Below are 72,089 nucleotides of genomic sequence, written 5' to 3'. Positions count from 1 at the left end.
AAATCAAACCCTAAAACTAAAAAGATTTAAAATCAAAATCCAAGAGAACAAAAAAAATCGAGTAATCAATTGATGAAAACCGTCGGCGTCCCACAGATCGAATAACAAGACAAACCTGGAAAGAAAAAACAGAGCTTTACCAATGGCGAACCGTAGCTGTTTCGAAGGTCGGAGAAGCGAGAGAGAGAAAGAGGCAGAAGAGCAGCAGAGCAGAAGCGGAACCCAAAATAAAATTATATTTAATTTATTTTTTTCCGATTTTTTTAATATTAATTTATTAAACGGATGAACAGTGAGGAGGAGATATAGAAACAACAAAGGGCTTGCCTTCTTCTCCCCCTCTCTCTCTCTTCTAAGGAAAAGAAAAAAGGAAAAAGAAAATAGCAATTGAAATGAGAAAAATGAAAAAAAGGGAAAAAAGAGAAAAAGGAAAATATATTAATGGGGGATTTGTGTGTATAGAGAGGCAGTGACAAATGTGGGGGAGCAGAACAGCGTTGGTTCCATACTTGACTAGTTTTGGGTGCCAAGAATTTTGTGTGATTGGATCAACGCTTTGTGGGGCCCACCTTTTGCAATTAGGGTTTCTGTTCTTCTTGGGTTTTCTTCCCGGTCGGGTCGGATTCTGCCGCATAGCTTTTATGCATATTGATATTGATTATTTGTATAGTTTGTATATAGGGTTGGTTTAGATGATTCTTAGGTTGGATTGCATCCATCCCGTAGTTGTCTGGTGTTGATTTTCTAGGGTTTTCTTGCATGATTTTTGGGCTGGGTTGGTTACATTGGATCATATAGGGCTGGGTTGTATCTAGGGTTTTGAGTTTCTAGGGTTTTTTTGGGATGATTTTTGGGTTTGGATCGTGGTTTTTTTAGGGTTTTTTGGATGATTTTGTAGATTTAGTATTCCATAAAATTTGTCTCTTTACCACATTTTTTTTTTATGAAAAATAGAAAAGGGTAATATTTATGAAGTCTGTGCCCTTTTATCCCTATTAATAATTAATATATTTCTAAATTTTTATTATTACCTAAAATGGCTAAAAAAAATTTATTAACCCACAAATATAATATGATTGTGGTATGTGAGTTTGTGAGTTTGTGCCTTTTCCATTCATATTAAATAATAATAAATATATTTATAATTTTTCCTATCTAACGCTATCGTAAATTTTAGTTGTTATAAAATATTATCTACAAATATTATAGCAATCTTACTTAATTAAGTTGGTATTTATTTTTTTTTTAGTTTTTAATTGAAAGCAATTTGTTTTTAAATTTTAATTTTTTTTTTTACTTTTTATGTTCATGATTTATTATAAATTTTTTGTTGAATATAAAAGGTTAAATTTTTTTATTTTTTTCTAAATGAAAAAATAAATATGTTAATTTTTTTTATTTTTAATATTTAATATAAATAAAATACTACAAAAACAAACAATTTAATACTTAATATTATAAATATTAAAGTTTTATTTAAAGTTAAGTGAAAAAAATAAATACCATCAAAATATTTGATTTTTTTTATTCAATTAAAAGTAGCATATTAATATTGATCAATATAATTAAAGTGAACTTGTTATTGATAGGTTTAATTTATTTATATTGATTAATAACAATAATAAGTTACTTTTAACTGAATAAAAAAAGTCAAGATATGGACAAAAAATTCGATTCAAAATTAATCATACCTTTTTTTTTTTCCTCAATTCAAATTGAATTCGGTTAGATAATATTTAATTTAGTCGGGTAAGAGTGAATTGAGTTGACTTATTCCATATTAATCATATTTATATAAATATTTAAATAATAGATAAGATGATATACATTAGAGAGAACTTTATAAGTTAAAATTCTTAAAATTATTTAAAAATCATATAAATATATAATAATAAAAATAGTAACTTTGGTGGAACTTGGGCTTGGCCCAAGCCCATCCAAATTGACTTCAGAATTCAGACCACTGGAATCCATGATGATTATTTACATTCATCCAAAGATGCAGTTGACATCAAATTGGGTAAAATCAATTTGTCCAAATTACACTTTTATTATTTATTACTCTATAATGATTTGTCCAAATATTTAGTCAACATCAAATTGGGTAAAGTCAATTTGACCAAGTTACACTTGTATTTATTTATTTATTTTACTATTATATGAAAATGAACTATAGATTGTAACATCAATTCAAACAATTTGGTGAGTACCTTGATTTATAGGTTTAATAAAGTTTGAATTAGAAAAATTTATCAGCAATGCTCAATTTAAAGTAGCCTAAACCAAATTATGTTGCTATTATTATTGTTAGAATTAATATTATTATTGAAATTAATTAACCATTTAAATTGTTTATTTTTAAAGTTATTGTGCCTTTTTAGAGTTTAATTAATTTCATGTAATATTTTTTAAAAATGTTTCTAAAAGTATTTTAAGATTAAATTTTTATTAAGTATTTGTTTGAGAAGCATTGTAAGTGATTTTTCAAAATTTTTAAAGTATTTTCTAAATTTTAACATAGGAGCTAAATTTGTCTTTAAGACATTTTTTAAATTAGAAATAATTTTTAAAAATATTATAAAATAGACTCTTACTTGGGTAACAATTTATATTTCTTATTCAAGTGGAACCAATGTTCCCATATGATGGATATGATAATTTTCTTTTTCTTTTTTGGATTGGAAAATTTGATCTTTTAGTATCTATTTGGTTTCATTTTTTATGTTTTATTAATAGCAAGTCTGTTAAAATTTTAGATCATGTTTGATTCCTGATAAGTATTAAGGAAAGAAAAATAATAACGAAGAAAATGATTTATCATGTTTGGTTGTCCCATATAAAATTAAAATATATATATATATATAATTAAAATTAGTTAAAACCTTATACATTTTTGAATTATTTAATATTTATATTAATGAGTTAAAATAAGTAAAAACAGTTTGAAATAGTAAATAAAAATAATTTATTGATATTTCATTTTTCTCGTACTAAAACTTTTTGTTTTATTTCCCTTGCATTTTCCCTCAAATCTTCTAAGAACCAAACAGAGTTTAAAGGAAAAAAAATGGTAAAAATATATATCAGAGAAGAGAAAGAAAAATGAACAAAAAGAAATAAAGTCAAAATCAAAATTGAAAGGAAGAAAAAATAATAGAAGGGAAGAGAATTAAAATCAAAATTGAATCGGTTGATTGCACTTAGTAGTTGTGGAGGAAATGGAATAAAATATGTATTTTTAGCATTTTTGCCTTTAAATACATATTTTTCTTTAAAGATTAAAAAAAAACTATATTTATGCCAAATTGAAAATAAATAGAATAAGAAGAGGGCATAAGAAGTGAACTGAGACCAAAACATGTGTGTCTACATGACCCATTTTGCATTTCAAAAACGCTAACAAGTACAAGCATATTCTTTGGTAGCTTTACTATCATGGTTCAACACATTCGGATTCTCCCATGCTCCAAAAAGGTTTTGAAACAATTCCATAATTCAACCTCCACATTAATTAGAACTAGTGTTGTTTGCAACTACCAATATCCTAGATAGGATGACATTAAGGTAGGTTTGGGACAGTTCATCTCATTCCAATTCTATTCCCGTTTATTTATATTTATTTTCATTTCCACAAAAAATTAATAAATAAATAAATGTAGTGGAGTGGGGTAGGGTGAGTATAGGAATTCCCATGCCTACCGTGTTTTGACTTATTTAAAATTTTCCAATATTTTTTAAAACAATTTCAATTTTTTTATTTTCAAAATTTTAAATTTGATTAAAAATAAATATTATATATAAATAAAAAAATATTATAAATATTTATAATTTATTTTTATGAAATGAAATATTTTATTTATAATTAAAATGTTGGAAAATAAAAACAAATAACTAAAACAATTTTTTTTATTTATTTAAAATTATATATTGGGGGATCGGACGGGACAAAGTCATACCCGAACCCATCTTGAAACTATCCCTAGTTTTTAAAAACTTCCCAAACCCTTCTTATTAGGGACAAGAAGGAGTGGGTATACTCGGAAAAGCCCACCCCCGTACCATTCCTAATCCTCAATGGTATTCATAATTCATTAGTATTGGTAATAGAACTAAAGTTTATAAAAATAAGAAGATGCATTGATTCTTTTAAATCTATAATTTGCTTGTGCTTTTTTATATGACAAAATTTTAGAATTACACTCAATGTTAATGGTTAAACAATGACATCAATTTTGTGCTATTAATAAGTTGATTTAAGTCAATACTTTGAAAAAGATATAATATTTATTATTTTCATAAAAATAGAATGTGATGTCCCACATCGGATAGGGGAGGAAGTTTCTGGCGCTATATATGTAGAGGCTCCTCTTAACCAAGTAGACGCATTTTAAAGTCGTGAGGACCCATTTGGGCCCAAAGCGGACAATATCTACATGGTTGGGTGCGAGTCGTTACAAATGGTATCAGAGCCGATCCCCGACCCCGGTGTGGGGGTTTGTTTGGCTTTGTCTGTTTGGCCCCGCAATCCCATGGGACACAACGAGGACGTTGTGTCTGCATGGGGGGGTATTTGTAATGTCCCACATCGGATAGGGGAGGAAGTTCCTGGCGCTATATATATAGAGGCTCCTCTTAACCAAGTAGACGCGTTTTAAAGCCGTGAGGGCTCATTTGGGCTCAAAGCGGATAATATCTATATGATTGGGTGCGGGTCGTTACATAAAATATATGAATTGGACTAATAAGAAGTCGATTTAAGGATATATTTTTTAGAAGATTGAAGTAGATAAATGTTGATATAAAAATCATAGCTCAAAATGACATTTGCACACAAATACTTATTTTCAACTAATCCAATGAATGTATCCAAAGCATGAGAGGTTGGGTTTATTCTACCTCTCTTACCTCTTTCTTTTTGTCTTGTGTTAAAATTTTGATGGAAGCCACATTCGTTGTCATTGATTCCTTGATAGGTTTCTTTGAGGACTTCTCAAACCTCTTCCCGTCATTTCTTTCTCTTCCTTTGTTGATCATGATAAAGTCTTTTTTTTTGCACCATTATTGGCTATATTAAGTTTCATATCATATGCTCAAGTAGCTAACTCTTTGAAGGTGTAGGATCATATCCCTTAGAAGATGTATAAAAGGCCTCAATGCATACCTTATATGCACATTTTCATTGTTTGAACCTCAAAGAGTCTATTCTTGTAGTCAAATCTTAAAAAACGCCAATAGTTAATGTAATCCATGTTGTGTTCATTTTCCACTACTTGGTATTTGTGAGCAAGGGTTAAAATGTTGCAATTTTATCATTGAAATGTCAACAATAATTTGGTATATCGATGCTCCCATATATGGAAAATGGAGGAAGAATTAGGTGAAGCAATCAATTGAGAATTAATTGTCGATTTATTAGTAAAAATTTGGGAAATTTGATAAATCATTTATTTTTCCTTTGACAACCCTGTTACAATATTAACACGTTGTTAAAAACCTTTTAAAACCTAAAAGCAAGTGTGTAGGCTAAATATAAGAGAACCATAAACTTGTAAACAGAATTATAAACAATTTTAAATAAAAAAACTAATATTACTTATATATCATTTTTTATATATCTTTGGATATATCTAAATTAATTAAATCATCCATTAGTATTAAATATGTTTTTTAAGTTTTATATATCATTATCAAACTTGTTTTATCATTTCTTGAAGTTTTTCTTAATAGTTTTATGACTTTTGATCAATTTTTGTTTCTGAAGTATTTTTTTGGATTTTTGTTCAATACTTCCTAATATTTTCATAAAATCCAACCACCATTATTTCCAATTATATATATATATATATATATATATATATATATATATATATATATATATATATATATATATTGTTTATGAGCTCCATCATGCTTACCATCTATTGGGTACCATAGAGGCAATTGAGGAATTTGCGCTCCATTTGATCCTAATTGTAAATGCATTTAGGCTTAATATCTATCCAATTAAAAGCATTCCCTTGGAGGGAATGATGAATTGCTCGATTGTTATAAGTTTTGATAAATGTATTTGTTTTAGGTTGTTAAGATTTTGGTTTTGGAGGTCAATAACTCAAAAACATAAATAGGTTATTGATTCTCTTACTATAAAGTTTAGGGTATATGAGTATACTTTATGAAGGTCCATTGTATTGTGTTCCAATGGTGTTAATTATCATGTTTTAGAGTTGTTGGACAAATAGTAAGACCAATAAGGCAAATTCAATTGTTTGCTTTCCAACTTGTACCAACATAGATGTATATGTTGTATCACCCAACTACTTTATGTACTTGGAGGTGAGTGAGTCTTTCACTTGACTCAGCTACATTTTATGTTGCAACCTTATTATTAAGGAAGACAATTAGCAAATTTTTGTGATGACATGAGTCATCTTAGTTAGTTATGTTAGGTTTTAAGCCTTATATAGTGAGACATGATGCAACATGTGTAATGTAATGTATGATTCTTATTCAATCATTAGTATCATGTGCATTGATAGTTTCTTTCTCTTCATCATTTTTATGGATATTTAGCTCAATCGGTTTGTACACAGTCTGGATGTAAGTAGACATATAGAAGACAGAATTATGGGTTCCTTATTGATTGATACTATTGTTCACAATACTTCATGAACTTAGGTAGTTTTGTATTGTTGCAGTGTGCTACCTCCTATGTAGGCAAGGTAACTTGTATTGGTTATTACTGTGGTTCTTTAAGGTAATATGCCAATGTATATGATTATATATTTAACAAGACCTACGAATAATATATCTACTGCTATTTGAATGACTTGTGCTCTCCTAGCTACTATCTTGTAGGAGTTTTTAAACTTGAAGGATACTTAGGCTAATGTATGGGTTAGCGATCACTTTGAGTCACATATGAGCAAGACCCCACATAAAGGTTATATATTTTTATGATCTTGAGCGATTATTGATTCAACATGTAGTTTGTGTATACCTAAGATGCATTGTGATATATATCTTGCTAGAGATAGTATATTCCATTTTAGAAATTCTAAGATGCATGATAAGGTAAATCCCTAATCAAAGTAATTCCATTTCATTAGTGGAATTGATGTTTTATCCTTTTAAAATATGGTAACATCAGTTGATCATGGAAATAGTGAATTTGTAACTCAAAGATAAAGATGTAATTTATTGGTGGATAGCGAATATCAACACATGGGAAACAAATACAAGGATTAGTAGTTTGTGGGACAATTATTAGCTTCATGTAAGTAGATTTGATAAGTATAGTACAATCAATTGACTTTAGTGGAGTGATCGATTGACTATGATATTATGTTTGATTAATTTCATAGGAGCCACAATTAGATGTTCCATTGGTCCTCAATCAAGCTACCTTCATAGGTGTATTTATTTGTGTGCAAAATTTATGACTTTGTGGAACTTAATATGGAGATTGAATTTGTTTTCTAATATGGTGGGGCATTTTGGTCTTTTCCTCCTTAGTATATAAAGGGGCATGGAAATATTGAAGTAGGTGATTCCTCTCATTTTTCACCTCCTGTAAATTGGAAACCAAAACAAGAGAATTTTTTCCCCGTTCCAAATGTGAGTCTAGCTCAAATCTTACAAAGCATCATCACCCACTTGATGATACACTATGGTAAGATTGAGCGAAAGATCATGGGTATTAGAGTTATAGTTTATTCTATATTGAATACAAGGAACAAGATATTTAGGTTTGTGAAACCTAGGTAATGATCTTATTCCTCTCGATTATTTTGTCGTAAAAAAATGTTAGAGTATAAATTTTCTATTACCTATCCTATATGTCTACCATTGCAAAAGTTGGGCAAAAGGTTGAAATCCAACAATGGTATCAAAGCAATTTGTCTAATGTTTGGTTCAAATACAAGCTAACCTTTGTTTTGCAGCTTTTGGTATCCCAGAGTTCAACCAAAATGTATGGTTTTAAGTTATGGGTTGATTTTGTTTTTCGATGTGTCAAGTTCATAACAATTATTTTTGTTTTTGATTTTTCGAATAGGCTGTATAAGGCTCTATTGAGCTAATTTTAATTTTCCTAATTTTTTTGTAATTTGAAATTTTGTTCTTAAATTGTAAGGAAAATCTGTCCGAGAAAACAAGGATGGAAAATTCATAATGAGTGCCGATTTTTTTTTTGACAGAAAATTGGTTGCAAAATAATTTCTTAGAATGTTGTTTCATAGTTGCTTTTGAGCATTGATATATTTCCATGTTGGAAATGAAGTTTTTGGCGTTTGAAAATCTTGAAAATTTGGCTCGCCAAAAATTTTCTTATTGGATTGTTTATGATGTTTCACGTTGAATTATTGGTAGGTCATATGGTGGTTTCCATGGGCATTGTTATGAAATTGATGGTTTAATGCAAAACTTGAATGAGGATTTAAATGGTCTAGTTTTGGGTTAAAAGTATAATTGAAATGGGAAGAAATTTATCAGTATACAAGCATGGCTATTGGTGGAGCTAAATGGGGAGTTTCAAGCATGAGATTTATGACTTTAATTAGTAAGCTCATACTAGAAATGAAGTTTTTGGCGTTTGAAAATCTTGAAAATTTGGCTTGCCAAAAATTTTCTTGTTGGATTGTTTATGATGTTTCATGTTGAATTATTGGTGGGTCATATGGTGGTTTCCATGGGCATTATTATGAAATTGATGGTTTAATGCAAAACTTGAATGAAGATTTAAATGGTCTGGTTTTGGGTTAAAAGTATAATTGAAATGGGAAGAAATTTGTCGGTATACAAGCATGGCTATTTGTGGAGCTAAATGGGGAGTTTCAAGCGTGAGATTTATGACTTTAATTAGTAAGCTCATTTTGGAAATTGGTGGAGTACAACATCAACTCTTCCAAGCATGTGAATAATTCACTTGCTTGCTTGCTTTTAAGCAATTCTAAAATCAAACGACTTATTATTATTATTTGTTTGTATGCTATTAATTTTATAATACAAGTTTAATGTAATTAATTTTTTTGCATAAAATTATAGAATTAGAAAAATCCTTGATATTTTGGAAATGCAAAATAAATGTTAATTAGGAAATTTAAACTTGGTAAAATTAAGATTATAATTGTCCAAAAAATTGTGCATAAAATTTTCAAATGCAAAATTAGGATAATTAAGGAATTTTAATTTGTAGATCTTAGTTAATTAATTATCCAAGATTTAAATTGCATATTTTTTTTAAAAAAATGCAAGAATGCAATTTAATGGTTATTTAAATTTCAATGCATAAAAAGAATTGAAATCAATTTTGGATATGCATAAAATTTTGGAAAATGATTAATTATTTAACTCTAATTATATTATGGAAATAATTTTGCGAGTTCGCTTTTTATTTGAAAAAAAGATTTATTGATTAGGAAATGACTTGGAGTTGTACCTTATTTTTCTTTTATTTTTAAAGGGTAAACAAAATAAGAAATAAAACTTTAAGTGTGACTCTTTATTTCAGAAAAGGTGGTCTATGAAAACCAAATCGGGTTTGGGAGTCAGGTTACTTATCGGGAAGGTACAGCAAAGACCATAGCACTCCTCTAAGTCCCAAAAGATGGGTCTCAACTAATAAAATAAAACAAGTATGACAATTGATTGATTAAACATGGATACTGAATAGTGATCAAATGTGTGAAAGTAAGACATGCATGATAACAAATAAATTGATGTACACAATCAAGTACGAAGCGTACCTTAGTCACAAGTTAAGCGTTATCATAAGAGATAAGGTTAGCGCATAAATACAGAATAATCTTATGCATGTCATAGAATGAGGTAAGTCAATCAAGCATAGTAATCAATCAATCAATGAGAAAACCACATATGTTGGGTTCCACCAAAACCCAATTGATCTTGCATGAATTAATCTCACAAATACCATTATCTTGGGATTATGAAAATTATCTTCGTGCTTATTAAAATAGTGAAAAACGAGGAAAATAATTAAAAATCGAAGAAAATCACAAGATGCATGCCTGAGTTTATTAAAAAAAAATTAGATTTTGGTGAATCAAGATTCTGATGAAAAAAAGGAAAATAAAGAAAGAAGAAAATAATGGTAATAATAACAATAATAATAATAATGGCAAACAAATAAATAAACAAAAAAAATAAGTAAAATAATAAAATAAATAAATGAATAATTATGTGAAAGATGAATAAATAAAATAATTAAATTAGGCAAATACACAAATCAAATAAAGAATTTAAAAGATTTAAAACCACTTGAAAGACAAATTTTTGAAAATCAAGTTTTGTAACTAAATTGAAAATCGAAGTTTTAAGAACAAAATTGGAAAATTGGAATTTTAGAAAAATAATTTGAAACTGGGAGTCATGTAAATTGGAACTTGGAAAAATTATTTGGGAATGAGATTTCTTAAAAATTAAATGCGAAAATTGGGATTTCGGAAAATTATTTGAGAATGGAAATTTCTAAAAGAATAAGTTTGAAAATTGGAATTTTGGAATTTAAAAAAAAAAAACAAAGTTAAGAAAATTAAATTTGAAAATTTTTTGAAAGAAATTGAAATTCTGAAAATTAAATTTAAGAATGGGGATTTTAAAAATTAAATTCAGAATTTTGGAATTTTTTTTTTGGAAAATTAAATTCAAAATTAGAGTCTTATAAAATTATTTCGAGAATTGAATTTTGAAGAATTAAATTATGAATTGGAGTTTTGGAAATTAGATTTCAAAATAAATAGATGAATAAATAAATAAAATAATAGTAATAATAAACAAATGCAAAAATTGAAATTTTGGAAATTGAAAATTAAATTGGGGAATTGAAATTTTGAAGAGTTATTTAAAGATAGAAATTTTAAAAATAATAATAATAACAACAAAAATAATTATGATTAAATAAATGTGAAAATTGAAATTTTTTTGAAATTGGAAATTTAAATTCAAAAGTCGGAATTTTTAAAAATTATTTAAAGATGGAATTTTAAAATAAATAAACAAGAAGAATAATAATAAAAACGAAAATAATAATTAAATAAATGAACGTGAATATTGGGATTTTTAAAATTGGAAATTTAAATTCGGAAGTCGAAAATTTGAAAAATTGTTTAAAGACGGAATTTTAAAATAAATAAATAAATAGAATAATAAAAATAACGAAAAATAATAATTAAATAAATGAACGTGAATATTAGGATTTTTGAAATTGGAAATTTATATTTGAAAGTCGGAAATTTGAAAAATTGAACTTTAATATCAAAATATAAGTAATGAGTGGTGGTAATAGGTTGCATACCGAGATGGCCATGCAACGTGTGGCCCAGGTGCAAAATGGTAGGTTTGGTTGGAAAATAAGTCAAAATGCTAGCCGCTAAACTATTTGCATCATGAGATAATTGAACTCGTGGGGCCCATTTTTATTGGAGAATAATAATAATTATTCTTTTGAAAAATTGTTTAAAGATGAAATTTTTAAAAATAAATAAATGAATAAATAAAAATAAAAATAATAAAAACGAAAATAATAATTAAATAAATAAATGTGAATATTGAGATTTTTGAAATTAGAAATTTAATTTGTAAATGGGAATTTTGAAGAACTATTTTAAAATGGGAGTTTTAAAGATTAAATTTGAGGATCGGAATTTTGAAAAAAAAATATTTGAAAATAGAAATTTGAAAATTAAGTTTAAGAAAAGGGAATTTTGAAGAATCATTGAGAATGAAATTTTTTGAAAATTAGATTTGAAAGAAATTGGAGTTTCAAAAATTTATTTGAAGGTTTGGAATTTTAAAAAAAATTAAATTTAAGAATTGGAGTTGTGGGAATTAAATTTGAAAGAAATTGGAATTTTAAAAAATTATTTGAGAGGTGAAATTTTTGAAAATTAAATTTAAGAATTGGAATTTTTAAAATTAAGTGAATATTGAATTTTCAAAAATAAATAAATAAATAAAATAATAAAAATAATAATAATGATTAAATGAATAAACGTGAAAATTGGAATTTCGGAAAATTATTCAAAAATGGAAAATTAGAAATTATTTGAGAATTGGAACTAAGAAAGACTATTATAAAGTAAAAGTTTTGATATTATTTGATAAGTGGAATTATGAAAGGTATTTGAAAAACTGAGTTAAGAAAGTTATTAAAATATCCATAAACAAAAGAAAGTCAAGTGTCCATTGGGACTGTGTGCCAAAATGACCACACTTAGTGGTGGGTCCAAGGTATAGAAAGGCCTTCAAATAAAATTCACGGGCCTGGAGCATCATGGCAGCCCAAAACAAACAAAAGAATTGAATTGCAACTCATGCAATGTGCCTGCAAGCATGCAAATTTCATCTGTGGCTCCACCAAATGCCCATGTATGCCATACAAGAAGATTACCCCAACCAAAATCATTCCATGTATTGCTAACACTCACAACCCACTCCATGTATTACCAGAGAGCACCACAAACCCATTTTTTTACATCACATACTGCCACCTTCCCACTTAACCGCCATTCTCACTACTATGCACATGGAGCTCGTTTCTTAGGTAAGTTTTTTGAGGCACCATAACTTTCTGTAGGTGAGGAAATACCCCCTGTGTGTTGCATTTGGCACCCAAAATTCATGTTTCTAGTTGCGGTTTCAAGAAATACAAGCTTCTCTTATCACCATACAACCTCGTTTTAGCATTATCTAGTGCATCAGACTCAATGCATGTGGGTAATGGAGTTAAACGGGTATGGAATGAATGATGGATGGGTGATGGAAATTAGTGAGGGAAGTGGGTGATGGGGGCATGGAAAGATGAAAGGATGTAGTGAGATGAGGAGAAATAGGTGGTTTGATGGGTATAGAAAATGGGTACATGGTGTAGAGAGATAAATGGTGGGTGATTACTACTCAAAAAGAGCATATTTTATATAATAATTCTCATGAGTTTCACGTCTTTAAAGTAGTAATTTTGCCTAAAACACTCGATTAAAATGTTGTTGCCCTTGTAAGAGTTACTAATAAGTTTTAGGAAGTTTTAGAGTTATTTCAAGGTATGATTTTGATAAATTGATGACAAAAGAGATGAATCAAATTGAAGAAAACAAATAAAGTTGATGATGATCCAAATGCATGATGAAAGAAGCAATGCAATCGGTTTGGATTGGGATTTGGACCTGAATTGAAGGTGGTAGAGGTGGATTAAAAATGAAGAAATGAGAGAGATTGCAAAGAGGAGTCGAAAAAACATGTTTTTCAATTTCGCATGACCATGCGAAATGAAACAGAATGGGTGTTGGCTGTAGCATACTAAGGGAAAAGTGAAAAGCAATTTCGCATGACCATGCAAAATATTCGCACAGTCATGCGAAACGCTCCAGGAAGACGAAAATAATGCTGATGAATTCTCCACTTCGCACCATCGTGCGAAATTGTTGGAGCTTGTGCTAAAATGTATTTTCTCTAGATTCCTTGATGAAGAAGCCTCCGGAAGACCTCTTATATGATATCAAGTGTCCACTTGACCTTGGCTTATAAATAGAAACGAGATTGACTCATTGAAAGACTTTTTTTTTACATTTTTCTAATTGTAGAACTTTTCATATTTTCTCTCTATAGAATTTTCTACTTTCCTTAATTTTATCTCATTTTCTCACTAGCCAAACATGCCTTGTGAGACCAAATCGCCAAGCATGAGTGACTAAATCTTGTTTTTCTCGGATGAGGGAGAATCTAGAGGCAAGATCTATAGTGAATTAGAGAATTGAGCTTGAATTGAAAAGATAATTTGATCCAATTGATTAATTAATTGAAATTTGAAGATTTTTTTCTTCAAATTGTTTTGGATTATTACTACAATGCAAGCTAGGAAGATTCATCAAATTCTTAATGCTAGATTTGATGAGATTGAATAGTTGTATTGTGTGAATCATTGGAATATAATTTAAGATGAATTGAATATATGATTTGAATTGATCTTTTGGATTAGATTACCTAATTTGAAGAGAAATTAAATCTAGACTTAAAGCTAAATCAAAAATCGGTCTAGATGAAAATTTAGGTTTTCAATCTAACTTGATGAAAATTAGATCTTAACATCTATTCATCATAGAAATTGTTTTCTATAAAATATTAAATTCGAGAATTTCACCTCCTATTAATTTTCTTCTCTTTGACACTTCATTTTTCTCTCAATTTGAATACATTGTTATTTTGGAATTTTATCATGCAATTTCAAGTCAATTTCATTCGATCACAATCATTTATTATCATCTCATTCAAGCCTTAATTACCAAGAATAATCCATCATTGTGGACGATACCTAAAAAACCACTATACTACAGTAGTTTATACTAAAACCACTTTTTGATCGGGTACAAATTGCTATATAATAGTGAATTAGGTTATAAATTTTGTTTTGATCTAATAAAAGAAAAATCATGAGCGATCAGTGGGTATGGAGGATGGGAGGAATGAAGGATGGGTTTAATGTGGTGGGTATGGTGTGGAAATGAATGAAATATGGTGGGTATAGTGATAAGTTCAATGAGTACAAAAGATGGAGGAATGAAAATGGAGGCGACCATATGCATGGGAGTGAGAACGGGTTTGCATGGATGAGGTAGTGAAACAAATGGCTGCAATGGGTGTGATTGATGGAGAAAATGGATATGGAAAATAAGGGATGTGGATGATAATGGATATGGTGGGTGATGGATTTTGCAAGAGTCTTGAGAAGGTCATGCATGACCATGCTCTTCGTGTTCAACTCCACAAGCCTCAAGAACCATCCTTCCGATTGATTAATTAATCAATCCACGTCTCATAATCGAGTGCATTAAAAAAACTAACAGGGAAGAACAAATACCAGAACAAAGGAGAACCAAAAAAAACAAACAAACAATATATGAACTAAGAAAAAAAATAGACAACCAATATCTTCAAATAAAGCAAGATGAAACAAAGTTTTGCTGAGTTCAAACAATACTAAAGGAATGGTGAAAGAAACAATAAAAATAAGCATATGAACGAGCCAAAAATCATCAGAACTCCTGTGTAGCTTCTATTATCCATAACAAAACAAACAAACGAAACTCCAAATAGCAAGAAGAGAACAGTGGTAGTGAAGATGAACAATAAATACATGATAAACTTACCTGAGAGCTCCTCTGAAACAAAGATTGCTTGACTTCCTAATGCTTAGCTCAACTTCTCACTTCTTCTCACCGGTTCTCTCTCCAACTCCACCAAATTTTCTTCCTAACTCCCCTTAAACCTCTCTCACTCCCATTTTAGCTTTTTGCCCCATCTTTTTTTTCTGTCTTCTCCCGTAAGCCACTACCAACTTCTCTGCTCCCGGTTCAGCCAAGACGTCACCACCAGCTTCTTCCCTACTTCAACCGTCATCCTATGAAGCTCTATGTTCCAGCCATCATTCTCCTCGTTCGGAGATGTCTATCTCTCAACCACCACCATGGCAAGGTGGTGGTCCCTGCCACATGTCCATGCATTGAGCTTCGTGGAAGCTGCCCCCCACTCCAAATGGAAAGCTTTCCAACTCCTCCTAGGTGGCCATGAAACACCCTTTGATTTAAATTATGAAAATAGTAATAATAAATAAAAAAACTAGTACCACTTAGTTTGAAAAAGGGGGTCTACACATATGTTAAACATAATTTTTTATTTTATAAATATTATTATTTATAGATAATATATTCACAATAATTATAATATTTTTAAATATTGAATTTAGTGGATAAAACTAATTAATTTTATAATACATATATTCATAATAATTATAGCATCGGATGCAACACATTTTCTAATTTTTAACTAATAATACAATCTCAAGTAAATGTTATTTAATATCAAAATTACAAAACAATTGCTTTTGCTTCTAATACTTTTATTAAACGAGATTTTTTTCTCACCTTAGGGAGATGCCAAAAGAACTTAATTCAAAACTTTTCTTAAAAATTTTTTACGTAAATAATATAAAAACCAACTTAGAAACTTTTCACATAAACTATAACTAATTAAAATGATAGTTATTTTTTTTATTGGTTTTTCAAATTTAGAAAACTTGTATTACAATAGTAATAACTAAACTAGAGCACAACCACCACACCTCGTGAAATAATTTGCCTCTTAATCAATAGGAAACAAAATTTTTTCAAATTTTATTTTCGTCTACCCGAGAAGAAGTAGGAGAGGCAAAAAAGCAAACATAGATACCAAAAAAAAAACACAAAAAAAGAAATGGTAAAAAACAAAACTTAGAAACAAAAATTGAGATAACCAAATAATTTACTCAAGACAATTCTAAAACTCGAAATAAAAACAGAATAAATATGATTTCTTCAAAAATAAATAAGTGAATATTTTTTATATTATAAATAAAATAAAAGATCCAAAAATAAAAAGACAATATTTACATGGGCTTGAATACTTTTGAAATTCACACTATAGATGAATAGTGACTTTTCTATATTTTTAGTACTTAGTGGTTAAAATTTAAATTAAATAATAATAATTTTTAATTTTCAAGTTTATCTACTAAAATTATTTTAAAAATTAAATAGAAATAAAATTATTTATTTTTTAAAAATAATTTAATACACTAAAAAGGAAATCAATAATTTTTATTATTTTTTATAAACTCAAATAAAGTAAAATTACTCATTTTTAAAAGCTCGAATATAATTAAATTAATACTTTTTTTTTTTCAAAGTTTTAAACATTTTCTGTAACAAGTTAAATATAATATAATTTAGTTTAAGAAAAAATCAATATCATTACTTCTAAGAAAATTAAAAATTTATATATCCTCACACCCAAAAAAATCTGGATTTTTGATACCATTCACATATAGGACATAAAAACATTTCTAAAACATCAAAAGATAATTCGTCTATGAATCAAAATTATAATTATTGTCTAATAAAGCATAAAATTGAAAACAAAAATTGAACACAACAACACAAAAATTGAATTTGAAAATAAACTCTGTATTGAAAATATACTTTGATTATAATGAGTTGTTGATTACAAATTAGCTTGTTGATAATAAAGGTATTTAATTACAAATGATAAGATTTTTAAATGAAGAGGGATTACGAAAAGTTAAGAGAGATTTTTGGAATACTCTAGCTAACTCTAGTTTGCCTATTTTCGCCTTAGCCTTGTGATGAATTTCATCTCTCTATTTATAGAGAAATTTAATGGACTTAAAACTTGTTGGAATCGATAAGATTAAAACTGGTTGAAATCCGTAATAATATTTGGACGGTTGGATGTTTTGATGAAGATAATTTATTCTTGTTGACAGATGGTCTTTGAGAAGAGTGCAAATAGAGTGAATTCAATTTTAAAAGAAAATATGAGAAAATTTGAAAATGATAAAGGACTTTTGCAAAACTAATTTTTTTGAATGTTGTTTTCAGTGATGAGATTATAATTAGAAGAACTATAAAACTCAAAATCTAGATATCGATCATTTATTTTACTAATAGAGAATTTATTTTTTGAGACTTAGTTTGTTGTATGAATCAATAATATATCAATAATAATTATAATTATTCTTATATATTCAATTTAGTATATAAAATTAATTAATATTATAATACATATATTTATAATAGTTTTATTATTTAAATATATTAGTAGTTAAAATATTATTAAAAAATAAGAAAACCCATGGAATCAATTTTTCTGAATAAGGTCTTAACATAATAACATTTCGCATCTTAAAATTTTAAAAAATAATAATAATAAAAAAAGAAGAGGAAAGAACAATGGGATTTGAAAAAAATGGGAAGCTTTAAGACTTAAAGAGAACAAAAAAGTTGAACACAGAGAGAGGGAGGGAAAGTTCCAAGTTTCAACATGGTGTAATTGGAATTTCAGTCCCACGAGACTCACGACACCCATGGCATGCAACACCGAAAACCACAATGCTCTTCATATGAAAACGATTTCTGTAACCGCCTTCTCCATTTAAAGCTCGGGCATTCCGCTCTTCTCTTCGCGTCTAACCCCTTGGCCTTTGGCCGCATCCCTCCGTCCAAGGTAATTTCCATTTTGTTTATAATTTTTTTTTATTGTTTGTTTGTTCTCTTTATTGTTTCATGATTTCAATTGGCCTTTTCAGTATTTGGTGATTAGCCCAAATCTGCAGGTCATGTTTGTTTTGCTTGGTTGAAGTTGTACTTTGTGTTTATTTTTAGCTTTGGGTACAAATTTCGGAAAAGGAATGCTTATATATTTGTGTGATTTTCCGGGCGTTTTGGTATGGAAGAAATAGAATAGAGAAAATGAGGAGCGGGTAGGGCTTTTGGAGATGTCTTTTTCTGGAGTTTGCTTGGCTTTTCTTTAGCCTAGCTCCACTAGGATTCAAGGTTACGTTGAGTGGCATAATTGGTGGTGCGTCTTCAGGGGTGATTTTTAGGGGTAATATTTTATTTTAATATTCTTTTCTATTATCGGGAAATCCATGCTTATGTGATCTTGTTAAGTTTGTTTCATTTCCTCTGTTCTGTTCTTCTATGGTTTCATCAAGCATTTTGCAGGCGGCAATGCTATGTTTTTTAAAATTATAGACCATGCCATTATATTGGACAGAGGGACCATTTAAAGATTCTATGGAAGCATAAGAATCAAACTAAAATTGATGAGACAAATGATCGAAGTACTAGCAATACATAAAAATTGATATAAAGTTTTAGGAATTGTTATATAAACAATAATGCATCTGAGTCAAAACCTTATTAAAAGAAAATAATCTTAATAAATAGATGATGTGTGGGGGACAATCTTTGGAAGGATCTTATATTTGAAAATTAGATGTCATAAATTAATTTTGTGAAATGCAAATTACTTTGCACATTATGAGAAGATAAATGTAAATAAAATTGGTTGACTCTACAAATTTCTTTAATTTATCCCATAAAAAGTTGTTAGATCAAATATTATAAGAACATCAGAAATATTTATAATACCGTGACAATGTTGAAATATCAAAGATATCACAGAGAAAGATGTTTCCCATATTTTTTTGGTGATAACTAAATGAGATGTTTTGAAATTAGCACATTTTCTAATAAGTAAATGAGATGTTTTGAAGTGAACACCAAAAGGGTATGCAACCCATGTAGTTGAGATGCATATAAGAAATAAAGAAAATTTTTTTGATAGGTAAAGGAAAATTTCATTAAAAGCCAAAGAGGTTAAAGAGTATACATGGAGTATACCAGGGAACAAAAGAACAAAAAGCAACAAGGCAACAAGCCTGTCCCTTACTTGGTAGCTAACTAGTCTACAAAATCAATCAAAGAGAAAGTGTGTTCCTCTATATACACTTTTGCCCAATTCACAAAAGTGTACAAAAAAATAGATTTAATTTCTTGGTCATTCCTCTCAACATCGTCGAAGGCCCTCCTACTCTCCAATCTTTCTCCATTTTCTTGCCCACAAAAGAACCATGTTATCCCAAGAGGTTCTTCCTAACAGAGGAGTGCATCACCCATTGCACCCCAAAAAGGGAGAAGATCAGAAGCCATAACATTTTAGCCTTCTCACAGAACAAAAGAAGGTGATCTGTGGTTTCCTCTTCATTTTTGCACAAATAACACCTGTTAGGGATGTTCCAACCACTTCTCTTTAGGCGATCAATGGTGAGTAGCCTGCTCCAAGCCGCCTCCCAACCAAAGAAGCTAGCCCTAATTGGAACCCAAGGCGTTGAGATAACTCTAGTCGGAACAGGAGGTGTAGTGCTCTTTGAGAACAAGTCATAAAAAGACTTGACTGAGAAAGTCCCATTCTTGTTCTCTCTCCACCAAAGCAAGTCATCCACTCCTCTTCTAATGGTCAAAGGATGAAGCTTACTTAACAAGCTTTCTACTTCCCCCACCTCCCAATCATTTAGGTGTCTATTAAAACGTAGCCCCCAGCTGCCCCCAACTCCATCTTCCTCCCAAGCCCCAGCAACCCATCCTTCTTTGTTGACTGCTAAGTTAAACAAGTTTGGGAAAGCATCTTCCAGAGATTGATTTTCACACCACAAGTCCTTCCAAAAATTCACTCTAGTACCATCCCCTATGATGAAGCGGGAGTGAGTTCTAATGTTCTCCCAACCATTTCTAATGGCCTTCCAAACCCTCACACCATAACGGTCTCTTACACCTTTAGAGCACCACCCCCCCTCTTGAATGCTGTACTTTCCAGTGATAATTTGCTTCCATAGGGGGTCATTCTCGTTAGCAAATCTCCACAACCACTTCCCAAGTAAGGCCTTATTAAAGGCAGCTAGGCTGCGGATGCCTAGGCCTCCATCCTTTTTAGTAGCACAAATAATCTTCCAACTTACCAAGTGAGGTCTATTTTCTAAGGCGCCTCCACCCCATAAAAAATCCCTTTGAATCTTTTTGAGCCTTGCACTCACTCTCTTGGGAATCACAAAGAGAGAAATAAAGTAGGTTGGGAGGCTAGAGAGGGCGCTTTTTAGCAAGGTAAGCCAGCCACCTTTGAAGAGATATTGCCTTTTCCACAGAGACAACCTTTGTCTGAATCTTTCTTCCACTACATCCCACACCCTAGCGGATTTGTAAGGGGCCCTAAGGGGGAGACCTAGGTAGGAGGTGGGTAAACTCCCAATCTTACAACCCAAGACCGGGGCAAGAGTCTCCATAGGAACGCCTTCACCCACTGGGATGGCCTCACTTTTGCTCAAGTTAACTTTTAACCCTAAAATCGCCTCAAACTACATAAAAGTCCAGCTAAGATATTGTAATTGTTTTGCATTAGCGTCACAAAAAATCAAGGTATCATCGACAAGAGATGGGACACAATCAGCCCCTCTCTTCCTCTTCCTCCCACTTTGAACCCGGAAATAAAGCCACCATTTCTTGCACTTGACAGCAGTTGGCTAAGAGCATCCATGGCCAAAAGGAAAAGATAGGGGGAAAGGGGGTCGCCTTGTCTCAATCCCCTAGAGCTACGAAAGAAGCTCGAAGGGCTCCCATTGATGAAGATCGAGAAGGTAGCCGTAGAGCAGCACCATTTCATCCAATTGATCCATCTATGCCCAAATCCCATCTTGGACATCACAACCATAAGAAAGTCCCAATTGACATGGTCAAATGCCTTCTCGATATCCATCTTAAGGAGGAGGCCTGACGTGTTGTCTTTCAATCTAGAATCAAGGGCCTCGCTAGCAATTAGAGCAATGTCTAGAATCTGTTTCCCTTAGATGAAAGCTTGCTGAGAATCATAAATCACCTTCCCCATCACCAATTTCAGCCTATTAGTAAGGACCTTGGCAAGCAATTTGTACATACTCCCTACCAGGCTGATTAGCCTGAAATCTCTTAGGTCTTCGGCTCCTTCCTTTTTAGGAATGAACACAAGAAACGTGGAATTTAAGCTTCTCTGGAAGGTCCCATGGAGATAAAACTCTCTAAAGAGCCCCAAAATATCTGATTTAACAATATTCCAACAAAACAACCAAAAGCCCATTGTGAAACTGTCTGGGCCTGGGGCTTTATCACCGCAACAGCTACTCAAGGCTGCAAAAACTTCTTTCTCAAAAAACATCACCTCTAGGCTGCTGGCCGAATCTTCCCCCAGCATCTTAAAGTTTAGGCCATTAATACTTGGCCTCCAATCCCCTAATTCTGAGAGGAGGGACTGGTAGGCTCTGCAAACTCCTTCTTTGATTGCTTCATTAGAAGAGAAAGACACCTCATTCACTCTAAATTTTGACAGAAAGTTCTTCCTTGCCCTAGCATTGGCCATTTTGTGGAAGTGCCTGGTATTTTTATCACCTTCTCTTAACCAAATTTGTCTTAACTTCTGTCTCCAATAAGTTTCTTCCAAAAGGGCCCATTTCTTGTAGTCCTCAAGAGCCAACCTTTTAGCCTCAGTTTCCCCAGGAATAAGAGAATTCTCATTCTCCTTGGCCTCCCAACTCTGCAGGCTGGAAAAGGCCTCTGCTCTATTGTATGAGACATTACCTACCACTTTCCTGTTCTATTTCTTCAAATCCTTCTTGAGCGCTTTTAGTTGCTTAGCAATGCAGTGACTACTATAGCCTTCAACAAAGTAACCATTCCACCAACTCCTTACTAGGTCTTTGAAACCTTCAATCTTCAGCCACATATTTTCAAAACGGAAGGGGTTTTTTCCTTATGAGAAGCCTCCAGCTTCTAGGACTATGGGGTTGTGATCAGAAACCAGACGAGGGAGAGCGGACTGAGTAATGGCAGAAAAGTGGTCCTCCCATTGGTCCGAAATCAAGAAGTGATCCAATCTAGAGGCAGCCTGAGAATTCAAACCCCCTATCCAAGTGAAAGGGCCTCCAGCTAGAGGAAAATCCCTCAGTCCCAAATCCCCTATCACCTCTGAAAATCTCCTCATTTCAACCGTGAGTCTTGGGGCATTCCTTCTTTCCTCTGGGAATCCTACAGCGTTAAAGTCCCCTTCTATGCACCAAGGGTCCTCCCAAAGACCACAAATGGCTCCTAGCTCCTCCCAAAAATCTTCCTTCTCACTACCAATCACTGATCCATTCACTCCAGAGAAAATCCAAGTAAAACCATCAGCACAGTTTCTGAATCGAACAGAGATGGAGGACCCTCCACTTTCCACCTCCAACTTCTCCAAGACTCTATTATCCCAAAATAGAAGAAGGCCTCCTACCGCACCCCTAGCATCCACTGATGCCCAATTAAGAAATCTTCCTACACCCACATAGTTCACCATTTGCACTGATATTTCTTTCACCTTCGCCTCCATTAGACAAACTAAATCTGGTTTCTTGTTTCTTACCACACCCTTGATCAGCTTTCTTTTCTCAATATCATTAAGCCCCCGAATATTCCAACAAAGGATTTTAATTCTCATTAATCAACTCCAAGGAGCTATGCCCGGTTCTTTTAGCTAGCCCTGATGTCCTCCCATAACTAACTGAGCATTCCAATGGCCATCCAAAACATCAATTAAGTTAAGCTATTGGATCATTCAGACAAAAAATTCATACAAAATATTTTTAGTAATGATTCTGACTAATTGAAACCACTGAAGATTCTATCATTGTGTCATTCCAAATACACCAATATAAACATTGTGGAACTTACTCATGAAAGATTCTTTTATTGTGGCCATTCCAAATATACGAAAATAAGCTAGTAGGTCTTCAAGTTAAACATCCCTTTTATTAGAAAAAAGTTAAACTTTCCTTGCCCCTTTACCCATAATCTCTTCCCACCAACTAATCAAAATATCCTTAATTAAGTTAGACTCACTCAAGGGATATAGAAAATGAGAATTATAAAGACTATAGACTCCATGCAATCCTACAATAGATAAGTAAATGATTGATTAGTTGTTCTTTTTGTTTATACAAACAACAATAATTGGCTAATATTGTACCCTCTTGCATAAGATGGTTCAAAGTAAGAATGGTCTTCCTAACTACTTTGCAAGCAAAGAAACCTTGGGTGAGGGATGAAGGGAGGGTGGTATTGGTTTGATTAGGTGTGGTTTTAGGTTTGAGAGACAAGTGCTCCCCAAATTCTTCTTCAAGGGGGAGAGATACGATGCTCCTAACTCAAAGTCTTAAAGTATGATTCCATAGAGAATCTTTCATTTTTAATGTATTTCCATACCACATTTTCCTTCGTACTTGTATGCATAATCTACAAAACAAAAATAAGGGAAAGAGATACTATGATGTGAACTCAAAACTTTACATTATGATTTTATAGAGAATCTTCCATTTTTAATAGACTTCCAATCACATTTTGTATACAAGACCAAAGATTCCATGATTCTTAATCTCAAACCATGAGGTTTTTTTTTATAGACATTGGATAAATGTTTAGATTCCTAATTTAAATTTTCCCTAAATTAACTCTTATTAGCGTATGTCTTATGTGGAAACATAGTTTTAAAAGGGTCAACCACACCCTAGTTATTGCACTTCACTTGCCAAGACATGCGACTTATTGAAGAGGGGCAATTGTTGACTTACTCTTCCTTTTTAAACACCTTTATTATTGAAATTTCTAATTTTATGTTAAAATTTATATAATTTTATTATTTTGTTAATGAATGCTTCTTTTAAATATTTGCAATCTTAAACTTTTTATTGATTGAATTAGATTTTGAATCATATTTTATAAAATTGACATGCATCCGGTGTTATATTTTACTTCACTTAGGAGCACACCTTTCACTTAAGCTATAGAAGACTTTTGTGGTTTAAGTGCGCCTTTTGCCTTTTAGAACTATGTGTGGAAAAGAATGATATTATTCATTACATTTATGACAAAATGATACATTATTTACAATCCTACAAAATTAGAAAAATAAATTACACAAAGAAATGTGACTAATTCCTAGAAATCTCTTCCTAACAAGGCCAATAAAAAAAGAGGAAGAAATCATTTTCCATATGAATTATAAAAAATAAAACAGGAAATATACAATTATACAATCTCGGAAATCAAGAAATTATACAACCACATACTCCAAAATAAAAAAAAATAAAAAAAATCAGGGAATTAATTCCCTAATATTTTCAATCAAATATTAGAAGTTACGAGTTAATTCCTTGGTGTCATCAATTGGATTAGTCAACACTTCCCCTTAAATTGGTGAGTAGATGTAATCCATTCCTAGCTTGCTAGTTATCTTCTAAAATAAGTGACTTGATAGAATCTTTGTTAAGATATCAACAAGTTGCCTATCTATTGAATGTAAGGAATGTAAATCAATCCCCTATCTAGCTTTTATTTGATAAAGTGTCGATCCACTTCAACATGTTTTATATGGTCATATTGAATTGGGAGTTAACAATATTGATTGTTGATTTATCATCATCTATAACTTCATAGTTTCCTTCCACTTCACTCCTAGATCACTAAGAATTCTTTTTAGCTAAAGTAGTTCATAAATTCCTTGTGCCATGGTTTTGAACTTTGCTTATGCATTGGACCTGGCAACTATAACTTGTTTTTTACTTGTCACTAAATTTCCTCCAACAATAGTACAATTTCTGAAGGTTGATCTATGGTCTACTACTAATTTGACTTGGTTTGCTTTAGTGTAGGATTCCAAACTTATAGCTTTTTATTTTTCTTGAAGAGTATTCCCTTGCCTAAAGTGGATTTCAAGTACCGCAGAATTGTGTACAACTAAGTCTCTTTAGGGGAGTGCATAAATTGACTTACTACACACATTGCGTAGGCTATATTAGGTCTCATGTGAGATGAATAGATGAGTCTCCTAACTAGCCTGTAGTAAGTCTCCTAACTAACCTCTTGTAAGTCCCCTTGTAATGTTTCTCCAAGCTTATGATTTTGTTCAATAGGTGTGTCAACAAGTTTACATTCGAGCATCCTGATTTCTTTGAGAAGATCAAGCATATACTTCAACTAGCCTCTAGTAACTTCCTTGTCTATGACTGTATCTTCTAATGCTTCTTTAATCTTATGATTTTGTTCTTTTTGAGAAGATCAAGAATACACTTTTGTTAGAAAAATAAAAAGACTATTTCTTAAATGAGCCACTTCAATTGCTAAGAAATAATTAAGCTTCCCAAGTCTTTTATCTCAAATTCTCTAGCCAACCATTTATTAAGTTTATCCAATTATTAAATATCATCCCTTGTCACAATTATATCATCCACATAAATAATTAAGGTTGTAATTATACCAGTTGTTGACCATTTGGTAAAAAGAGTATGAATCACCTGGCTGTATGAAAACTTTTAGTTTCCCATAACTTTAGCAAATCTCCTAAACCATGCTCCAAGAGATTGTTTTTAGCCATACAATGTCTGTCACAATTTGGATGCTGGAGTTGTTTCTACTGATATTTATGTAGGCACCATCCTGGGTTCTTATTTCTTTTATTTTTTTATTTTTTTTATGGGACATGATCCTGGCTTATACAAAGTTAATAGGGATGGGTTGTTGTGAAGGTGGAGATTCTGGCTATGCTGGAAAGGTTGGGGGGATTAGTATAGTGGAAGGTTATGCTGGTCATTTAGTAGGTCAGGAAAAGGGTTATGGATGGATCTATGGAGATGCACCCTTTGGAGGTGGAGGATTATAGCCTGCTTTGATTTCATGAGTGTTGTAGGAAGCTACCAAGGAATTGGACTTTTTGGTGAAAAGAGGATTTGTTCCCCTAGTATGGATTTGTGTATGTTTATGGGGGGGGGGGGGGGGGGGGGGGGGGGGGGTTTCTCTGCTTTTGCTTTATTTATTTATTTTTATTTTTTATTTACAATGATGTATAGGCTTTTCTTTTCTCTTTCCTTTTGAAAGACTCATTGTCTTGATTGTTCTATCTATCATTTCATGGGAGCTTTTGAAACATCAATAAACTATTCTTTTTTGAAAAATGTCGAGTGAATTAACAGTAACCATGTTAGAATAATTAGCTCTTCTAAAATGATTGGAAGTGTTATTTATTTTTGTAGTTTTAAGTTTGTTATTCTTGGTGTTCTAGTGCTAATTTTTGTCTGTAGTGTTTTGTTGGTCTAGTGGGATTGCCCATCTCCCTTTCTTTTCTTAATAAAACCTATCATTCATAAAAAAAAAAAATAGGAGGAAAGGGGTGGAGAAAGATTTGTCAAGAACTGATTATAAAATCTTTATTTTTTTATTTCTTTACTTGTTCTTTTTAATTTCTTCTTTTGTGAAGTCGATTCTAAATATAGAAATCTACCTGTTCTGGTGATATATTTTGTTTGACAGGTCACAGGTCACAGGTCAGCATGGACGGGCATGAGCATCTACCTTTTAAAGTTGGGCAATTAGCTGAAGCTAAATCTTTTCTTCAAGGTTATCGTGGTGCATGGTTCCGATGCAAGGTATCTATATTATGCTCACTAAAGTTTGATATTCTGCGAGTCTTTGTTCTGAAATTATATGTTATACTATGGCATTATCAATACAGAAGTTCAAATTTTGTCTATGTCTAAGTTATTTATTTATTTGTTTATTTGTTTTATGTACATGTAACCAAGTTCTTATGGCTAACAAAACTAGAAACAAAAACTAAGATGCAGCTCAGTCTATTTCTATTTTTACTTCTTTATTATTATTTCTGCCTTGTGTTGTTTCTATAGTGTTACACTAAGTCCTACTCGTTGCCCATGGAAAAAAAATTAACACACAAAAAAAAGAAGGCGTGTAATTGTAACACAAAAAAAATGTGAAGTGTATTTATAAATCTTTGAGCCCTTAAGAATTGAGGAAGAAGGCAAGGATTTTGATCAGTGGAGAAATAGAAAGAAAAAAAAGTTAGGTGGAGGCAGCATATGACGTGGTTTTTCATTTTTATTCATTAGTTCTCATCTGAGCAGTAAATAGGAAGTTCCAAGGAGAGTTTGTTTTGGATCTTATTAAAAGAGTAAAGTTGCCTTATATGGCTAGCTTGGTGCAATGGAGACCAATGAATGCATGTGTAACTTGTAAGGAGTGATTTCATTCAAGTTAAAGATGCTTTATGGTCAAGATGCCCCATAAGAACTTTAATTGAGGCAGTGAGGGAAGAATAAGGTTTAAGAAAAGATAGAGTTTAGTGATAAAAGGAATTCATGTTGTTAACTCCTGGCGGTTGGGATTTAAGGCTTTGTTATGTTTGCACCTCCTTGTTACAAATTTTATCCTGACATGTACTTATTTTGTTGAATCTGTGCCCTTGCCCATCACTTTTGTTTTTTGAGGCATGTTGGACCTGGTAACTTATGACATGGCTAACAAGGGACAAGATATTGAAAATGAGCTTTTTTATTTTTCACTGAATCTGTGCCCTTGCCCACTGCTTTTGTTTTACGAGGCATGTTGGACTTGGTAACTTATGATGTAGCTAACAAGGGACAAGATATTGAAAATGAGTTTTCATTAGAAACATTCTATTCATTGATATGAATTTTAAGTACAAGCAAAGGATTGAGAAATCCTTTGAAAATACAGAGGATGATAAAAGAAAGAGGAAGATTGAAACTGGGCCTATTGAGAGAGTACATATTGGTTTTATCATTTTTCAACTGTTCTCTTTCTCTAATGTGCTGCCACCTCCATCATTTGATTTTTCTCTAGGACTTCTTTTCCCATGTCAAGCCCCAATTCACATTCTTATATTCTCATTTGCTTTACTGAACTAAATCAGATCTAGATTGCACCTGCTTTTACCAGTCACCAAGCCCTAATGCAATGTGGCCTGTCCTTGTAAGATGCCTAGTGTCATAGTGGTTTTTGTTTAATGAAAGATCTAATTTATTCTCTCATTTTTTATTTTTCTCTCATTTTTATGTTTGAGATTGTAGTTGTTTCTTTGTTTGTTTTATTGCTGGTAATTTGATATGGAGATAATCTTTTGCTAACATCAGAATTTTTTTCCCTTATTATGTCAATGTTTTTCATCAGATAAAGGAGATCAGTTTAAGAAAAGGTCATATTGGCCATGTCTTGGAATTTATTGATTTTCCTGATGAAAGTAAGTATGCTATATGTTTTTGTCTTCTCTAGCTGTTGCTTGGCATTGATGAATTATCTTTTATGGGTTATACTTGTAATAAATTTAGCAAAGCCTAATGATTTGTCTTATATAGGTTATACTTGCTTTAGATTTATCAAAGCATAATTTATGGTACTTTGATTATTTTAGCACATAAAATTCTGCTGCCATATAGTTGATGGATTTAATATTGAACTGTTAAAAAGTCTTATGCTTGTGCTTGCAAGAAAATTATAGTTAGTGAGCAGAAAAAAGGTGGAAAATTTAGTGCTTGGTTGGATACACTTCTTATTTTCTATTTTTAAAAATAGAAATTAGTAATAACTTCTATATAAAATATAGTAAATCTTATATAAAAAATATGTCCTTAAAAATTACTTTTAAAATTTGAGGTAGTTAAAATTTTTTAATATCTTAATTTTTAAATAGTTTTTAAGAATCATTACCTTTTAAAGATAAGTCTTAAAGAGTTCTTGTATTTTATATAAGAGTTACTATCATTTTCTGTTTTTAAAAATAGAGAAAGAAGTATATTCAAATAACAACTTAATAGTTTCCTTTAAAATACTTGATTAATATAAAAGGCAGTGGTTTTTTCCTTCCTAAAATTATATTGATAGACTACTTGGATGGGTGAGTACTATACTCCTGATTCTATTTATGTGAAATATTATCATTTTTAGTGTTGATTAATGTGCACATATCTTTTTAATGCATCTGTGCAGAATTAAATTGGACAAAGTTATATCAGAAACCCCCAGTTTCTAAGAGCAAGTTGAAGGAGAAAAAGAGGGAATTGATGGTACGTCCTTGCTTTCCATCCATCTATCATGTAAGTCAAAAGCCAGACATCAATACGATTGCAAAAGTGATGGTTTTAGTCAATGATGTCTGGAAGGTGGGGGACGAGGTAGATTGGTGGACTGATGGTTGTTATTGGTCTGGAAGAGTGACACAACTATTGGGTTATGACAAAGTTAGGGTAATATTTCTTAGCTAATCCAGTTGTTTGCCTTGAAAATGGAGTATGTTGATGTGAGCTTATTATTATGATTGTTCCCTATGTCTTAGATATGGTTGAGTTTTTTTTTTTCTCAAATTTTTGTAGAAGATTCTATGCTATTTGTCATATGGACTACCATATACAAATTCTATCATTTAGTATAATTTCTCAGTCTTGGTTGCATTGACTTCGATAAATCTTCTTAGTGCTTTCTTTCATTTATGTATAGTAATTACTTTGGGAAAGTCATCTTATGCTTTGTCAAGGCAAACATAGACAATTTAGATATTCTCTCTCTTTTTGTGACCTTTCAATCAAATATTTACAAGAGAGGTAATTATGATAATTTACGTTCCTAAAGTGTATTAAATCCAATAATATGTTGTCCTTGTCTTTTTCTAACTGAGACTTAAAGTCTTAATGTGGCTTAGGGCTTTTGTATAATAATTTAGAATTGGCATTTATGTCACTTTACAAGGAAAAGAAATTGTAGTACCTAGTTTTGTGCAAATTCTACATATGTTTTTGTTTTCTCTTACAAAATTGTATAATATGTCACATATATACAATGGGAGCAATGTAGGAAACAAGATTTACTACTATAAAATCCAAAATAAAAATTACAAAATCAAGGAGAAAATTTATATAAAAACAAGAAACTAGGCAAACTAGGAAACTATCTAAATATGGTCTACCAATGAGCTTAGAATGAAGTAGGAAAAGGCTGGGGTTCAAGATGATATCTTTGAGGAATAGGCCCCTCCTAGGCATAAGGTTATATTGAGCATTTATAGGACACACTCCAACAATTGGGAGGCCAACTGTTAAGTTAGGTGGTCGCATTGTTGCCATTGGAAGGCCATTACTAAGGCTTTATTTGAGAAGTGTTTTTGAAAACAATTTTGAGAACAATTTTTGAAATCCATTTTATGATGTTTTGTAGAACAAAAATCTGTTTGAGAATCTAAAATGTTTTTAGCCTATTTTCCATTTTTTTTATAAAAAAAATAATGTAGTGTTTTTTATTTTTACGAACAAAAACCTATTTTTTGTTCTTTGGTTGTCAATTGCATTTTCCTGTTTTTTGTTCTAGAGAACATAAAATTGTTTTAAGAAACAGTTACCAAACATGGCCTAAATTATTTGGAGCATTTTCTGTTGTGGTCTGCAAGCTTCCACTATTATGTCCGACAAACTTGTTGCATTTCCGCCAATTTTGTGGCTTGCCATGTAGTTTCCAATAGGTGTTCTTTGTATGTCTCATCTTATGACAATACTCACGTAATAGGTTTTCTTTTTCATCTTTGTTCTTATTTGCATTTTTCTGCCCACTTGCCAAAACAGAAGCATCTGAAGCAGTAGAAATCAAGATTAAATTCTCAATATTTAGTTCTCCCATCATCACCCTTCTTCCAATTCATTCCTTCTAACTAATGTTTTAAAAGGTTAAAGGCGGTCTTGAGGCGTTTTGCCTAAATGAGGTGAAACATAAGCCTCAATTTAAACAAATAAATAATGAAAAATTATCAAAAAATAAAAAATACTCATAAAGTCACAATGAAATTGAAGAATTAAAAAGACATAAACTTCATAATGCTAAAATTAATTATTTTTCATTGTTAATAATTTTAATTTAGTTCCTTTTTCTAACATAAAATTTAGTTTTGTCACATGGTTTTACCAAATAATTTTCAATATTACTATTACCATCATTAGGATCCTTGAAGAAATATAATTATATTCAATTGTTATATTATCCTCCCCGATGGTGTTAATATCCACCCATTCTTCTTCTTCGTCTACCAATTGTAGTGGTATCTTTTTTTATTTATTAATAATTAGATTATATATAAGATCAACCACTAGGACAATCAACAATTCACTTATTCTTCCCAATCTCTCTTTTTCCCTTCCATTTAAAATGTTTATTGAAAGTCAAGTAAACCCTTGTTTTGTAAAAGGTTTAACCAAGTAGAAACCTAATACAAAATTCATGAAATTTATAATAGGAGTCTACAAAAACAATAGATGATAAAACCCATTAAAACTCATTGAATTGAGACTTAAGCCTTTTATAAAATATATACCAAAAGCCCATATAGGCCGAAAACCCTTTGGATATTTGAGGTTTAGGTCGAAAACCCTTTGGATATTTGAGGTTGAGGCCTCAACAACCTTAAGGCTATAGCCTCAAAGCTATAAACCTCGAATGGGTGAGGCCTCAATTACCCTAACCGAGGCTATAGCCTCAAGGCTAATTTGTAGAGCCTTACCTTGAGGCGAGCCTCGAGGTGTAAGCGTCGATAGCATTTTAAAACATGGCTTCTAACAAAGGTATAGACCTGTCTAAGTATCAGAACAGGTTCTTTGTTGAGAACTTGTCCATATACTTCATCTAATATGATTTTAAACCAGCTAGAAATTCAAAGACTTGTTCTTTTTTCTGCATCTCCTTGGGCTTGTTATCATCAGTTCTCCATTCCAATCTCCATAATAGAAATTCAACTCTTCCCATAACTAATTCATCATATTATAGTATGCAGTTGCTACATTTCCGCCATTTGTTCTCATGTGTGTGACATTTAAGATCATACAATTAAGTTGCATTTCCCAACTGTGAATAGGTCTCTATAGCAACCACCCACAATTCTCCAGTGGATAAGAAAAGAAAAACCTGGCTAATGCGTAGATCCACTGAGTTAATGAGCCGAGACAATACCATAGAATTCTCATCATCCCAATCTTCATATGCAAGATCATTTGTCTTTGGTTCTCACAATGAGCCATCCAGGTATCCAATCTTCGCTTTTGCTTTCATAGAAATCTTAACAAATTGTGACCATTGCGGGAAATTTTGTTGATTTACATTATAAGTGGGGGGTTATATGTACAAAAGGATTGTCTGTAAGACCTTGAGTTTGAGATTGACTGGTGGCTAGGTCAAAGCTAACATCTAGAGTGATCTCTAACATTCTTCTATTAAATAATAATTAAGTTAGAGAAATATCAAACTCATGTGTCAGAAATGATGAAGGTGAAACCAAACACGGGCCCATCTCGGTAATGAAGGCCACCTGATAGGGTTAACAGTGGTGCAGAGAACCACACCTATGATTTACATGGGAAAAAACCCAACTGTTGGCAAGAGGTTACCCATATATCCTAAGTGTCCTTTGATATCATGTTGTGCCAATTTTGAATATATTTTTATTTTCTCTTATAAAATTGTAAAATATATCATTTACATAAAACAATGGGAACAACATAGGAAAGTAAGATTTACAGCTATACAATTCCTAAATCATAATTCGGAAATCAAGGAGAAAAACTTGTTTCTAGGGCATTTATATTTTACCAATCAGCCTAGAATCAAGTAAATCAAAATCTAGAAGTTGACATTCCACAAGTTTAACTACCTAACCAACAGATTTTAGCAATCCGTCCAATATGGCATTCATGTTTTATAGCAATTCTAAAACTTAGTCACATAACATAACGATACAAGACAGCATTACATAACATAATGATATAAGCCCTTGGCCTGAATGTTTGTTCTCTATGTATGGGCAGTGGAGAGCTGATAAATCACATGTTTTTACATTGTGTCACGACTTTGGAGTTATGGCACAAACTATTCATACTAGCTAGTTTGGTCTGGGTTCCTCCTAGATGTGTTAGTTACATGTTGACTATTTCTTTTAGGGGTTTGGGGAATACTCCTAGAGGCAAAGTGATATGGTAAATCACTCGTCTTTCATTGATTTGGATAGTTTGGAGGGAAAGAAACACAAGGATCTTTGAGGACAAGTGCAAGTCAACCAAAATGATATGAGATCTAGTCTACTTCTATTCATCATTTTAGGCTTCTACTACTACAGCTGCCCAAGGCATTTCTCTCAACATAATTCAACTTGATTGGATATCTTTAAGTAGATTCAAAGGGTTAAAATAGCAATATTGAGTTGTTTTGATGTATTTTAGGGACTATTACTTTTCCTCTCTTTTGATTAGTTTTTGTATTGTAGGGAAGAATTTCTCATCCTTCTTTTGTACCTTCATTTTTAATGAAAATGTGTTTGTTTTTTACCAAAAGAGAGAGAAAGAGAAATGAAAAGATGACAAACTTTTGAAAATATTATTAAATAAATGACCATGATATTGATAGAATTTTGCCACCACTCTCTATCTCTCTGTGAATGATGTTGCATATTCTTTTGCCCTAATCTAGAAATACCAGAAAACTGTTAACATATATAGAAACATCGTCTAGAAAATGATTGTTATTTGAAATAAAGCTGCTGAAATGGATTACTGTCTATACAAGAATAGATAGAATAAAAAATGGATGCGCTTTAATGAAAGTGAAAGGGACCAATTAAGGACAAGATAAGGCAAAGTCATTTACTATGGTCTGGTATGCAAGGTGGTGAATGCTTTTCATAAGGATAGTGTTATATGATTTGGTGAAGAATATGTACTTGAGATAGAGCTGAATGGTGAGGAAGAATTTACAACTGGCCTCAAGTAATCCCAAAGCTTTTTTGAGTTGGTTTGAGTTGAACTTTGCTGTAATTGTACAAGTTTTATGTCAAAATAGAAAAAATAGATGCATGCTTAAAAAAACCACCATAAGTAGTCAAGGAGAATGGTTCTATGTAAAATAGAAAAGGTGAAACACTATGAAAGTACATTATAAACGGAATTAGAAACTATACTTGTTTTCTATTTGGTAAAAGTAAGTAAATATTCAAAAGAAGGAAGGGAAATCCTTCCTAAGTAAATAAATAAAATGAAAAAGAAAAACAGAAAAAGAAGATGCATAAGAGTATAAAAGGAAAAATGGAAAATCCAAAGTCCTTGTAGTAATCTTTTACTTTTCACGCATAAGGAAACAAAGCATCAAAATTCAAAAGAAGCATGAAATCCCTACAAAATCAACTAGAGAAGATGCTTCTATCTTCGCATTATATTAGAAAAAGGTAAATAACCATACAAAAGAAGAAAGGATCGGAAATCCTTCAGAAAATGTAAAAAAATGTACAAGCGTATTAAAAGAAAAAGGAAAAACAGAAGTCTTTGGTGGAAAAAGTCTTTGGCATTGGAGGAGAGCATCAAAACTCAAAGGAGCATGAGATCCCCAACAAATTCTACAAGAGAATGGGTCCCTCTCTTGACCAGCCTATTCATGTATTCTGATCTAAGCTTTTGTGAGAAAGAGCAACCTATTCACCTACGAAGATCCACAATCATCTACTTCAATGATTATATCTCTAATAGATTGATGACATCATGCTTAATTGCAACTATGCAATCTCAAGGAAAGCTATTATTTCTACCTCAATAGCTAGCCAAACCTGATTCTCTTTGAAAAGCTCGAATGTTCACCCTTACGATTTTGAGTATGTCCTCTAATACTTATATCATCCTTAGTACCTATGAAGCATCATCAAAATTAAACTTCAAAACACCGATTGGCGAAGGAACCCACAAAGCCTGTATGTCCATTTTCCTAATAGGGAGGCATACTGAACTTCATTCTTGCAAAATGGTGCTAAAGGAAACTCCTTGGAACTGCATTGATCTCCTTGCTAAGTGACATCCAAAGTACACAATTAGGAATTAATCACTTTCTTTACAGTAACCTATTGTTGATGTGTAAAAAAACCAACAGGAAAGACTATGTTAGATGAAAATGGAGATTTCTAGATAGACTTTGCTTGGACGGTGCCTATGTTGAGTCTAGTGATCAAAGGATAAACCAAAATACTTTATAGAGTAACATATTCTGTTTTAATACATAGGAGTACAGGATGTATCTGTCTATTTGCAACATTATGCATAATGCTTACAACTGATAAAAATGCTTGAGGAAAAGTTCTTTGCTATGTACAGCTTATTTTTTTTTATCTTTTCTTGCTTTTCTAGATTGACTTGCTGCCGCCTCCTGATGGTGAAGGCTTGTCATATGAAGTTTTCTGCAACGACCTACGACCATCTTTAGATTGGTCTCCATCATATGGTTGGAGAGTACCCATTCCTACGGTGGGTTCCTTGTACTCCTTCATTTGCATCTTTTTTCTGTTCTTCTTTTCATGTAGAATCAGTATTATTTTATCTTAGAACCAATCCATTGTTTGGATATAGCTTCAAGGATAGAATGAGACAATCACACTATTACTGTTAACTAATACTAGGGGGGAACATTTTACCACAAAAAATGTGTTTTGAAACTCAAAATTTTTCTTTTATCGCGTAGCTTTTTCTTCCCATTTTTTGTTATCAAAACTGTGCAAGTCTCAGGCATACAGTCTATTTTATTTGTCTCTGTTTACTTCTGATCTGTGTATTTTTATCCTGGTTGGACTTGATCAACTGTTCACATGTTTTACATTTATATATCATTTGATTCTAATCCCTTTGTTCTGATAACAAAAAAAAAAAAATCTTTTTGTTGGAGTATTGAAAGGTAATTAATGACATAGTATCTCATTGCTTGGGTTTTTTGGTTGGGTCATAGGAACCTGGTAGACTGTGTGTAAATTCGATCTTGAGGATGGGTTAGGAATTGAGGTCCCTTTGAGGAATAAGGCTCTACTTGCTCAGTGGCTGGTGATGGTTTCCAATTGAACATAATTCTTTGAGGCACTTTGTCAATAAAAGTAAATATAAGTTGCAGATAAATGGATAGGATGCCAACTTAAGGCTACTGGTCTTTCTCATCGTTTTCCTTGGAAACCCATTTCTCAGCACTTCACTCTGTTTTCTCTTCATGTTAGATACATGTTAGAAATGGTTCAAGAATATATTTCTAGGAAAGCCTTTTGGTAACTGGATCAATCTTACACCCCCCCCCGCAACCAAAGAAATTCTTCTATGGCTATCATTTACTCAAGTCATGCCCCTCTCTTTTTCTCAGTTGGAGATTCAATTTTTTTGGAGAAATTCATTATAGAGAAATTACTAAATTTGCTTCCCTATCCAATTTTTGAACTTGTTCCTTTTCTAATTTTGTTTCTGATGAAACATGTGGGCACTAGATAGAGAAGGCATGTTTATTTCTAGATCTTTGCTTTAATTCCTTACGTCTAGTGTAAATCCAACTGCTTTTCTTCTGGTTAAATTTATTAGGAAGACGAAAGCTCCCTTTAAGATTAAAACCTTGTGGTTAATAGCCATTAAGAAGGTGAAGACGAAGTATTTGCTTCAAATTCAAAGGCATTACAAGGCCATCAGCCTTGAAAGATGTGTTTTATTTGTGGTCAATGGAGAAGTAGTTGACCATCTATTTCTTCATTCCTATGTTTCTTTTCAGCTATTGTTGAGCCTTATTTTCCAGTTAAGTTTTCATTGGGCAACCCCTAAGGGTACTGGTAGTCTTTCGGTAACTCTTTTGATGGATTTGGTAGGGTTGAAAGAGGCACAATACCATGACCAAGTGTTCCCCTTGCTTTGTTATGGGTGATTTGGCCGGAAAGGGAAACAGGACATGTGAGGATTAGGAGTAGGTGGGTGATACATAGGGTAGATTCAAGCTTCTATAATCACCTTTGGTATTTTTGACCAAATAATTTTCAGGAATTCTGCTGAGTCTCATCTCTTTAGCTTTTTCGGATAAGTGAAGATGGAAGATGTTTACGCTTACCATCACTTTGAACCTATCAAAAAAAAGAGATGGAAGATGTTTAGTGTTAGTGGGCTAATCCTCCCATAGAGAAGCTTAAGCTCAAGTCATGGCTGTGCTTTGGGGAAACTGGATTGATTTGGCATTGGGGATGTTTTTACAAACTATCGGGTTAGGTGGTGCATGCTTTCTTCAAACTCACAGGATTCAGGATGGCCATTGAATTTGAAAGGCTTACATAGCAGGCATTAGGAATCTCTACTGGAAGAGAATTTATAGTAGTTATTTCATGTGTTTCTTTGGCAAGGGGAGGACCTTGGTGGCTCTCTTATTCATTCACGAGGATATGGTCCTTGGTGAGGTGGTTCATGTTCGAATACCCATATTATTCAATTTTGTGGGCAATAGGTTGACTATGAAGGGCATGACTTAGAGGGTTCTTACCCCTCTGATTGGAAACTTGTACCTTATATATCTTGGATTGAACTTCAATAGTTTGAGAGTTACTTTAGTAATTTATTATTACACTTTAATACAATGATTCCTTTTTATCACTTTATTGAGGTAAACAATAATTGTTTTTATACTTTACACTCTAGTATTTCACTGTTGCACAATACAAAAGTGTTTTTGATGGATTATCATCACATATTCATTTAAAAAAATGCATCTGATAACATTTTTTCTGATGGATAAATCAACAATGCACCTTATAGTAATTATTTTTGCTCTATTGTCATTTTGTTGCTTATGAAACTCAATTTCATGACTCCAGTGGACATCTATGATTCTTCTATTCTCATATGGCTCGGATATCTTAATCTCATGTGTAGATGCTTCTTCTTTTCATTGCTTAATTGTTTGCACCCTTTGGTGGCTGCAGGAGAGTGAAACTGGCCGCTGTTGTGCTCGATTAGTTAAGCCAGTGTATTACGGTGAGATTAGCTCCAGGATCTTACTTCTGCATTTTTTTTTTAAGAAATAATTTCCCTTCCACAATCTAGTTTTATTTATCTTCATTAGTTTTTACCTAGTTCGACTAGTGAGTGGGCTTTCTAAAACTGAATAAAATAAACCGTGGGCTATAAAAAGACACACAACTTGTTCTTGGAATTATTCTACTTTCTTGATAAACTTTGACATGAGCTCAAATCTCTATAGTTCTATGTAAAGAGTTTCAGAGAATGTGACAACTGACATTAAAGACATGGCTTTGTCACATTGTTAATTACTTCATAGGGAAGCTATTCCTGAATGCTGCCTTTCACTTTTCCTTATCTTTGCTTTCCAATCCATTTATGTGGTTATATTTTGATATGAACATTCAATTTGGATCAGAGATAAAGGTAGGTCATGTGCAATCGGTCCTGTTAATGTTGTAACTTATGTGGAGAACTAGTTACAGCTTCAAATTATACACCTGTTATCGGTGTTTATAGCAGTCATTCTACTGTGAAAATGAGGATGGATACCCTTGAAAGATTGTATGCCGTGCAAGGCCCTTTTGATGATGCATGGAGCTGTTGTGATTAGCAAAAGTTATCATCGTTTGTGATCAATGTTGACAACTAGTAAATTATTTTCAAAGGAACGCTGGTGAATCCAATTTTTCAATAAATAAGTATTTGGTTAAACTACATCTTTGTTTATAAGCAAGGATCCGATCCTTGGTTTCATTGGCAACTTGATTATTTACGATGTGTGAGAAGGTGTAAACTTTTTAGTCAAGTTGAAACAGCTATGGAGGATATTATATGTTGAATTAATTTTGTTACCAAGTGAGGATCAAATTGGTTTTGTCCATGTTACTTGGTAACAGCATGAATTCAATATGATCAGAGCTAACGAACAAAAATTTATAAAATCATGTATAAGTTTCATCACTCAACCACATGTAAAAAGCTCAAAGAATCATGCAAAAAACAAAATCCTGATAAAAAAAGCTCATAATGTTGTAAGAATCATGTGGAAGTTTTAGTTTATTGGTTGACTTGTAGATGAAATGATGGAACTAAAATAATACCTGGTTTTCTAAACATTTACTCTTTATAGGTCTGTCATTTTGATGCATTATTATGCTCATGTTACTTTTTGATCTTAGATATATACTTCTACCATAATGTATTTTTTGAAATAAAAGTTTGTCATGATCACTATCTTTAGCTAGCTCTGTCTCTGTTTTTCCTGTTTTCCCTTCTATGTTACTTTTGATTTTAGATAGTTACATGATTTCATAAATGAGCTTTACTTTGCCTGACATTGGAATCATTGTTGTTGCAGTTCCTGCTGAAAGTGAAGGAAGAACAGATTCACAGGGTAGGGCTGGGTCATCACTTGAGTGCAACCCATCCTTCTCTTCTCATATTTCAGATTACTCGTCGCCACCTCCTGATGGATCAGAGCATTCTCCAGAAAAGGAAATGACTGAGCAACCTCTGAACATTGCTGACTCCAGAAAGAGGAAGCAGACACTCAAAACAAAAATGGACCTGCACAAAGGGGATGTGGGCATTAGAAAAACCAGTTCCTCAGATAGTGTTTCAAGTTCACACGTTGGAGATACTTCAGAAGAAATGACCATTGGTGGAATAGACCGATGCAGTAATAGTGGGTCCTCAAAAAAGATGGGAACTGATGGAAGCATTGCTTTGAATTCCATGCACTCTGACACACTAGATGCTGCAATTTTGGATCTGGAGGAACTTGCAAACAAGGTTAAATGGGTTAAGGGCATACTTGATCATGGCATTCCTTTGCCAAATGCTCTGCGGCCTCCATGGAGGTTTCTGGAACACCATGCACCTTCCACACCTAAATGAGTTCTTCAAAAGAAGGTACTTTATATCGCACACACACAAAGATCTGCCTAATTTCACTTATTGATACAAACTTAATCATCTTGGGACCTTATATTTGACCAAGTGAATAGAAATCATGTTGTCGAACATGTGGTTAGGGCCATAATAAAGTTTGTGCAGAGCTTTGGCAAAAAGACTGCACTTGGTTCGACTGCTGGAAACTAAAGCGGTATGTATGTTTCAGGGAGTGGTTAGGAGTATGGGGTGGTGTTGTTTTGGGGTTGGGGCGCTTTGGATGCCAGGGATTCTGCAGGGGCCATTGTGGTATTATGGGATGAGGATCTTGGAATTATTGGACCAGAAGTGGATGCTTTTTCAATGTCATGTCATTTTAGATGTTCCGGCAATGCCTCTGTGTGGGTTCTTTCTGGTGTCTATGGGCCTCTTAGCTTCATTTTGGGGGTTATGGGATGAATTGTGATCAATTGGAGGTGACCCTGTTGTTGATTCCTTCCCTCAAAAAAGGAATAACTGTTCAGGGATTATGCTGCTATTAAAGGCTTTTCATTTTTTCTAGAGGAAATCAATTTGATGGACTTACTAGGTGATGTGCTTTTATCTGGGTAGAAGGTTAGGGAGGCTTTTCAACCCTAGGCTTGCCCTCCTTGATTGTTGCAGTTTGTGCTCTTCTAAAACCCTATTTAGATTTGAAAAATATGGCTTGATGGGTGAGTATTGAGCACGGTCGGAGATTGGTAGGTTAACTACAGATTTTCACACATCTCTCAGTCTATTATTTCCAGAAAGATGATGGCCCAGATTGAAGTTCTTGGAAGAGCAATAGGGAACTATTTAGGATGTGGCTGTTCTAAAGATCAATCTCTTGAGCAGATCAAATTTTACGATGGGGAGATTTTTGGGGGAATCTTTTGGTGGAATATCTAGCCGTGTTGGAGGAGTTTCACCATATGAATTTGGAGGAGACATGTTGGAGGCAGAAGTTAAAGTCCTCTGGTTTCAGGAAGGGGATTGGAGACTAGGGGTCTGTTTGGGAACATTTTTGAAAACTGTTATCAAAAAACAGTTTTCAAAAATAGTTCTCTGATGTTTTCTAAAACAAAGGTCTATTTGGGGATTTGAAATGTTTTCAACTTGTTTTCTACGTGTCCAAATATTATTCAATTTTTTTTAAAAAATAAATTTTACATATAATGCTTTATTTTTAATGATTCTTCATATTTGTTACATTATATGTTAAAACAACTCTCAGAAAACAACTAAAAACAATTAAAATATGTTTTTGTTTTCTAATTGTCAAATTATTTTCTATTTTCCTTTTCTTTTTGCTCTAAAAAACAGAAAACTGTTTTGGAGAATAGTTAACAAACAAGTCTTAGATTTTTTTTGTGCACTTGCTAATGCTCATGGAGAGGTAATTTCATTAGTCAATATAGATTGGGCTTAGCTTTCTGATGGTCAAGAGGGCAAGGTGATGGATTTTCTGAGGCACTTCCATGTTTCTGTTTATTTTCTGGAGAAGTTTTAATGCCCCACTTTTTGTTGTGTTGCTTTTGGAAAAAACATGTGTATAGGATATAAAAGACTAGACCTGTCCTGGCAAACAGGTTTCAGAATGTGATTAGAAAATGCTCTGATTCTCAGTTTGCTTCTGTGAATGGCAGCTAGGTTTCTAGTGCAGTTTTGACTGCTACTGAGGTGATTTGGCTCTGGGTTCACGAATTCAAAGGCTAAGCCAGCCTGCAAGTTGGACATAAAGAAGGCTTAGGATCATGTAAACTGATTTTTTTATTGTGGTATTTAAACATGTAGTAGTAGCTTTCACCATGTACAGTTTGATGATAAAAAATCTTCAACTTGTGTGGATGGGAAAACGCATTGGTCATATGGTCTGACCACCAGTTGATGAAGATAGACGTGATAAATTAAAACCTTTTTTCCTTTTCATCTAAGTTTGCCTATCAGAACATTACCATCCATAATTTTTTTGTTTATACTATTTCATCAGGTGAAATGTGTGTACTCTGCTTCCATATATGACTTTTCGGTGGTTATTCCCAAAGTCAGTCAGAGTTCCTCTCTTAACTGGCATGGTGCAAAAATGCAGAAAAGACCGGTGAAGAATATGGAACATGGCCCCTATGCGTGTTTTGGTGCTTATGGAAGACGAGCCTCCACATCAAGTGTTGAAAGACTTTTTCCTGAAACATTTTTTGATTGGGCGACGATCCCTTGGGGGTTTGACCTTTCCTTGATTGCGCCCCCTTATTTTTGTTAGGCGCTTTTAATCAATGTTTTTGCCTGCCAAATCTCTCTCTCTTTCTCTCTCTCTCTCTCTCTCTCCATTTGTGAAAAAAATATAAAAGAGGGTGAGCGAGAGGCGAGGAGAGCCGTGACACACCTGTCTAAGGCGGAGGCAGCAGGCTCCTGCTATTCCTCTCGCGGGCCAAATTTCTACTGGGAATTTTGGAGTGCTGGGGCTTCGGTGGTTTCATTTTGTTTGAGGGGAGAAACACCGGCTAAACCAACCCCTTTGTTGACTCTCCCTGGGCGGAGATCGGGGTTTAGGGTTTTATAATGCACTTACCCACAATTCCCGGCCTACACCCTTTCAAGTTGGTCCTTAAGGTCTCTACCTCATAAAATAAAGCCGGCAAATATTCTCTAATTTTCCTATGTGGGACTACTCCTTGTTTTCTTCTGACTTAAAAGGTTGTGGACCTTTTTTTTGGTTTTTCTTTTCCTCCCTCTTAGAACCGGCATTTCTTATCAAAATTTTGTGCCATTTGTCAATCTCCCCAACAATCCCTTCTTATTATATTAATCTCACTTCAAGATGATTTAAAGCAACAAATTCAAGTGTATTTCTTTCCACTGCAAATGTATATCCTTTAGGCAATAAATATATAAGCATTGCCGGATAAAAAAAAATCATGTGATGATGTATGAATCATGTGGCAAATTTTCATATGAATTTTGCAAATTTTCATGTGGCAAAAAATAAAAAAAATTTGAAGTTTGAAATTATTGGGTTTGAAAATTTTCATATGAATGAAGGTAGAAGCAAAATACTGAATTTATTGAATTGCTTTTTTAACCATCTTTTCCATCCTTCCATTTTATTTCACAACATTTTTTAATCACTGAATCAAAATTTGGACATTAATGTCAACTTTTTTTTTTTTTTTTTTCTTTTTAGTTTTTGGAAATCTTCAACCATTTATTTTTGTTTCTTAAGAAAAAGTCACTCGGCACGGCCCACTGACACTGTCCATTGGCACGGCCCGCAACGGCACGGGATGATTACTGCCAATTTGGCTTGCATGACCTGGCTGGCATGGCAAGAATTTGAATTGGGCTGTCCTGGCCCAGTACGATGGTCTGCATGGCCCGCTGAAGACTGGTCGGCAGGGTAGTGGGTACTCTTGAAGCTCACCCCAAAATTTGAAAACCATCTCCCTCCAATTTCTCTTTCTAAAACTCTCTTTAACGAACGCTCTTTCTCTCTCTCTCGGATACTGTCTACAACAGCAATGGAAGGTCCACTCCTGAAACTGATAATTGAGAAAGGCCCCAGAGGTGGAGAAACCCTAGAATTCAAACCCGGATCCGCGATACGGATCGGGAGGGTGGTCCGTGGTAACAACCTTCCGATCAAAGACTACGGCATTTCCTCTAAGCACCTCTCTATTCAATTCGAATCCGGTAAGTGGGTAGTCCGAGACCTTGACTCCTCCAACGGCACCTTACTCAACAACGCCCAGCTCTCACCCGATGATCCCGCTGATCTCCGCGACTTCGACTCTATCAAGATCGGCGAGTTCACCTCCATCACCGTCAGGATCGTCCAATGCGATGAAAGTCGATTGCGCCGGAACCCTAGGCGGGGAGGGGCTGGAAAAGAGGGGGAGTTGGATTCTGTGGGCTCGGTTGCAGAGAATCGGGGCCGGAAGGGGGTTTCCAAGACGGTTAGGGTTGTGAAGGAAGAGGAGAATGAAGCTGATTTGGCTTCAGTTAGTGAAGTAGGGTTCGGTAAGGAATTGGATAATAATTTGGGGGTTGTGGCGGAGAATCGGGGTGGGCGAGGTCGACCAAAGAGGGCTAAGGTTTTGAAGAATGAGGCAGTGGAGGAGTCTGGTGAGGTTCAGGGACGTGAAAGGAGTTTGAGTTTGGGTATAGAATCAGAGAATGTTGGTCAGGTTGGAGTCGAACCCGTGAGGCAAATGGGTTCAAGGAGGACTCGGGCGTCGAAGAAGGAAGATAAATTGGTTTCTAGTTTGATGCTTCAAAAAATTCCGGAAATTTCTAAGTTGGATTGTGTAGAAATTGGGATTGAGGAGAAAAAGACAAGGGTGGGTTTGAGAAGGAAGAGGAACACTCAGGATGAGCCAATGGAGACTGTTGCAATTGATGGTACCACAGATCAGGAGGTAGTCAAGGGGTCTAACTGTGGAGAAAAGATTTGTACAGCATCGACCAGTATGTCAGGTGCTAAAGAGTGGCCCACTGAGGTAGGAGATGGACCTGATTTGGAGAAGATGACACTTGGGGATTGGTTCGATTATTTGGAGCTTCATTTACCAAAGCAAATATATGATGTGACAGAAGAGATGATTGCAGGTATGAGGGAGAGGGGGGAGCGGGTTCGGGAGTATATGTTACAACAGAAGAATGAGAAGGGTAAACTATCTGTTTGCTAGAGGGAGGATCCTGCACTTTGATTGTTAGGTAGTTACTGCTTGAATTACTTTACTTATAACATATTTATGCTTATGACCCGAGCTTCTGTAAGATTTGCATATTTTGTTGTGCTTTTCGAATTTTTTGTAAACTTTGTCAGAGAGGATCTTTCAAGTTCATTTTGATTGTTTATCATAAAGGTAGTCTGCCTTCTTTTACCATTATTTTCTGAGTCTGCTCGGCACTGCTGCCAATTTGGTGAAAAAGAGCTGTGCTGAATGGAATCTGAGTTAGCTATAAATTTTTATGATTGGAAGCTTGAGATAGCTGAGTCCTTTATTATATTCAGGATTTTGGTGGTTAGAGAGGAAAGGAAGGAGGTTGGTTGGATTAAATTGTTGTTTCACTACTAAATCCCTTTTCTTTTAGTTCTTCCTCCTTTGGGGCTCTGTGCCTGCAAATATAATGTTCTTTGCTTGGGAAAAGAGCTTTACTCTTGATCATCTCTTGTGTTGTTGGGGGCAGGAGGCAAACAAGAAGAGAAGCTGCTAACTACTTTCTTGTTCATTCTGAAGTGAAGGAGACATTGTTGAGTTGTTAAGGAAATTTTAAGGATAAGTGCAACTGGAAAGTGTGGAAGGTGGCCTCTTTGAGTATCTTTGTGGAGCTTATTTAAAAGGTGTAATTGAAGGACTTTTTTATGATAGAGTGACCAGGCCTATGCCCTAAAGGTATATTGTTGAAATTGTTGTTTGAATGGTCAAATGCCTCATTGTGGGATATATCTCTTGGGGATGGAATTCTTTCATTTCTAGATTTTATTAATAGGTTTGGGTTGGGTTGAGCCATATTTTGGGGGGCAATATTTATCTATATTTTAAATTTCCCTGTTTTTATTCCTTGTATACTTAATCTGTATGTTGAATATGCCGCCTTTTATTAGGTGCTTGTTTAATATATTTTTATTTGAATGAATGATCAAAGGTTTCCTTAACCGATCCTATCTAGTTTCTTTATTCTTGCCTATTGAAAATGATAATGACATAATAGAAGATAGAAATTCACTTTTGTCTATAATTATATCTATTCTATTGTGCACAGGAAGGCTTTCAGGCTTCATGTTATCATTTGATTTGTAGGGATAATTTTATCAAGGGAAAGATGCAGAAGGGTATTGTGAGAGAAAGTGAGGTTAGTGACCATAATAAAAAACCATACTATATTAGAGAAGCATAAAATATTTGATCTCATTTAGGAATAAGGATGGAATAGTATCCTTGGAATTAACGCATATTAGGTTCTTAACAGAAAAATACTAGATAAGGATTCTTGTTTGTTGGTTTGTTTCTTTTCTTTCTTCTTTTTTTTTTTTATATTTTATTTTAGCAGTTGCTGCACTTGATATGGTGAATATATTGCCCTATATCAATTAAAAATTCTCTTTGTGCATGTAAGATTAAGGAGAAATAATGCAAACGGAATATGTGTGCTCTCATTCATGGGTTTGTTTTACTTTATTCAATTCAATTTCATTGTCCTCAGCATGCATTTTTATGGGATCATGTCTTTATATAAAGTTCCCTATTTTATTTATTTATTATGGATATGCATTTGTCAGCTTAGACCACATTCTTGATGCTTTCTGAACCTATGATTTTCCATTGTTCCATCACAAGACTGGACCAATTTTTATAATTTTCTTTCATCTACTCGATGTTTGTCCATCTTACAGATTTGTTGAGTAATAAGGAATGCAAATGGTTAGGTATCATGTTTTTCTATGTTATTTTGATTGAAATGCTTCATTTTTTAGAATTGGATATTTCTCTTCGTAACTTAATATGCCAATGAGTTTTTGACTACATTCTGTTTTACAATAATTCAGGATTGGCTAGCTTTTCTTTCATATCCTCAGTTTAATGTAAGCATCACTATTACATCTATGCTATGTCTGTTGATAATTTTTTGGTTTGAATTGTACAGCACACTTAAAACAATTCAAATATTCTTTGCCTTTATAATTTCCCTCTTTTAAACTGTTAAGAGGGAGGAGGCTTGGCAGTTTCATGCTCTCTAGAGTTGCAGTAGTCTCTCTCCATATGGTCCAGAACACACATAACAGAGCAACCTTCTGAGCCTTTTTTCTTTTTTTCCCAACAGAATAACCACTCCAGCTTCAGAGAAAACCCCCAACTGAAGAGTGCCTTCAATATTTGTGAAAGTTTAGACTAAACAATTAAAAATTCTTTCTTCAACCTTTTTTGGAATTGGGTTAAATTGTATATTGGGGACAGTTTTTTGTCGGTGTTAGAATTTGTGGATTGGTTGGGCTCTTTGTAGGGCGCATTTGTAGGTTTTTGTGCCTTCACGCTTCTTTTTTAGGATTTTTGGTTGTTTTGTATACCTTGGGTATACAATTTTTTATCATTAATACATTTTCTTTATCTATCAAAAGAAAAAAAAAAAGTACTGGCTCAGAAATTCCCCCACGGATCTGAAGAAGGCAATCTGCAGCTCAAGATATTATGAGCTATAGCATTCTTACATAAAATGTAATTGGGCACAATAGGCACAATTAGCATTAGCTGAACTGATCCGATGGCAACTGAGTTCTAGGAAAATTTTATTGAAGCACATTTTTAAGTTTTCAACAATTATGTTTTCACTTCATTTGATTTTAAGTAGATTGAGGGGGTGAAAATAGCTCCTATTGGCTTTAGATTTGGACTTCAATATAGTAGGAGCATTCTCTTTATCGCAATATGAAATGCTTTTGGGGAGCTGGCTATTGAATTCCTGGTGGATGGTAATTTAACCTGTTCTTCCTTTTTTCATACACTTTCAGACTAGTTCTCTGGCATATTACAGAACCTTTTTTTTCTGTAAATCCTTGAAACCTGTGTACCATCTCAATCATGTCTTTTGTTTACAGGTCAATGCTGGGAATATGATAAGAGCAATGAAACCCAAAGGATCACTTCTGGGTAGATTTGGAGATCAATCACTAAGAAGTTGATATGATTTCCGTTTTTAGTTTCATTTCATATGAAATTCAGAGGTTATCTTGTTACTTTTAGTGGCAAAAATCTTCTTACCTCAGCTGAATTCCTTTGTTAAAAGAAAAATGATGGAGGCATAATTACAGGAAGCCAGCTAGCTTTCCATAATTACAACAATAAATATACGGTACTCTGCTTCTCATTGTGATCCTGTAAGACTGGGTTTTTTCATCAACGTCTGCTGGTGGCATATGCATAGAAGTACAAGCCATTACTCAGGGCAGATAGACCTCAAGTTGAGCATTTTTGACTTAAGATGGGTGTATGGAGACTCGATCCTGTTTCCATTTTTGACAATGTGAGAAGTAACCGGGGTGCTTCATCTGTTCACATCTTCCGTGGAATCCCAAGGAGTTGATAGTATGATAGTTGTATCAGATGAGTGGAAAGCCAATCCGGAAGATATATGGTTTCAGTCACTAGAATTGAAGACCACATTACGATTAGAACTTGAGTGGAGAGCACATTAACCGCAAATGAGACATGGTGTTATGATGATATAGAGCAATCAATTCACTTAGAGCCCTTGGTGGAGACTGGAGTATTGTGGGTGATTCATTCGATTATTAATGTAAATGCTTGTTTTATGATGCTTGTTTTTAAAATTATTTTTAAGTTGAAAAATAAAAAACAAAAAATAGTTTTTTTTAGTATTTTATTAAAAATAAATGTGTTTGACAAGTTATTATTTTTTATTTTTAAAAAAAACTTGTTTGGATAAATTGCTTTTGAAAATAATTTTTTTTTTATATTTTGATTTTAAAACATTGTACATTCAATTTATATGATATTAATTAAATTTAATTTAAGTCTTATTAAAAATGAAAATGGTTTTGGAATTACAAATAAATTAAAGAATACATGGTTTTTAGCAAAATATAAATAATAATATTATAATAAAATTGTAAACTATATTTATTATTAAAAAAGTATTATTTTAGTACATATTAGAAAAATATGGATATTAACATTGTCATAAGCTGTAACGGCCCACACCCAATCTTGTAGATATTGTCTGTTTTGGGCCCAAGGGAGCCCTCGCGGCTTTAAAACACGTCTACAGGGTTAGGTGTGGTCCGTTACAAATGGTATCAGAGTCGATCCTTGACCTTGGTGTGGGGTTTGTTTGGTCTCGTGAGGGTATTTGTTTGGTCTCATAATCCCGTGGGACACAACGAGGACGTTGTGTCTACATGAGAGAGTATTTGTGATGTCCCACATCGGATAGGGGAGTAAGTTCCTAGCGCTATATATGTAGAGACTCCTCTTAACCAAGTATACGTATTTTAGAGCCGTGAGGGCTCCCTTAGGCCCAAAGTGGATAATATCTACAAGGTTGGGTGTAGGTCGTTACAAATGGTATCGGAGCCGATTTCCGACCCCGGTGTTAGGGTTTGTTTAGCCCTGTAAGGGATGTTTGTTTGTTTGGCCCCGCAATCCGATGGGACACAACGAGAACGTTGTGTTTGCATGGGGTTCCGACGGATATTTTGGAAAAAAATTTTGGTAAGCAAAAAATTGATCAAAACTCATGGAAATGTAAAAAAAAAACCTCGTATTAATGTTATTAAAAGTATAATAAACAATTTAAAGTTGTTTTAGTAAAGAATTTGATATATATATATATATATATATATATATATATATATATATATATATATATATATATATATATATATATATATATATATATATATATATATATATATATATATAATATGATTTGCGATATTATACATAATTATATTATATTGATTGTTTTTATACACTCATTATGAAGTTTTATGAAAAACTTATTTTAGTAAATATCAATAATTTATACATATTATCACATAACTTGAAGTTCAATTATGATCGTTGGATCACATCCAATTTCAATTTGGACTATAAGATGCATAAGGGTCCAAATTGAAATATCAATAAAATATTTTATTTGAGATTTAATTTCTAAAATTTTATTAAAAATATGTGGTAATAACTTTTTTTATTAACATTAATTTATTTAAATAATTAAAATTATTAATAATTTTACTTATTAAATTAATTTTAATTCATAAAATATCATCCATAAAAACCAAAATTTAATCCATTGTAGTGATTTAATCAAAATAAAGATGGATAATTAATAATTATTTATACAGGGAGAGGAAAACTGTTCTCATGATATGTTTCCTTCTTTTTTTTTTTTTTTTAATCTCTACTAAATCTAAAAATAAAAAGGGCCACCCACTTTTCTCACTCGGTCATCCACCCACTTCTCTCACTCGGGTATCAAGAAGCCCTTTTCTGAAGTTGCCCTCCAGACGAGAGAATCCCTAAAAAGGCCCTATTTTCCTCTGCCACTCTCAATCCTCCCAGGTACTAATCTAATCTTGTTATTTATTTTTATTTTTCTGCAACCCCGTTTGATTCCCAAGAAAATCCATCCCCCATTCGATTTCCGGGAAAATTCATCCTCATTTGATTTCCGAGAAAATCCTTGCAAAACCCCCAAGGAAAACCAGAAAGATTGCTTTGTTTTTTTTTGCTTCCTGTGTTTTCTGGATCTGTTCTAGGGGTCGCTTTGCTTTGTGCCATTGGATTTAAATTTCACGAACCCTAAATCCACGATTTTTGAGCCAGGCTAAAAAACACAACCTTCGCCTGCAAATCATGATCAGATTTTGTATGTGCGCGGACTGGACTGTTAGAAAATATCGGGAAATTCCCCGAAAAATCGGAAAAAAATCGGGCGATACAAACCGAAAATTCGCCGATAAATGGCATTGTCCCGCGATTTTTTGAAGATTTCGCCGATTTTTGGCCTGCATCCATTTTTCAGCGATTTTTTCGCCGATTTTAACCGAAATTTGGCGAAATTTCTCCCATCGACATTTCGCCCCCCTCTTTCGTATCGCCGGCCACCGAAACCTGAAATTTCTACATGATTGGGTGTGGGTTGTTACATAAGCATAATTAATTGTTTGTTAAAAATGAATAATAATAATAGTTATTAATATTTTATTTAAAACGAATAAAGAATAAATTTTAACTTTTTTAAATTGTAAATAAATCAAGTTTTTCATTGCATGCATATATTTAATACTCATGTATTTTTAATATTTTGAGTTAATTTGTAATGATGTTTTTTGAATTCCAAATTATTATTAAAAATTAAAAGATTTATTAAAAATTTAAATTATTAATAATATCTCACTTAATTTAGAATCTATTTACAATTTGAGAAAATTCAGAAAATATAATTATGTGTAAGGGAGAAATACTACTTTCACGGTGACAAAAGCATGGAAGTTGTAAAATTTGATCAAGAGATCTATCACATGTATTGGAATTTAGAAATCAGCCCAATAGATCAACAAATTGGGTCGGGCCCAGGCTCAGCTCATTATTGTCAGACTGAACTCAGGTAGCCGAATATTTGTTTGCAGTTTGCTCACAAGCATTCTATCGCCCTTCTTCAAAGTCCAAAAGCTGCGTCTAGGGCCTCTAGGCCGATCTCTAAGTTAAAGGTAGATCACTGTTTATACATAAAGGATTCGATCGTCACTTCTCCAAACACTGCGTTTCGGTTCATCTCCGAGTTGAAGGTAATGTTCTAATTTCCATTCCCAATTCAATCAATCGACCTATGTGTTAGATATAACCGTTTGGAATCGGAGAAAATAATAAAATAGAAAGAAAATTTTGTATCGTAAAATTTTCACCATCTAGGGTTCGAGAATACAGAAGATTTCTCTTCACCTAAAACTCATATGATCGTTTGGCTTAGTTGATCTGAGTGTTTGAAATTTTTTTGTTTGTTTTGGCTTTTTGGCAGTAACGAAAGTGAGAGAGATAACATAGTAATCAAAATGGTGTTTTTTTTTTCTATTTTTATTTATATATGTATTATTTCGTTTTCATGCTAGCCAAACAGAGGGTCGGATTTCACTCTGATTGCTTTATAAGTTGGGAATGCTATTGCTGGAAGTTTAAAATTCTAGGGTTTCTTTTTGAACAGCGGTGGAACTATTGCCAGTTTGGATTGCATCTCAGACTGAAATTTTTGTTAGTTTAACGGTCTTTGCTATTCGAGAATTTTGTCTTGTATAAGAATATATTTAGTTTAGATATGTAGAATATATGAAAAAAATAACATTTAAATTTTAAATTTTAAAATTTCACCAATGATGATTCGGGAATACAGAAAACTAGCACTTTACCTAAAACTGACATTGATGAGGGCTTTTTTCTTTTGGATTTTTTATTTTTTGTAATTTTTATTATTGTTTGGAAGCAAAAGATGAGAAACAACATAGGAATGAAAATCTTGTTTTCTTTCATAGCTCCATTTTCTCAGAAACCAGACAGAGGCTAGGTTTTCTCTTGGATGCTTTTGACCTGTCAATGCTATCGTTGAAAATTTTGAATTCTAGGATTTCATTCTGGACCACAGCTCAGGCTAAATTTTTTATAAAATTAATTATCTAGGAACATTATCTTGTACATTTATTTATAAAAAAAATTGGTTTGAATTAAATTTCACTAATTTTACTATGGAAACATAAATGGTACTGAGCAGGTTTAAAATTATAAAATGTTTCACATATTTATCAGAAACCTAAGAGTGAAAGTGTAATTTATACCTATAATATTTTGTTAGAAGGTGTTCAGATATATAATTATTAACTATTTATCAAACTAATATATTGTCACTGGAAAATGTTAGAATAGAAAAGTAGAAGTTTCAACACTGCACTGAATTTGATATCATTTATGTTCACACAATAAATCATTATGAACTTTGGTGTCATTTGATATTTATTTCTTATAAATAAATATTGTTGCATGAAGCTGACAATCATAAAAATAATATAAAAATCAAGTTGCAATAAATCGTTTTAAACTCTAATTTTTAGTTGTTAAACAATTCAACTAAATTCCTTTCTTAAACTTTAGATGATGTCAGTAAATTCTTCACTTTTGTACAAAACTTTATGCACTTATAATTTATATATTTGTAATTTAATGCTAAATTTTTTAATATTTGATTTTTAATTTTACCAAACGCCATCTTAATCATTGTCATCATATGATTATAACTAGAATTTTATCAATTTAATATCTAATTTGTTTTTAGAATCTTACGAGCATTATTTTCCATACATTTTCTATTTTTATTTTGAAAATAGATAGAGATCCTATAAAAGTAAAGAGGAGTGTGTAATTTAAATATTTTTTTGTTTAAGAAAAAAAAAGAAGAAGAAGAGAGAGAACCATTTCATTATGGTTGATATGGCCCAACCAAACTTGATGGGGCCTTAGTATCCATGTATTTTTCAATTCCATTTACTTTTGTTTGCAATCCTTTTTTTGTCTTTTGTTTTTTCAAAAGAATGAATTTTGTTTTGCTTGAGTTGTAGAAAGACATTCACCTGAGAGAGTGTATTTTTAGAGAGAGAAACCACTTCACCCTAACCCTAGTGCTTTTTCTTCACCTTGTTTTATGTTGGTGTTTGCCATTTGTTTAGCCCAGGGGTTTGTAGGCCTTGGGGGGAAGGTGGGTGGGCCCTTAGGCCAAGGGGGGTTTGGTTTAGGTCGGGCTTTGGAGGAAGGAGAGGTGAGGGGGCTTGGTTCAGTTGTTGAAGTGGTCTTGTTAGAAGAGATTTTGTGGTGGCAAAAATCTAGGGAAGTATGACTGAAGGAGGGGGATAGAAACACTAGTTTCTTTCATAAGATGGCTAATGCCCATAGAAGGAGGAATCATGCGGCCAAAATTAAGATTAATGGTTTTTAGCTTTCGGAGGAGAATGATATTAAGGAAAGAGTGGTTAGAGCCTTTTAGAATCTGCTTTCTGATCTTTAAATGGGTTGTTATTTGAGAATTTAAAGGCTCAGGAAGTTGTAAGATTGGAGGAGCCCTTCTCAGAGGAGGAGGTTTTTGATGCCTTGTTGGGATTCAATGGGGATAAAACACTAGGTTAGATGGTTTTTCTCTGGCCTTTTGGCAATTTTCTTGGAATTTTGTGAAAGATGAGGTGATGAGCTTTTTTAGGGATTTCCACGAGCACAAAAGTTTTGTTAAAAACTTGAATACTACCTTTTTAATTTTAATTCCAAAATATCTTTTTAGTTTTAATTCCAAAGAAGAGGGGTGTTGAAGATTTAAGGGACTTTACGCCTATTAATTTGGTAGGTGGGCTGTACAAGTGGTTGGCCAAGGTGTAAGCCAATAGATTAAGAAAAGTGGTTTTCAAGGCCTAAGAGGTGTTTGTGGAGGAAAGACAAATTTTGGATGCAATGTTTATTGCTAATGAAACCATTGATTTGATTTTGAAAAATAACGAGTGTGGTATTTTGTGCAAACTTGACATTTTTTTTTTATTTTATAGGAAACGACAAAGAGATATATTGATAGAAAAAAAAAGTACAAGAGAAGGATGAGAAATCCTCTCACCAAAGAAAACTAAACTACAAGAATACAAAAACAAGAAAGTATACAGTAAGACAAGCTAACACTCTAGATTAGACCAATTGTTAGGGATTACACACCGCTAACCAGTCAAGTTGTAACACATTAAGGGGGGTCCCCTTAAAAACCTTGGAATAGAAAATCCAAAGAGAAGCAAGGAAAAAAATAGAATCCCAAAGATACTTTGAATTCCTTACTTTATCCTAAAAAATCATCGCGTTTCTTTCTCGCCACACAACCCAAATTAAAGCGATGCTCGCAGCTTGCCACAAAACTATCCCCCTCTTAGATGAACCAAAACCATTAAATTGGACATCATGTCAAAGATGCTCCTCGGGGGGACCCAATCCATTTTGGCTAACTGAAATAATTTGTGCCACAACCCCATCATCAAAGAGCAATGTAGGAAAAGATGATCTGCTGATTCTCCATGCTTTATGCACAGAATACAAATATCCGGACTAAGAGCTTTGTAGGGTTTTCTCAATTGTAGCATGTCATTAGTATTTACCTTTTTGTGTACCACTAACCAGACAAAGGACTTCACTTTGAAAGGGACTTGAGAATTCCAAACAAACTTAGAAGGAAAAATAGGAGGAGAACCAGAAAATTGGGATAAGGCTAAAAAGAAAGATTTGACTGAAAAAAGCCTTGAAGAAGATAAAGGCCAAGATCTTGCATTTGAAACCGAAGGTGATAGATGCAAACCATCAAGTGACCGCATGAGGCCCTTTAAATCTTCTATCTCAGAATCTGAAAGGTTATGGCGAAAATTAAAGTTCCAAGAGAAAGGATGAGTAGAACCGAGAATTGAAGAAATAGAAATATTTTTATCCAAGACTACTCTAAATGGTCTTGGATATTGGGATCCCAAAGATTGGTGCCCCCACCACAAATCTTCCCAAAATGGAATTCTTTCCCCATTGTCTACCACAAATCGAGTAAACATGGAAAACTCTTGAAAGACTTGTGCAATAGCCTTCCAAGGACAACGGTGTGACCATCTAACTAAAGTGTTAGCATCCCAACCATTAGAGTGTGATCTATAAATGCTTAAGATGACCTGATGCCATAGAGCTGTACCCTCTCTAGGGTACCTCCACAACCATTTCCCTAAGAGAGCGAGATTTCTTAGAGAAATCTTCCCAAATCTTAATCCCCCTTTTACCTTCGGATTACACACTACATCCCAACTAACTAAATGATCTCTTTTACCTTCCCCAATCCTTGACCATAACAAATCCCTTTGCAACCTCTCAATTTTTGTAGCCACTGAAGCGGGTATCTTAAACAAGGAGAGGAAGTAACAGGGCATGTGGGTGAGGCAAGATTGGATAAAAGTTATCCTTCTTCCAAAAGATAAATAAGCATTTTGCCATCCATCTAATCTTCTTGAGATTCTCTCAATCACTGGATCCCAAAAGTCACAAGCCTTGGTATTCCCTCCCAAAGGAAGACCCAGATAGAGTATAGGTCAACTAGAAGCCTTGCAATCAAGCAACCCAGCCAACCTAGAAAGATGATTCTGATCAAGATTGATGCCATAAATATTATTCTTGTCAAGGTTGACCTTGAGCCTAGAAATATGTCCAAACACTAGCAAAAGACTCTTGAGAGTTTGCAGTTCTTTCTCCATAGTGTTAGAAAAGAAAATGGTATCATCTGCGAATTGCAAATGGGATACCCTAGTTCTGTTTCTACCCACCCTGAAACCCTCCAACAAATTTCTTTCCTTTACTCTCAATAGCATCCTGCTCAATACATCTGCGACTAAAGTAAACAAAAAAGGGGATCAATGGTTGCCTTGTCTTAAGCCTCTAGATGCCTTAACCCACCTTTTAGCGTTTCCATTCACCAAGACTGCATAAGATACCGAGGACAAACAACCACTCATCCATTTCCTCCAACTAGGATCGAACCCCTTCTTCTCCGACACGTGATCCAAAAAATCCCAACTCACATGATCGTAAGCCTTTTCAAAGTCAATTTTGAAGACGACTCCTTCCTCCCCTGATCTTCTTTTCTCATCCACTATCTTATTGGCTATGAGAACCACATCCAATATTTGTCTCCCTTGAACAAAAGCGCCTTGAGTAGAATGGATGGTTTCATGTAGTACCCCTCTTAGACGCCCTGAAAGCACTTTGGCTATTATCTTGTAGAGAGTAGTGATCAAGCTAATGGGTCTAAAGTCTGAGATTTATTTGTCAAACTTTTTTTGGGTAACAGAACTATGAAGGAGGCATTAGTGCTTTGATTGATAATCCCGCTTCTGTGAAACTCTGCAAACACTCTCACTAAATCCTCCTTGATCACATCCCAACAATCTTTAAATACTATAATGGTAAAGCCATCAGGCCCCGATGCCTTATCCCTATCCAATTGAAAAATAGCCTTAGAAATCTCTTCTTCAGTGAAAGGGGAGTCCAACCTAGACGCACTCTTTTCCGATATAGGGGACCAATCTAAACCTTCAACACTCTTAAGACTTTCCAGTAGGACTTGCATAGAGCTTTTCAAAGTAAAGTAAAATCTTCTCTGTGATACTCTCAGCATTATTCAACACTAAGCCACTTTCATCCTCCAACGCCTTGATAAATTTCCTATTTTGCCTGCCATTAGCCACTTTATGGAAAAACTTTGAGTTACAATCCCCTTCCTTAACCCATTTCACCCTAGCTTTTTGTCTCAAGATTTAACCTTGGATCTAGTTAAAAAAAAAGGGTAGGCCCTAGTAAATTGATGTTATATGTGCCATGAGAATGAAGAGACCCATAGATAACCTCCTTATTCATTGTGTTAAAACAAAGGTTTAATGGGAGTTGCTCTTTACTATGTTATGGGTGTTTTGGGTGCTTCCTTTGTTGGTCATACATACTCTATTGGGTTGACATGGTTCTTTTGTAGGCAAAAAGCACAAGAAGGTTTGGAGAGTTGCTCTTTTACACATTTTTTGGATGGTGCAGAAGACAAAGAATAGAATGACCTTCAATGATGACATGCTTTCGATCCAAAAACTAAAAAGTTTATTTGTTTACTCTCTTTGGTCAAAGACAAAGTTGTTTATAGATGATTATCTTTTGACTTTAGTTAGTTTTGTTGGTTGGTTGGGCTCTTGTTAAGGTTGTTTTAGCCCCTTCTGTTGGGTTGTTCTTTTTCCTTTTTATGCCGTTTTGGTGGTGGGTGTATAGGTATTGTATACCTTGAGCCACTCTTTTGACGCCTCTTCTTAATATATTTTCATCATCTATCAAAAAAATATGTTAGGGTGCTAATTATTGGGCCTTCACAATTTGGTTGCTTTATTTCACCATGGATTTGGAATCGTATTTCAATTCAATCAACCAATTTTCTATTCCATAATGTAACCAAATTGTAGCTCCAATGCAGACACTGTATTTAGTTCTTGGTTGTTTTAGGGTTTAACTTTTTGTTCAAATTTGAAAAATCAGATTGTGATTTGAATTTTCATTTACTCTTGATTCTATTAGTTTGTCTATCTGAGGAAGTAGAAGGAAGAAAGATGCTTTCGGGAGTGAAGTTTATACCTCGGGGTCGGATTGATAGAGTAAGTCCCATGTTTTGCTTTTTTTTTTTTTTTTTTTTTTGTCTTTTTCTTTTTCTTCCTCCAATCCTCGGACTAATTTAGGCTAATAATTGGTTGTTTTCTATGTTTATGCTTTGCCTATTTGCAATTAAGTTTGATTCTCAGTTTTTTTCACTTATGGTTTTCTCTTTTGGGAACTGGGTATTAGGCACAAGATGAGAAATCGAGTGATTCTACAAAAGAGAGGAAGAAATCAGGTAATAGAAAAGAAAAGAATAGGAAAAAAAAGAAGATTTCTAGGTACAGTAGTTCAGATGACGAAGAGATAGAGAAAATTAGAAAAGGGTCCAAAAAGAATAAGAAGTGGTACTCGTCAGAGGAGCATACGTCCAGTTCAAGTGAAAGAGAAAGTGAAAGCAGTTCTGAGCGAGATGGGAAGAAGAGTCGAAGAAGGAGAAATGAGAAGAAAGCTTATGGGGATAGGTCAAGGGATGAAGCTAGTGACAGGTCAAAAAAGAGACCACAAACTATGAGAGAACTTGATTCATCTGAGGATTATTCTTCATCTGATTTAGAAGATGAAGGCGGGGATGGTTTTTCTGGTAGAAAAGATAGGAATCGCAGAAGTGGGAAAGAAGAAAGAACAAGGAGTAAGAAAAGAGGGACTAAAAAGGACGTTGCAGGGGAGGAGTCACTTGGTACGTACTGTATGGTTGGTGGTTTTTTCCTTATTAACTATTTATTGCTTCGTGATATATTTGGAGCAATGCTATTTACCATTTTTGTAGATGATGCTGGAGGATCTCATTCCTTGACTGACAAGGAGATTGTGAGGAAAGAAATGGGACTGGAATGGATGCTTCGACCCAGTGATAATAGTGAGCGAAAGCCTGCAACAACATCTGACCAGGTGCCAGAGGAGCCTCAGGCAGAGGAGGTTTGCTCCCTCTAATTGTCATATGTTGTGATCATATATTAATTTCCCTACATTTTTTTAGTTAATACTTCATCATCACTCTGATAGTCAGTAACACAATGTGAAATGTACAAAAAAAAATCCATCCATGAAGGGATAAAAACATTGTGTATATATATGTATATATAGCCTAGTGGGAAAAAACATAGTATTAGATGAACTATTACATGCATGTGGTTTCTACAATTCCCATCAGTGTTTATGTGTTTGAAGTATCTCTACAATTCCCCCACAGGAGTGAAAATTATTTGAAATTAAAAGTGAACCTCTGTGATTGGAAAATGAATAATCATTAAGGAATATGAAATGTAAAATTGGAACGTGATACTGTTCATCCATATATTGGTTATTCTGAAATTTAAGTATGGTACTGGGGAAAATGATTGAGGATGCACCAATTCATCAACATATTTGGTAGACAATTAAGCTAACATATAAAAGCTGTGGGATGAGATTCAAATCTTCTTTTTTCCTTTTCTTTTTCTTTTTTCCAATGTAAGATGTCAAAAAAAAAAAAAAGCAATATTATTTTGAACCATGAGAGGATTATTTTGGAGTTTGATATGACATTAACTGTGGAGCACTTTCATAAAGAATGAAATACAGAGAAACATTGTTTGAGAAAATGGAATGTCACAAAATAGTTCTATGATGTAGCAAGGTGACTCAGAAATTGGTAAGAGTATTTTTTGCAAACTTGAATTGGTAAAATTGTATAATTAACTTGCTTTAGGTTATATAGGCTTGAGGGTGTTGTTGCCCTTCCTTTTTTGTAGATCCTTCTCTTGTTTGAACCTTTTGGTGATGGGTGTATGCATCCTGTATTCATTGGACTGCTTTTTTGGTGCCTCTTTTTAATAGATGCATATATACTTCTTTATCTATCAAAAATAAAATAAAATTTTCTTTATTTTAATCTAAAAAGGAAAAATCCAGTCCCTATTTATTTTAACTTCTATTCCTATTGAGAAAATGACTAATTTATTTTTCAATATTCAAATCATTCACAAATATTCAACTATTTTAAATACCGACAATTCTTTAACTTAGTGATTTGATTTTCTTTGACATGGAGCCCAAACAAACTTTGAAAATTAATTAGAAGAGTACTAGAGATGACCACCCCATTTTGCCAGACCCTGAAACTGGATAACGTGTTGCATGCTATACATTACATGGAATTTGCATCAGATATATCTATTAAAACAAGAAGTCCCCTTGTAATCATGGCTTGTAAATGAACAAGCCATGAACAATATGTATAGGAAAAATAGGCCAAATGTATTAGTGCAAGTGCCTAACAAAAGAAGAGGGCACTTACCCATGTGCATACCAAGTATGAATCCAAAATGAACAATATCTTTCTTCATACTTATCTTTTTGCAGCCAACTGAAAACTTCAAACCCAATCCTAAATGCGCTTATTCAAACTAGAAAATGTTTACTTATTTTTGCTGTTAGCCTTCTAGGTTTTGGTAATACAACATTGTCAGTCATAGAATTTGCCCAACAGGTTGTCTAAGCCATCCAATTCGACAATCTTAACATAGAAGATGGGTGGAGCTCATTTGGAATTGGATTATATTAGAAAATGCTAGATCTCATTTTGGGTTATTACTTTGCCAACACTTATGGCATGTTGAACCTTGAGAAGATCTCAATCTTAATTATTATAATTGTTGATGGATCAATCACGGTAGAAATCAATGCAATGATTTGCACTGCATACTAGTAGAGATCTATGAAAACATAAAGCCTTCACTCACAACTTATATAGAAATATGAAGACACGAAACCTTTACTTACACACTAATATAAATACCATACCTCATTGTCTTACTTCATTAATTAATCATGGCCTTTGCTAGTGTTGGAGCCAGAAATTTCTTTTTAAGCCAGCTTCTTTATCATAGAGTCAATGACCAAAAGAAATAATAATTATCCATAATTATAAATACCATACCTTGCCCATATGTAAAGATTTTTTTTGCCTCCCCCCTCCCTCTCTTGTTTAGCCAAAAGAAACTTGTATTTTAGTTGGCTTTGAAAATTGAGGAGTAAAATAGGCAACTCCATGTTGATAGTTCATTCAGCAAGTTATGATTTATGATGTTGTCCTGCATGTCTTCTTTGCATAATATCTATGCTTGGTTAGCCACCTGTCATAATACACTAGTTAAGAAAGTTGTGGTTGTTATTTACATGTGATTTGTTTTGTCTATTAGACAATGAAAGTGAATCCCAGAGAATTAAACCCCTATCTAAAGGATGATGGGAATGGTTATCCAGAAGAAATGGATGGGACAAAGGTTGGTGGGAATCGACTGTTGTCTTCTTCAGTTGTTGGAGATGGAGGTGCAAGCTGGAGAATGAAAGCCTTGAAGCGTGCACAAGAGCAAGCAGCTCGTGAAGGACGAAAGTTTGATGAGGTTTGTACTGTGCTTTTCAGATTTCAATACACATTACCTCAATCTTTAGTGATTGGTTTGTTATGTTTAAACTTGTATAGGTTGTTGAAGAACGGTGGGGTTCTCTTGGTCAGTTGACTGTTTCTTTGGCATCTCATGCAGCTGCCCCATCTCGTGCTCATCTGCATGCCATAAAAAGTAGAAAGAAGGGGCTAACACAGGAACAGAAAACACCCATTCAAGATTACCAGAGGGATTCTGAGAAGGTACTTGGAAATTGTTGAGAGCACAGTTTTGGACTTGTAGGATTTGCAAATGTCTGGGCATGTAAATGGGCCAAGCTGCAGATGAGCTCAGGCTGGCCATGCCTAGACCCAGGTGGGCTGCAGGCTGCACGCTGGGCTCAGTCCAGACTGGAAATTAAATTCCTATCCCAGGCCCAGCCATAAGCTGGCCTTATTGGGCTCTTGGGCTGGGCTTCTGGGCCAATCCAAATTTAGTGTTGACACTTCTGAGGTGTTTGAAGGGGATCAAAACCATGGAACACCATATTTAGGTAAAATATCTTTTGAACAGTCCTTTTTAAGGGCCTGGATTAAGGCCAGGACTCAATTTTTAATGATTGGACTGGCCCATGGGCTTTACTCTGGCTTGAAAAAGCATCGCAAGCCCAGCCATAGGATGGTTAGACTGGGCTTTCACCTGATATTTAGATGGGCACTAGCTGGCCCAGTCTTGGGCGTTAAAAAACAGCCCAAGCCCAGCCCTAGGATGGTTGGGCCCAGCTTAGACTTGGGTCTGGCCGGGCTTTGGCCAAAATTTTTTATGGGCCCCAATCAGGCTTCAAGCCATCTGGCCAAATTTGCATCCCTCCAAATGATTGCCATATTCTTGACTGAAAGATAAGCAATATCTTCTTACTTACATGTTATGTTATTGTGATTTCTAGAATTCTGGCCGAGAGTACTTGAAGGATGTGTCTGTCCGTAATCCTGAAATGAAAGCACCTAAAGTTCACAACTCTTTATCCTGGGGAAAGCGGAAAGGTCAAAATGTGTCTACTAAGGATGTTGGCCTTATCTCTGATGCAGTTGCCAGCTTAAATAAGTTTGCCAATGATGGAAGCTTTATGCATGAAGTTGTGCATCGGCAGAACATTGATACTGGTGGTCCTCTTGGTTCTTCATATGCAAATTGCGAGGGGAATGTTATGTCAAAATCAGTTTCTTTAGAAACAAACCAACCTGGTGAGGCTAGTAAGCAGGCATTGAGTGCAAACCAGTTGGCAGCAAAGGCTTTGCGGCTACGTATGGAAGGAAAGCATAAAGAAGCGGAGGAGCTTTTGGTGAGACAGTCCTGTCCCTTTGGCATTTCTTTTTATTCAAGGTTTTATATCAAGTTTATCATATTTCTCCCTCCTTGTGTGTGTGTTTACACAATTATGTAAGATAGTGAAAAATGCAGAATGTGTTTTTTAACTTCTCTGTTTAAATTAGTAACAAAAATATGCATCTATATTGTGGACTTATTTCAATGGATGTAGGCACCCTGGTTGCAGGGCAACAGAGTATGTAATGCTGTTTCTGTTTTCTGTTTTTCTTTTCCCCTTGAACTTTCTGCGAGTCTGTTCTTTTGGTGATTTTTTTTTTTTTTTTTTGACTTTTTCTGGGCAGGGGTGTTGGTTGTTTATGAGTTAGTTATTTGGAGCTAGTGCATTGCCATCCATGATTAATTGGAATTATTTTGCCTTATTTGTTTTTGTTAGAAACAAACAGAGATCATCAAAGCGAATCAGGGCACTGAGGAAAATACTGGGGAGCGAAGTGGGGGAGGCACAAGCAGGTTATCTTGCATCTGAAATCTGTTCCTTTTTTTTAAGATCTTAAAATTGCAGTTAAGATACTGCTTTTTAGAATTTTCATTTCTTATCAAATGGAATTTATCTCCAGTTTTCTTTTTCAAAATTTGGGTTTCTTAAATTTTCAACCTCACTTTCATTTCTCAAGCTCCTGCACTCATGTGCTATGATATCTTTTTCTTACTCTTATTTTCTTAGACTCTGTTGCTGTGGTAATTTTTTTTTCTTTGATTTAGATATGTAATGCATGATTCATCTGTTCGGAGAAAGAGGAAGGAGGATGATGCCGATTTGCATCTAGCTCAAAAGATAATGCAGAGTAAACAGTATAACATGTCAAGCCGAGCAGATGATGAATATGATTTTGATGATGCTCCAAGTCGAAAGACTAGGAAAAAGGAAGGGGGTAATGATCGTAAGTTAACTGAGAAGAATAACTTTGCAAATCGTATCTTGACTCAGCAAGAGCGCTGCCAATTCTGTTTCGAGAATCCCACTAGGCCAAGACATCTGGTTGTTGCAATTGCTAATTTCTCATACTTGATGTTACCCCAGTGGCAACCTGTCATACCAGGTCACTGTTGTATTTTGCCAATGCAGGTTAGCTTTATATAGTTCCTTCTCTATTAGTGTATTTCTTTATCCTATGATGTAGAACAACTTATGCTTGCTTACGAATTGGATGTTTTGTTGTTTATGGATCTTCAACTCATCATTTACGCAAAATTCAATTTTGCCAAAGGAAATGAAGCCATACGCAAATGGTTAAAAATGTGAATATTGTTTTTTCCTGGATCCTAAAATCCTAAAAATGTATCTATGCATAAGATGAAGTCATTCAAATGCGTGAATGTGAACTGGATTTGATTTAAATGCTTATAAAACATGATATCATGATTAATTTTAACTCGAGTTACTTTTTCCCTGATGTCCTTGTTATAACTTTTATTCTGATGGATCCTTTTTTTTTTTTTTTCCCTTTTTAATCTGCAGCATGAATCTTCTACAAGAACACTAGACAATAATGTATGGGATGAAATTCGCAACTTCAAGAAGTGCTTAATAATGATGTTTGCGAAACAAGAGAAGGATCTAGTGTTTCTTGAAACAGTGATGGGTTTGGCACAACAACGCCGTCATTGTTTGGTTGAGTGCATCCCATTGCCCCGAGAAACTGCAAAACAAGCTCCTCTTTATTTTAAAAAGGTTAGTTTTATGTTAATTTTCTCCTTTAATATGTCAATTAGTCAATTATTCTGCTTGCTTGTTGATTTGTGATGTCCTTTACAATCATAATATCCAACAAGTGCTGAAAATTTCCTTGTTCATTCTTTTGAAAACCCCGTCTTTTGGTGAAACAACATAAGGTAACATTAAGAATGGAAATTGCATACAACATGGACCAGCAAGAGTTATGTGCTTTGGTGTCAGCCTTCTATGGTTCAGTATGTTTATTAAATTTTATTTCTGCCTTGGCAATTCTAAGGCACATTCTCATCTCTTATGCTTCTGTGGACCCCCTTCTACAGTAAATAGGATAATTAATACCACTGTGACTAATAAAGCTTCATTACTTTATATTATAAGGTGGCCTACGGTGAACTAGTACCGAAGTTAAGAGATGTCCGAAACCACTGTTAACTTGTTTATTGCTATCGTCTTTACTCACTCATCAGTTCATTCATTTCTTCATCCTAGCAAGTCTAGTATATTGTGTGTGTTTCTATTTTTTATTTATTTTTATTTTATTTGGCTTTGTACAAGTTTCTGACAGAAGTTTTCTCCAGGCAATTGATGAAGCTGAAGACGAGTGGAGCCAGCATAACGCGAAGAAGCTTATTGATACAAGTGAGAAGGGATTGCGAGGTTCAATTCCCAAAGACTTCCCATACTTTCATGTAGAGTTTGGCCTAAACAAGGGATTTGTTCATGTTATTGATGACGAAAAACAGTTCAAAAGCAGCCTTGGCCTCGATGTTATAAGAGGTATGCTACGTTTGCCAGAGGAAGACATGCACCGCCGTCGGAGGCATGAGTCGGCGGAGGCACAAAAACAAGCTGTCGTAAATTTTGCCCGAGATTGGGAACCTTTTGACTGGACCAAACAGCTCGAGTGAGGACTTGAGCCTTACAGGGTTCTGGGCATAATGGCTTTTGTTTGGAAATATTTTCTGTTTTCCAATTTTAAAAACAGAAAATGATATCTGTTCTACCTTGTAATTATTGAGATATAATGTTGTTGATTGCCCATTCTTACCCAACTTTTTCCTGAGCATGCATTTATGCGATGGATTTAATATTCACTCTTTCTCAGGTTTAATGGTGTGTGCGATGCATCGCTCACCGCTCATAGTCACAGCCTCACAGGTTATAAATTTCACAGGATCCGACTTTATGATGAGAAACGAAGTCACGGAAGCAGGTAATTGTAATTATTAATAACATTTTCTTTTCAAGTCCTTGTCAATTCTTAAGTTATAATTTTAAAATGAATACACTATTTTTCAATCCAATAAAAGAAAACTAAATTTAAAATTAATAAATCATTTTTATATAGTATTTTCAGACTCATTTAATTTGTTTTAATTCTTTTATATAAAAATTAAATAATTTTAAAATACATACAAGTTGAAAGTTAATTTTATTTATATTTGTATTTTTTTATATATTCTTTATAATAAAATTAAAAATGAGAAACCATTTTCCTTCATTTTTACCCCTTCAAGGATAAAAATTCTCATTTGAAGAGGGCGGTGGTTGTGGTGGCATACATGAGCATCGCACAATTGTCCTTGTATTCTCGTACCACGTGTAAGCGTTGATTTCGGCTCAAAAATGGTAAAACAACCGCGGACGGCTATTCGGACGGTCAGGATGGGATGGGAGCTGAATAATTGATCATATCCCATCTATGTCCGCAGCGTGACGTCATCCGCATCTTGCTAGGGTTTCTGGAAACCCCCTATAAAAGGACTCCTAAGTAGGTACACGTATTTCTGCTGGCTTAGGGTTTGGCAAAGGATCCATGCCATTTCATTACACAGAGAGATGACGGTGGAGATTTGCCTTTATTGCTCTCTACCGTCTTTCTCTGTATAAGCAGATGGAGTGGATCTTCATCAATCATCATCATATTCTCATCTGACTCCGAGTATCCAGCATCTCTTCCATTCGATGCCCAAAAGTTTCAGAGAGGTTTCTATGATTTGATCCCTGGTTTCCGCTTCATATCAAAACTTGCTTTTTCAGCAAGAAAATACTCTCTCTCTCTCTCTCATTTTCTGTTTTTATTTTTTATTTTGTAACCAGTGGCTTACTGTCTCTTACTGATTTTTTTTGTTGGAGTAAGGATGTATTTGTTTTTTTAGATGAAAGTAATTTGTTTTTAAAATGGGGTATGTTATTTTATTTTTTTTATAATTTATTATAAATTTTTTTCATATAAAAAAAACTAAAATACGTAATTTTTTCTAAATAATATATATATATATAATAAAAATAAAATACTTAAAAAATAAATAATCTAATATTTAATATTATTAAAATTTTATTTAAAATTAAGTAAAAAATAAACACCAAAGAGTTAATATTTAAATAAAAAACATAATATAATTTGTATCAAAACCAAAATGAGAGAAGTATCTGGAAACAAGTGAGTTGTGATTATTCTATTCATTAAAGCATTGTTCAATTAGCTTGATTGAAATTGAAATTGAAATAGATGCTATTGACCGGAATTGTTTTTATAAGCTGTGATTCTTTTGGGGTTGTTGGATTGAATTTAATAAGTTCAAATTTACTTCAAAATTGTATTTCCTCCTTCTCTGTTTTTCTTTACGTGAAATGAATCTACAATTTATAATTCAATAAGTTTTTTTAATTTATAATATTTATGATTAAAATATTTAAAATTTATAAATAAAAATTATTAAATCTTGTTATTAAATATAGAATTATTATATATGCATATTAGTATTATTTTGGATTAATTTTACTCACCACTCTGACTTTTTGGATAAATATATCTAATCCCCTATATATTTAAAATTTAGGAGGGAGAGTAGGTGAGTGAAAATAAGAAATGTAAAAAATAAAAGAGATATTTGATAAAATTTTAAATTTACGGGGTGAATAAAATTAATCATATTATTTAATATTTTATTATTATTTTTATATTTTATTTTTGAATTAAAATTTTAGTTTTTATTTTAAAATTTGATTTTCTTAAATCAGTTTAAAAAAAATATATAATATGAGAAATTTGATGAGGGAAACAAATTTTTGATCTATAAAATATGTATATTTTATATTTTAAATTATTATATTTATACTTGAGAGGGAGGGAGAGAGGATACAAATAAAGAAATTAGATGAATTATTTTTTTAATTATCTTAGTCATTGTTTAACATATTATAAATGATGAGATAATTAATCGCATTCAAAATCCTAATCAAATATATAAATCACTTGTTATGGGTTGTGTCAGGCAATATGATATTTCACATTACTTAGCTTTTGGGTAAATTATACTGATATCAATATATCAATTATTTTATTTAAATAATTGAAAATTAATTGGTTTTTATATTTCATATTATATCACTCATTTTATTAGAAAACTAATTGATTATTAGATTTCCTTCCTATAGTTCAAGTTACATTAAATGGATATAGATATGTCAAATTCCCAAGGTAAAGAAAATCACATTCCACACACCAAATTACCTAATTTTCATCTTTTTACTATTAATGCCCCCTTTCATTCAAACTTGTTATCTTTCTTTGCATTTTCTTTTCTCTTCAATTTTTTGTATAAGATTTTTTAAAAAAAAAATCATGCTTAGTTCTTATAAATTATTAAATTTTTTCAGATTAATGTAGAATCAAATAATCAAATAAGATTAATCATATATATATATAATCAATTTAAAATTTTTACATTTAATTACTTTTAAATTTTCTTGAGCTTACCTATTATTTAGAAGGGACACTATTATTAATAAGGTGCCCTTCTAGACTAAATCGAAAGCTTCACCACTACACGTCATTAACAAATTGAAATCAAAATAAAGCAATGAAAAGCTTAAAGATCTCTATGAAAATAACCCATGATTGAATGATTATTTTATCAATTTAATATATATTTTAACCTTAGAATATATTTGTGCATGATTATTTATGCATTTGCATTGTTGTGATATTGTGATGTAAGAGCAATGAAATCCTAACTCTTTTAACTATAACATGTGTATTAAATCATTTTTAAACATTTTATTTAAGAGAAGATGCTAGAATGTATTATGATAACAACATGTGTTTTTTATTTCCAATTATATTAGAATATTTTATTTAAGGAAGAATGTTAGTATGTCTTTGGATGATTAGAACACACATTTTCTTCTTTTCATTTATATTATAGCCAAGACAAATGAAACCTTTTTTTTTTTTAACTTATGTATGTGTAAAATCTCTCAAAAACATGTTAGTATGTATTACGATAGGAACACGTGTCTCTTATTTCCATTTGTATTATTGTGATATCGTGATATAAGACCGATGAAACCCTAATTATTTTGCAATGTGTGTGTAAATCTCTTTATAATATTCTATTTAAAGGAAGACATTAGCATATATCACAATAGGAACACATATCTCTTATTTCGATTTGTATTATTGTGATATCATGATGTAAGACCAACGAAACCCTAATTATTTTGCTTATATATGTGTAAAATCTCTCTAAAACATTTTATTTAGAGGAATATATTAGTATATGATATGATAGAAATACATGTCTCTTATTTCCATTTATATGATCATGTTGTAAGACTGATGAAACCCTAATTATTTTGCTTATGTGTGTCTAAAATCCCTTTAAAACATTTTATTTAGAGGAAAATGTTAGTATATGATACAATAGAAACACGTGTCTCTTATTTCCATTTGTATGATAATGATGTAAGGTCGACGAAACCCTAATTATTTTGCTTGTGTTTGTGTAAAATTCTTCCAAAACATTTTATTTAGAGGAAGATGTTAATATATGATACAATAGAAACACATGTCTCTTATTTCCATTTGTATGATAATGATGTAAGGCCGACAAAACCCTAATTATTTTGCTTATGTGTGTGTAAAATTCCTCCAAAACATTTTATTTAGAGGAAGATGTTAATATATGATATAATAGAAACATGTGTCTTTTATTTCCATTTATATGATCATGATGTAGGACCGACGAAACCCCAATTATTTTGCTTTTGTGTGTGTAAAATCCCTCCAAAACATTTTATTTAGAGGAAGATGTTAGTATATGATAGGATAGAAACACGCATTTCTTATTTCTATTTGTATGACCATGATGTAAGACCGACGAAAGCCTAATTATTTTGCTTGTGTGTAAAATCCCTCTAAAACATTTTATTTAGAGGAAAATGTTAGTATATGATACAATAGAAACATGTGTTTTTTATTTCCATTTATATGATCTTATGTGTGTAATATCTCTATTAAGCATTTCATTTAGAGGAAGATATTAGCAAATGATACGATAGAAACACGTGTATCTTACTTCCATTTGTATTATTATGATATCGTGATGTAAGACAAACCCTAATCTTGTGCCTATATATTAGTTATAAAGGAGCCTCAATCACAACTTGACATAAACTCAAAGATAAATAAAAGGTGTTGCTATCATGAAGTTATCTATTATTATGGACAAAGACGATGAGAATGAAAAAGAAGATAAATCAATTATGATGATGCTTCTTGTTTCATATTGGATCAGTGATTTACCAAGGATATGGGCTTCAATCGAGCAAGCACCTACAACAAATGGGTTTAAGCTCTTAAGGTATATTTTTTTGCAAATCATGTCTTTCGCCTCTTACCATAAATATATATATATTAATTTCTTAGTTTTTATTTGAATTTTATATGGTTGTTATGAGAATGATAGATCGATGATTATTTTTCAAACGTTAAATTTTTAAAAAGAATCTATAAGACTATATTTATGTTGAATGTATGATATACAATTTTGTTTATATCTCATTATTTAAATTTAATATTAGATTTTGTTTGGATCTTCAAAATTGAGATGGAGAAAAAGAAATTTTCTTTGAATCCAATTTCTTGCTACATGTGGTTGTCAACTAAATCAATTGAGATTTGAAAAACATTTGTTAAAATTAATGTTATGTGGTGTTTTTTTTACTTAATTTTAAATAAAACTTAAGACCGAATAGTGCTTAATAATGTTAAGTATTAGGTTGTTTGTTTTTATAATATTTTATTTCTATTAAACATTAAAAAGCAAAGAAAAATTAACATTACTTTTTTCATTTAGAAAAAACGAAATTGTAGACCCCTATTTGGAAGACCATTCTTTTGTTCCCATTTTCTTTTTCCAAATGGTAGAGTTTTGGGGAACACGTGGTGCATTTAGAAGGATATGTTAGCAAATGGCAGCATGTTAGTTAGTGGGGGACGACCTCTACGGGTAAGTAAGCTACATGGGACACATAACCAAGAACACTGCTACCTTGCCATGGTGGTGGTTAAAATGGAGATATTTTCTGAACGAAGAACAATGGAGTAGAGGGTAAGCAGTAGAGTTAGTGGGAGCTTGGACTGGGAAGTAAAAACAAAATGAGTACCGGTGAGGAAGATAGGAGAAGAAATGAGAAGCAGAGCTGACTACGATTTGATTAGGAAGAGAAAGTTAGGTTTAAAATGAGGAAACCCAAAGGGGAGGAGTCTTGAAGGGAATAACACAAGTATGATTTCTATAAGTTGCATGTTCGTTCGTTTTCATACAGTTCCATTATGTTTTTTTGTGTAAACTGGGATTTTATTTTGATGCCTGAATATGAGCATTTAACTCATAAAAATATTCAAAAATCTAAATGTTATAATCATTACATATTTAAATGTCATTTAACACAACATTTTTACCTACAACATTTATATTTAAATGAAAAAAATATTTGTCAAATGTTACCTTTTTAACACTTGTAATCACTTGACATCTTTCATATAATGTCTTTTTCAAGACATATAAAACTTCATCTTCAACTTTAATCTATGAACACACAAAAAAATGATATAAAAATATTAATAACAATTTGATAACAAAATATTAAATTATCTTAATTTGATTAATAATAAACTCATAAAAAATTCTAAAATTTAAATTTTATAAATCATTACATTATTTAACATAACATTTCTACCCAAAAAATTTATATTTAAATAAAACAATATCAAATATTACCTTTGACACTTATAATCACTTGAAATCCTTCATCTTCTTTATAGAATACAAATTTTAAATTTTCTCCCTCAAAAAGTTTCAAACTTGATCTTCAAATTTCATTTTTCAAAACACATCCCACATATTTTATAATATGGTAGTTAAAACTATTTAATTTTTATATTAAATTAGTATCCCTTTTTGTGTATATAAATAATGAGAGTATAAGGATAGTTGATAGGATTTTCCTTTTTAAGATAGAGTTAGGTACTTCATAAAATAAAAATTTATATTTTATATTTAATAATAAATTATAAAAAAGTTGTAATATTTAGAATCCATTTGGTAGTGATTTTGAAAAGTGTTTCTACTCTCAAAAACACTTTTAAGTGTTTTTAAGATAAAAATAAGGTGTTTGACAAATTTTAAAAAACACTTTTGAAAATCTAAAACACTTAAAGTGATTTTTAGAGAAACACTTGATAGGTGTTTTTTTAAATAAAACACTTCAAATTTTTTTGAAATATTCCAAAAATGCCCCCAAGTGATTCCCGATATTTTCCCTCTCCTTCACTCATACCTCTCTCCTTCATTCTCCTCCTCCGTTGCTCTCCATCGGAGACTACACAGTAGGAAAGACGCTCCTAATGTCGTATTCACATCCAGTCTCCGTCATCTTCACTTCCCTCTCTCGTCTGCTACCACCCTAACTCCTCTCCTTCTCTTTCATACCACTCCTCTTCTTTGTTTTTTCTCTCTCTGGCTTTAAATGCGGGCGTCATTAACCCTAATTTCAATTCTCTCTTCTAACCACTTTCCACTGTTTTTCTTCTTCCTCATATCTCCACACATTCTCTCTCTCTCGGACTTCTCCCATTTTTT

General features: G+C 33.0%; 5 protein-coding genes across 14 annotated transcripts in view; 3 read left to right on the top strand and 2 right to left on the bottom strand.

Moving 5' to 3' along the window:
- The window catches only part of LOC117914747 (TNF receptor-associated factor homolog 1b-like), a 17,787-nt gene extending 17,365 nt beyond the window's left edge, over window positions 1-422 (bottom strand). For 2 of the 4 annotated variants that reach the window (XM_034830205.1, XM_034830204.1), the window contains exon 1: window positions 141-422. The gene's annotated coding sequence lies outside the window, so the exon portion shown is untranslated. The other 2 variants (XM_034830206.1, XM_034830207.1) reach the window with 2 other exon arrangements.
- A 17,451-nt stretch (window positions 423-17,873) lies between these two features.
- On the top strand, window positions 17,874-42,712 carry LOC117914162. Of its 4 annotated transcripts, XM_034829386.1 has the most exons (9): window positions 17,874-18,069; window positions 26,763-26,878; window positions 28,440-28,509; window positions 29,256-29,332; window positions 29,429-29,512; window positions 35,459-35,575; window positions 38,038-38,089; window positions 39,435-39,988; window positions 41,979-42,712. In XM_034829386.1, the coding sequence occupies exons 2-8, from the start codon at window positions 26,783-26,785 to the stop codon at window positions 39,971-39,973; spliced, it is 1,035 nt and encodes a 344-aa protein (XP_034685277.1). In that variant the 5' UTR covers window positions 17,874-18,069; window positions 26,763-26,782; the 3' UTR covers window positions 39,974-39,988; window positions 41,979-42,712. The 4 variants fall into 4 exon arrangements, with proteins under 4 accessions (XP_034685277.1, XP_034685278.1, XP_034685274.1 ...); XM_034829387.1 differs by lacking the exon at window positions 29,429-29,512; XM_034829383.1 differs by having other exon boundaries at window positions 29,256-29,512.
- LOC117914496 lies at window positions 21,244-21,792 on the bottom strand. The gene has a single exon (XM_034829839.1). The coding sequence runs from the start codon at window positions 21,790-21,792 to the stop codon at window positions 21,244-21,246; it is 549 nt and encodes a 182-aa protein (XP_034685730.1).
- Window positions 42,713-43,384: 672 nt separating the features above from the next.
- On the top strand, window positions 43,385-48,300 carry LOC117914031 (FHA domain-containing protein At4g14490-like). 4 transcript variants are annotated; one of them, XR_004651208.1, is made up of 3 exons: window positions 43,385-44,698; window positions 45,176-45,381; window positions 47,583-48,300. XR_004651208.1 is itself a non-coding variant. In XM_034829189.1 (2 exons), the coding sequence occupies exon 1, from the start codon at window positions 43,504-43,506 to the stop codon at window positions 44,668-44,670; it is 1,167 nt and encodes a 388-aa protein (XP_034685080.1). In that variant the 5' UTR covers window positions 43,385-43,503; the 3' UTR covers window positions 44,671-44,698; window positions 47,583-48,300. The 4 variants fall into 4 exon arrangements, 1 of the variants encoding a protein (XP_034685080.1); XR_004651211.1 differs by adding an exon at window positions 46,536-46,571 and having other exon boundaries at window positions 43,385-45,381; XR_004651209.1 differs by adding an exon at window positions 45,752-45,841 and having other exon boundaries at window positions 43,385-45,381.
- Window positions 48,301-50,032: 1,732 nt separating this feature from the next.
- On the top strand, window positions 50,033-65,266 carry LOC117914377 (CWF19-like protein 2). The gene is made up of 11 exons (XM_034829690.1): window positions 50,033-50,067; window positions 57,652-57,728; window positions 57,916-58,405; window positions 58,496-58,644; window positions 60,909-61,112; window positions 61,193-61,357; window positions 62,041-62,436; window positions 62,857-62,933; window positions 63,186-63,549; window positions 63,943-64,155; window positions 64,737-65,266. The coding sequence occupies exons 2-11, from the start codon at window positions 57,684-57,686 to the stop codon at window positions 65,064-65,066; spliced, it is 2,433 nt and encodes an 810-aa protein (XP_034685581.1). The 5' UTR covers window positions 50,033-50,067; window positions 57,652-57,683; the 3' UTR covers window positions 65,067-65,266.
- The last annotated feature ends 6,823 nt before the right edge of the window (window positions 65,267-72,089 follow it).

The sequence above is a fragment of the Vitis riparia genome, chromosome 5 (assembly GCF_004353265.1).
Source record: "Vitis riparia cultivar Riparia Gloire de Montpellier isolate 1030 chromosome 5, EGFV_Vit.rip_1.0, whole genome shotgun sequence".
In the NCBI taxonomy this organism is placed as follows: Eukaryota; Viridiplantae; Streptophyta; class Magnoliopsida; order Vitales; family Vitaceae; genus Vitis; species Vitis riparia.
The sequence above is the reverse complement of the archived record's forward strand: the minus strand, read 5'-3'. Positions and strand labels throughout refer to the sequence as shown.

Excerpts from the sequence above, each read along its gene's own strand:
- LOC117914031 (XM_034829189.1), top strand. The coding sequence starts at position 43,504 with ATGGAAGGTCCACTCCTGAAACTGATAATTGAGAAAGGCCCCAGAGGT.
- LOC117914377 (XM_034829690.1), top strand. The coding sequence starts at position 57,684 with ATGCTTTCGGGAGTGAAGTTTATACCTCGGGGTCGGATTGATAGA. Across the intron at positions 61,358-62,040 it reads ACCAGAGGGATTCTGAGAAG|AATTCTGGCCGAGAGTACTT; the intron begins GTACTTGGAAAT and ends TGTGATTTCTAG. Across the intron at positions 62,437-62,856 it reads AAGAAGCGGAGGAGCTTTTG|AAACAAACAGAGATCATCAA; the intron begins GTGAGACAGTCC and ends TGTTTTTGTTAG.
- LOC117914496 (XM_034829839.1), bottom strand. The coding sequence starts at position 21,792 with ATGGCCAATGCTAGGGCAAGGAAGAACTTTCTGTCAAAATTTAGAGTG.
- LOC117914162 (XM_034829383.1), top strand. The coding sequence starts at position 26,783 with ATGGACGGGCATGAGCATCTACCTTTTAAAGTTGGGCAATTAGCTGAA. Across the intron at positions 29,513-35,458 it reads TGGGTTATGACAAAGTTAGG|ATTGACTTGCTGCCGCCTCC; the intron begins GTAATATTTCTT and ends TTGCTTTTCTAG. Across the intron at positions 35,576-38,037 it reads GGAGAGTACCCATTCCTACG|GAGAGTGAAACTGGCCGCTG; the intron begins GTGGGTTCCTTG and ends TGGTGGCTGCAG.